The following is a 70,970-nucleotide window of genomic DNA, read 5'->3' as shown; positions in this document are numbered from 1 at the left end:
ACAGAGGCTCACCTGAGATCCAGTAGTTGCCAGGTGTAGCTGAGATGCCCTCGGCCAAGCAGCTACAGTACATGGTCCAGTATATGTAAAAGAGGGCTGAGGCTGAGTCCTGGGGTGAAATAGTCACTTAAGAGAAAGGGAAAGAGAAGAAATACAGATCAGAAAGGAAAAAGAGCGAAGTCCAAGGGAGAAAAGGAAACCTAACTTAGGAAACTTCCCCATTCTCAGGGCAGGGCTCAGCCTTGTACCCACAGGTGCTTTGGAAGTATTTGTTCAGTTAATGAGCCAGGGACAGAGAGGAGGGAATCTTGGTGTTTCTCTCCTGGGGAGGGAAGGGAAGGGAAGGGTGTTGGAATGAGCTTCACTATGATAGACTTGCGTGATGCAGATAGGAGGAGGAGAAAAAACATCTGAGTAAACTTTCAAATGGAAGAGAGGAAGAAGGTATGAAAAGCCGCTTTTCATGCTCACTTTTGGTTGTAAAAATGTGCAGAAAAATTATGGAGGGAGGACAAGAGATGCTGTCACAAGAAAACAGGACATAGGGCTGCCCTTGGGCTAGGAGATTCTTGGGTGTTTAGGAGTTATGTGTTAGCAGGATTCTGGGGTCATGCTCAGATCACCCTGTCTGATGGAGCTGGCATGAGAAAAGCACTATTCTTAAGCAGGATTTGGTAGGCTTTTATATCTGGAGGACATGTAACACTGTGTCTGGAGTGGCCACCTCACATTTAAAAAAATCACCTATTAGTTTGGCATGGTGGTGCACACCTGTAATCCCAGGATTTGGGAGCCTGAGGCTAGAGTAACATGAATTTGAGGCCAGCCTGGGCTACATAGCAAGTTCAAGAGTGGCCTGGACTGGACAGGGAGAACTTGTCTCAGAAAACCAAACCCAACTAAACCAAAAATCATCTATGGCTGTGTTTCTCAAATTTAATGTGCATAATGATCATTCTAGAGTCTCTTTAAATGCAGATTCTGATTCAGATGGAATGTGTGGACCTGATATTTCTAAATTTCTAAGAAGCTCTTAAAGTTGCTGCTGTACTGCTGTTCTCTGGGGCCATACTTTATATAGCAAGAACCCCTGGGCTATAGCAAAGAGAAGCCATAGATATTAGAAAGTTAAAGAATTCTAGTTACCTCAGGTTGTAGGATCCTCCTGACCCTTCCCACTCCAAGCACCAAAAGGTCATGTGGCCTTTTGCTGAAGGCTCTGCTCACCAGGGTCTGGCTCAGTGTCTCAAGGTCAATGGACTACCTGACAGGAGTCCTATTTGGGCTGGGCTGAGAGCATATCTGGAAAATACACTAAACAGGGCAGTGAGTAGATCCATGCATCTTTGCATTTCCTAAACCAACAGTTGGAGTGGAGAGTAGCTCAGTGATGGAGGGTTACAATGCTTGCCTAGTCTTCTTGTGACCCTAGGTTCTTGTTTTTTTTTTTTTTTTTTTTTTTTGTCTTTTTCGTTTTTTTTATCGGTACCAGGGATCGAACTCACAACTGCCTGCTTGCAACGCAGGCGCTTATGCCGCTGAGCTAAATCCCCAGCTCCTAGGTTCTTGTTTTTTGAGACCCTGGACTCACTATGTAGCCCAGGCTGTCTTCAAACTTTCAGTGAACCTCTTGCCTCAGCCTCCCAAGTCCTAGGCTTGTAGGCACGAACCACCATTATCTGCTAGCCCTCAGTTCTATCCACAGCACCACAAAGAAACAAAGGAAAAAAAAAAAAAAAAAAAGAAGTGAAAACTAACAGCTAACATCTGGAATCCTCCTTTCCCTTCACTGTCTCCCAGGCCAGGGATTTAGCTCAGTGGCATAAGTGGCTGCCTGGCAAGCAGCAGGTTGTAAGTTGGATTCCCAGTACAAAAACAAAACAAAACAAAAAACTCCTTCTACTCTGTCCTGAAGCAGAAGCGCCTTCTCTTCTCTCATGCTCCTTTCTGCCTAGCTATTAGTATAATCTTAACTTGGGAGTTCTCTGCCTCAGCTTCAGAACACATCCAGCTGTGAAATGTGTGTGCAGAGATTTCTATGCAGGAATGTTCCTGGAAGGAAGCTGATAGAATTCCTGCTGCTTGCTGGATCTGATAGTGCTTCCAGGGTGGAGATTCAGAGATCTCAGAGTAGATTCAGGATCTGGCAAGAAGATGATAAACACCTGCCACTTACCAGACCAGACATGCCCAGTACCCCGCACAGTTCTAAGGGATTAAACTGAATGCACTGAAATCTCCCTCCAGGTAGTCTCAGAAGTGCACAATTTAAGGTTACACAACTAAGTGAAAGAGTAGAAAGACACTGACTCAAGATTTATAAGATTTAGTCACCTAGGTAGCCCCAAAAAGAACACCCAAAAGAAAAACCAAAGTGCTGTCAGCATATGGGGTCAAATCTCCTGGTCTCCTGACACTAGCTTCCTCCGTTCCCCATTTGTGAGACCTCCTAGAGATTCTACTGTCTAAGAAGCCTGCGTTCTGGGTGTGGAAAGTCTCACTGTTGAAAAAATCTTGCCAAACATCCATCCATAAGTCCTTTCTTTTCTGCTTGAGCCCCTTGAGCTCACTGTGGGGGGCTTCTGGTCTGTCTGCATGTCTGTAAACTGCTCTTGGCATTTAACCCTAATTCCTTGTGTGTTCTATGCACACTTAGTGGCTATGCAAGCTCCCAAGGCCAGAAGGTGCTCTGTTCTGTGTCCTACCCCAACCCCAAGCCCCTACTCATTCCCTGAAGGGCTGTGAGCCATACACAGCCTCTGAGGCTCCAATTGGCTCTGTACAACCTCTTTATCCCCTACAGCCTCACAGCTGGCTCTATTCATAGCCTTAGAGGGGGCTGAGAACTGAGAATCATAAATCAAAAAGGATCATAATTCAATCTTAAATGATCAGTGTGGCTTCTCTAAGGCATTTTGTGTTTCTGGAAGGGTTATGGCAGCAAACAATTATTACTATCATCATCACCATCATTCAGATTACTATTAATAAGGCTAATCCCCTTGGCCAATAAAAGTATTCATTACAACACATGTAGGTTTTAGGTCATTATTTAATAAAGGCACTATAGATGATGATGATAACAATAGATAGCAAGTCTTAAACTGGAGTTCGGAGCCAAAGAAAACAATCCAAAGTACATCTGACTTTTCAAAGTTTTTGCTGATATGAGGTGGGCCACCGCTCTACACTCCACATTAAGTGCCAGGGTTTTTTTTGTGTTATTTCATTGATTCTTCACAATAGCCTTTCAAGGTGGGTACGAGCTACATTTTGCAAAGTGAGGAAATTAAGGCTCAAAAGATTAAGAGACTTGCATAAGACCCTAGCCAAGTGGTGGAGCTGGATGGAAACAGGTCTGTCTGACTCTAGGCTGTTGGTTCTAATTAGTCAATCAGGGCAGAAGGTTTGAGAGTGAAACTTTGGGAGTAGAGAGGTGAGGCTGGCAGTGGGCCCTGAATCCCGATGGAGGCTTTCCAGTGTACACCTCAGATGTAGGCCAGAAAAAATTTCAGCAGAAAACCAAGGAAACCAGAGGACAGGCAGCCAGACGGACAGAGGACAATACAAAGAAGATGGAAACATGCACACACAGGAACCACAGAGTTTAGAAAGCCAGCATGCTCAGCCCCGTGTAGCCCATATGCAAAGCAGAGACTTTTACGGAAAGTCACTTTGTTGTTGCAGCCTTTTAAGCCACCAGTGTAGACTGACTGAATAATGTGATCCAGTGGCCAAACCAGGTCTTCTCAGTGACTGCTTGATTGATTTAGTGGTAAAACAGAACTGTTTATAAACACAAAGGCAGCCGAGAGTCATCGAGGACTGAATCAGAGAATGAAACAAGCCAGAGTCTGGACCAGGGGATATTCAGAGTACAGTTTGGGGCAGGGGTGTGGGGAGTGTGGGGGGTGAGGGTGTGAGGAGTGGGGAATGTGGGGAGTCCAGAGGGTGCTTAAAATCAGTGTGGAGAAGCCAGCCAGGCTAGAGGGGAGATAAGCCCCTTAGAGCTTAGCTATCTCCAGGGAATATTTCATGCTTGTTATCTTTGAACAAACTGTGTACCCCCTCCCATCCATCAAATCCCCAATCTCTTTAGAAGCCTCTGGTCTCTTCCTTGATCTAAGCCCCAACTGGAAAATGGTTAGCCCTGAGACCTCCTTAATGCTATTAGCTAAAGCTGCTTAAGTAGGAGAGCAAGAGGGGCTGGGCTGGGCAAGACCAAAGCTAGCCACCTTTTTCCTTGGGGTGCTGGAGGAGGGCAGTAGTACATGCTTCCTTGTGGCCTCCCTTCTGGTCTCCTTTCCCTCCTCCCTGACAGAAGGGAATGCCAGCAGAGGACCCATGGCAGCAAGGAGCCCTTTTTGATGCCAGTGTTGTGAACCCAGCTCCCTCCTGCAGCCTCAGCTCCAGGGAGGCTTCCCAGGGGTCCTGCATCATCAACTCTGCAGTTGTCCCCCAGCCCCAACTCCTGGGCCCCAACCCTTGCAGTGACTCTTGTCTTTGCATTTCTGTGGGCTGAGATTTAAAAGGTTTGTATAACATCATGGAGCAGAGATCCAAGCTGAGACATCCCCATATCCCACCCCACACCTGTGTCAACGGGCAGCTGAAGGTCAGGGGGAAGTCTCTCAGCAGCCAGGATGTCCAGTGACAGTCTCAGGGCCCTCCCACTGGTCCTTGCAGATTTCTGTTTCACCTTGACCTTTGCTCTTCAGCTTGTTGTTCTCATTACTGGTTTCTCCTCTTCCCTCTCCTTCACTCCTCGACCTTCCTTCCTCCTTCCACCCACCAGCGGCCTTGGTTTTTCCCCCTGCCGTCATTTTTTTGGTGGCATGTTTTCCCACTCTTTTTCTGTTCCCCTTAGTCTTTACTGTCTTTGTTTGTTGTCTGCTTCCTTCTTCTCAAGTGTGGCGCTGTCTCATGCCTCTTGCCCAACCCCTTTCTCTGCCTCTGTCACTGGTTTTCATTGTCACTTTCTGTTTTCTTTTCTCCTTCTGTTCTTCCTCTCTGGTTTCCCTCCCTCTCCTGTGCTTCAGAGGTGGAAACTGAACCCTCCTGGTTCCCTCTCAATCCTGCTCTCACCTCCCCACTCCCTCACTTCTGCCCCAGACCCTCCCAGTGTGCCTTCCCTTCCCCAGTGGCAACTCAGCCTTCCCTCACCATCCCAGTCGTGCCCTGGGGAAGTCCCCCGGGTACCCCCATCCTTAGTCTCCCAGAGTGGCGAACTCCCCCTTCCCCCAACCTCAGCGGGCTCTGAAGTGGCTGAGGAGCCAGATCCGAAGAAGAGGAAGTGAAAGTTCTAGCAAACAGCTGAGCTGGATGAGTTGGCTGAATCATAAGGCCTGGGGCTGCGTCATAAGGACCAGAACTGCAAGCATCTGAGGTGGCCCTCACGAACCAGGGCCTCTGATACCTTCACACTCAATAATCAACCTCAATCCCCACGTCCTCTTTCAGTTCCAACCCCAGACAACATGAATCCTTCAATTTTTACCAAGTCCCAACTCCAGTCACAGGCTTTTCATGTACATTGGTCCCTCAGGCCCCTGGGATCCCACTGCCATCAGGCAGAGCCAGAAAGGAGCTGGCATGTGGAGGGGCCCAGATCCCATACTCTTCCAGCCCTTGCCCTGCCTTTTCCTTGGGAAGGGCTTGGGACCGAAAGCCAAGACTTCCGTGTGCCATCAGGCATCCTGTCTGGGTGGAGGAGACGAGGGACATGGGGATGGGGGACCCAAGCTTTCAGATCTCTTGGTCCTAGATTCTGGGAGTCTGAGGAACGAGGGATGCAGTGAATGGGCAGAATCCTCTCACCCCATCACGGATTTCAATTCACTTTGTGCCAGCCTAGCTCAGGTGGGAGCACATGCCACCTTTCCCTGCCCTGGTGCCCTTTTCCTGTCCTTCTCTCCTATCACCATGCAGTGGTGCCCACAGCCTCACCTGCCTCTCTTTTCCCAGTAGTGGCTACTAGCTACTTGCCGGTCCTTACCCACTATTCTCCAGCTTCAGCTGTACCAGTGGCAGAAGGGAGCATACTGAGACAGCATCCCATGTCACAGACAACAGGAGAGGGAGACATTAAGGCCTTCATTCAGCGCCCGGAGTTCACCAATTCATTCCTCCCAGGAGTCTTCTGCTCTGGACAATTGGCAGCTAAGCCCAGCTTTGCTCCATCTGGACCTACTGTCTTTATGATGTCCTCCTGCAGGTGCCCAGAATGGCCACCACCTGTCTCTGTGGCTGCTCCACACCTGGATGGAAGAGCCTGGCACTTCTTGGGCAGTGTCAGGGTGGCCCTGGGACTTCTCCACTCAGGTTTGGGGTGTCCTTCTTTTCCCCTTCCCAATTGCCCTACGAGAGGTTCTACAGTTGGGGCAGGGTAAGTGCATAGAAGGTGTCTCTCTGTGCCAGCCCCCCAGCCGCAGACCTACCAGAGTTCCTTTCCGCTGTGCAGCCTGCTTCCTTCTGGTGCACTCTTAGCCCAGCCCAGCTACGACCCTCCTTCATCGAGCTCACGTTAGGGTTACTTAAAATGAGAGCGGGATCTCCAAGCTCCCAGGGGAGTGATTTTTTTTTTCCCAGACAATAGTATTAACCCTTCAGGGTCCAGTGGCACCACTGCCCTGTGTTCCAGCCTGTGGGGCTGGCTGGGGGAAGCTCTTCCTCTGGGTGTTTTGCATCTAGAGCCTGCCTTTGGGGCAGGTGTCTCCTGAAACATCTAAGGAACAGTGAGCTTGGTAAGAGGGCTCTCTTCTCAACTCTTTGAAGGACTGCTGATCTGCTGGGAAGTCCTTCCAGCCGTCTGCCCTTTCCACTTTGTCAGCTCTTCTCTCAGAAAGCTCGGCAGACAGAGTGCACACCTGAAAGCAGTTTGCTCTCACAGTTTCTGCTTAGCACCACCACATGTGTGCTTTTCCTCTGAGCTCCAAACCCCCTGCATCGCTCTGCTCACACACTCGTGCTAGATCTTGGCAGTTTGTAACTTTTCTTCTTAGTCTCAAATAAAATGATACTATTTATTTAGTCTCCTTTTCTAAGGATATTTAAGCATTTAATATATTTCTAGTCTTTGGCACTCTAGAATATGAAGCCAACTGTGATGGTGCATTCCTTTTAATACCAGTACTCTTAGAGGCTGGGGCAGGAGGATTGTGAGTTCAAGCTCAGTCTGGGCAGTTTAGCAGCTTAGCAAGACCTGATGTGGGGGAAAAAAAAAAAAAGCTGGGGATGTAGCTCAGTACAAAGGTTCTGGGCTCAATTCCTAGTATTAAAAAATCTAAAAAATGTATTTTCATTTTTTTTATGAATTTGACTTGAAGTTAGATAACCAGATGAACTTCCAAAGGAGAATATGAAAATGTGATTACAGGGGCACTAGGTAGCCTGCTAAGGAAAACAATAAGGGATGAGATTCTAGGATATTCTGAGCAAACCCTGCAGGAGAGTGGATGTCACAGACAGAGCCTCTGTCTTAAGTCCTGAGGACCAAGCTACCTGGAAAGCTGTCAGGCATGTGTCCAATCTCTTAACCACAGCAGGGACAAGAAGACTGATGGATGTCACTGGGGGGATCAATATGATTTTCTTTTTCCCCCCTGACTCTGAGAGGCAAAGTTTCCTGCTGCCCCTCTCCCCACTCATTACACAGCCCCTCCCGACCCTGAGCTGATCGAGATGGGAATGGAAGCCCATGGAATTAAATTCTGGGAGTTGTTTTCTGGTTAAATCAACCGAAGCTAACATGATGGAAAGGTGAGAGAGAGAGAGAGAGAGAGAGAGACAGAGACAGAGACAGACAGAGACAGAGAGAGGGACAGAGACAGAGACTGATGGAGGAGACAAGAGCTGGGTCCTTGTGCCACAAGGACAAGGGTCCATGGAAGACAAAGAGGAAAGTGCTGTAGAAAGAGAACTGCTGGCAGGCAATACTGTGTCAGGGGCTGAGGCACAGGGTGACACAAGGACCAAGAGACATGGTCTCCACGGAAGGCAGATCTGCAGCAAGAAAGACTGAGTGAAGTACGAGCCACAACACAGCATGTTGGATGCTGCTCCCAGAGTCCCTGGCCTTTCTCCTCTGCAGAACTTGTTCTAACCCTGGCTCATCCAGTCTTGAATTCCAGAACCATCTGAGTGAGCAGCTAGAGATGACAAGGCCTAGAAGGAGTCCTTAAGTGGAACTACTGCTCTCTCCTTTTCATGAATGCCCTGTCTATTGAGTATTAAGCAGAATCTGCAGGAGGAGAGTTGGCTGAGACCTGGCCTGGATGCCTCCTGCCCTCCTGTGACTTCTGTCCCTCTTCTGCCATTGCCCAGGCTCTGGCAGGGTCCGTCATGTCCCTACAGCAGTCCCTCAACTCTTACTTTTGGTCCAGTTTGCTCTTCAGTCTCTGGTTCTTGCAGATGAGGCTAAGCTTGGATTGGGAGCCAGGTCCCTAACTTGGACCTGTTCATGAGATAGCTGAGAGCCTCTTCTGTTTCTTCCATGAGACATAAACAATGGTCTAGCACCTTTGAGGTGGTGCAGGTGCGGGACAGGGTTTTAGGACTGACGGCACTTGTAACTGATGTGCAGCTGTGAGCACCCCAGTGTCCACACAGGCCTGTGTGTGGCCACTCCACCAGCAATCACCTATTGAGAACACGAATGGCACCTCTACCCCAGGTGGCTCCCTATTCCAGACAACCCAGCTCCCCTAAATCCACAGACAGCTCCACCAGCATCTCCACTCATGGGGTCTGGTCCCATCCAGCCTTCTCAGCTCTCCTAACACAGTGAAGCAACCATGGGCTCTAGGCCAAGGCTTGGCAGAGTGCAGACTCTGTCCATTACTGTGGGGCAAGGGGAGTCAGCCTTTCCCACTTGGGGCTGCCTCCTGGCACCTTCTCCTCAGCTCTGCATGGGCCACCAGGACTATGGGTACAGGCACAGGCAGGGGAGTTCTCTGGGGTGAAACCAAAGGATGTTCTTTTTTTAGCCCATGTAGAACTGTCTTGTATTAGTCAGTAAAGAGCACAGAGGCTAAACGCACAGCTTATTATCTTTGTGTAAAAACCTCACCATCTGAAGGGGTCTTCTTGGGCTTCACTTATATCTTGCTGACATTAAAATGAGCAGGAACTGCAGGACACTGCATACTTGTAATTCCAGCACTCTGGGAGGCTGAGACAGGAAGATTTCAAATTGAGCCTAGCCCAGGCAACTTAGCAAGACCCTGTCTCAAAATAAAAAATAAGAGGAGCTGAGGATGAAGCTCAGTTGGGCAGTGATGGGGTGGGGAGGCAGGTTCTGGAGAGGCTCCAGTTGTGCTCAGAGGTGGGGATAGCTTTTTATGGGCCAAAGGGGCTGTCAGGTGAGGTGGAGATGAGGGATGGGGCCATATACTTCTCTGAGGAACAGGACAGAGACACAAAAATAAGGCTCATGTCTCCTCTACCATCTCCTTGCTCTTCTGCCAGGGTCTGGCCTGGGGGTCACAGCAGCCAGTGCAGTGAAGTTTTGGAGGATTTGACTGGTTCTGGCAGGGCCTGTCTGGCCATCCATTGTGACAGAGATCCATTTATAAGCGCTCCTTGGAGGCAGTTGGATAAGGAGCTGTTCCCAATGGTTCTTGCCCTCATCCAAGACAGGATGGGTCACAGTGTTCCCTATTACAGGGATAGGTCCAGGTAGTGGTGGGGGCCCCGCTGGATTCAGGGGCAGAAAGGGCAAAAGGGATTTCTCAAATAGAGGTATGAGTTTCCAAGTGGCAGAGGGAGAAAGTAAAGAAGGCACTGGTGAATGCTGGAAGGAAGAAAAAAATCTTACCTAAGGAGATGAAGAAGGTAAGGCAGATGGTGTGCAGCCCTGGAACCCTGCATCCAGAGGCTGAAGGAGGGGGAGGGAGGTTGTGTGTGTGTGCCTGTGCGTGTGCATGTGCGTGTGTGTGTGCGCACGCATTCGTGTGTGTAGCAGGTGGCTGTGGTGTCCATGCAGACTCTTCATGTCCCATTAGTAGCAATGGAAGGTGACAGGTGGGGATCGATACCAATCGAGGCAACAGACTCCCAGTAATAAACCCATTTCACTCACATTTCTCCACCCCCGCACCTGCCTGAGACAGGGAGAGGGCTTCCCACCCAGACCACCAGTGGCTGTCCAGGGAGGTGGCTCTGAGGACTGGGCTTGTCCTGGGATGGGGCAGTGGCAGTTGCCTGTGTCTGAGACTCTCAGCCCTTACCTTTCTCTTATATCTGCTTGTGTTCACAGTCAGAACAGGGAGAGAACTGGCGTTTGTTGACTGGCTGCCTAATGACAAGGGACTCCTGGGTCTTTGGGAAGACAGCTCTGTGTTGGCATCTGGGCATGGGTGTCTGTCTGTCAGGGTTGCATGTCTGTGATGCTGAGAACTTGTGGAGTGAGCGTGCATCTCTGTTGCTGTCTTGGGTGAGTTCCTCTCTTTGTAGGGTGTGTTGCTGCTGTGCTGTGTGTGCTGTCTGTGCACACAGACCTGTCTCTGGGCCTGCTGGCATGTGAGCCTGGTAGGGCCTGCTCGTGTGTGAGTGTGCGGGCCTATGCTTCTTTGAGCATTGGTGCTGAGGGGTGTTGCCCTGCTCACTTTGGAGATGTGAGTGGGTGTCTCAGTCTTTGAGTGTGCATTTGCGTGGCGCTGCTACCTTTGTTGCCTTGTGTGTGTGTGAAAATGCTGCCAGCCTTTCAATGCTTACACCCAAATCCTGCCCTGTCTGGCCACTTGAGCTGGATCTTAGGCTCTGTCCCACCTTCCCGCTAGGTTGCTCAACTGTCCTGCTTTGCCTCGGACAGGGAGGTTCCCTAGACTCAGAGCTTTCAGCGTTAAAACCAGGAGGTCTCAGAAAAACAGGACAGTCAGGCATACGATGCTACCCACACAAGGAAGCCAAAGTGAAGGGTGGCACAGCAGTCAGGGAGGAGAGGCAAGGGAGGTGGGCACCAGAGAGCTGAAGGAGAAGGTGAAGTAAAGACAGAGTGGAAGACAGACCTGGGAGAAAATCCCCCACCCAACAAAAGGCTGTCGGGTGGTGGAGGAATGTTAGACTAAAGAAGGGATTTTCCAGGGCACAGAGGGAGAGCTGTGGAAGCTAAGGTGGGAGGAAGAAGGGACGGATTGTCCCTTGTGCTGGGCCCGTGAGGGACGATGGCAGAGAGCATGATGGTGCTGGTGTGCTCCTGGCTAGTGGGCTGCACATAGTGGACTCCGGGAGGCTCCCACATCTTGTACACCCATGCTGTGTGTGCCTTCTGTCCCTACACTACGGTGAGGACTTCCTTGGTGTGGGATGTGCTGTTCTGTTCACTGGCCTGGAGTCCTTCCCTTTCTCTGCCTGGTGGGCTCTTTTCTTCAAAGGGGACAGAGCATAGCCTGGAGGGCCCTGGGGAGGGGAGGGAGTAGGGTGGGAGCTCAGGCAGCTCTGGGAAGGGAGAGCTGGATGACAGTCTCCCAGTCTGGACACTCCAGGAGTCACTGTGCCCACAGTGAACGCCCAACCCTACTCCCAGGACACTTTGTTATTTTGCTCTGGGATGAAGGGGGTGAAAGGGGGGGTCTTTTAGACTTTCTAGCTGTTTCTTCTCTCAGTCCTGTTCCTCAACTCTTTCTACTCCTGTCTCCTACACTGGGCCTCAGACTGCAGACATTTCTGCAAGGTCAGACAGGAAAGGTCTTCAGACTAAGACCATCTCTGGTGTCTCTTACTGTTTTGTCTCAAGATGATGTTTTTTGAATCATTTGAACACTAACCCTTTGTAGCACTCCAGAAGTCTGAAGAAACTCTCAGGAGAAGTCCTGAAAACCAAATACTCTGCTAACACTCTGCTGGCCTGATCCTGACCTTCCCAGATGCCATGTGAGAATACAGGTGGAACACAGCTTTGGCATGTGCATATCTGGGCAAAGGCTTGTGTGTTCCTGGATATGGTGCCTTCCAGGCAGGGAAGGCCAAGATGTCAGGGACTCAGAGTGTGGTCCAGAAGAATTGGCTCCTGGTGAGCACATCCCCCTCTTGGCTCACAGAGTCCTCACTAGGGCTGGGTCCATTTTCCTGGTGTCAGGGTAGCTCTTGGAGAATTATCATCCAAATATGCTCTTTGCCCCTTTTAGCTGTGGACTTTCAAGCCATACAGGGGCAACACTGGAAGTTGGTGAGGGATCTGATACCACTCTCTCTCACTCTGGGCTTTGTCTTTTTGTCTTTTGTGTGGTGTTCTTGTCTGGTCCTCAGATGGGTCTTCTCTCTTCTTCAGGCTGGGAGTTTTCAGGAACCAAGGTAGGTTACTTCTCAGATTAGGGTCTCCCTGAGGAACAACATATGCTCCCTTAGATGGGGGTCCTAGGGGAAAGGCTAAGGATCCTTCCCTGGGTTGCCTTCCCCTGCAGGTGGGCATTGGGCCCAGATGAGTTCCTGGCTGGTGGTAGGGATGAGAAGTGTAAGGAATGTGGGCAGGAAAGATTCACACGGCTGACAGGGGGCCCTGGCATTACACATGATTAAGAGGGCCCAAAAGAGCAGCAAGAGGGCTGAGGCGGGGCTCTGAGAGGTCCCTATAGTAGCTGGGGGCACACCAGGGCTTGCAATTTGGGGACAGGATGGATGGAATGGTAAGAAAGGGTGGACTGAGGCTGGGGCTCTAAGGCCTCTGGAGTTGGGGTCCTCCAGTGTTCTATTCCCCTTGCTTTCTTCTAGACCTCTGAGGACCTGGGATAAGCATGCACTTCTGACATCTGGAGTCTGGGGAATTTCTTGGAAGAGGAGAATTTGGGGCTGGAAAGAGAGGCTGGTCTTTTCCTCCCTCCACCCCATTGTCTTCCTCCTCTGCTCCCAACATCAACTCAGGGGAATATATATATATATATATAGTGTAAAGGAGCCCTGTGGCAGATTGGTAGGAAAAAATAAGAGGGAGAGAGAAGGGAAAGCCAGGAGAATGCAGAGCTCAAATGAGAACCGAGATAAAGCAATTACCTGATCAATACGGGTGAAATTGAGTAATCTAGCAGATCAATAGCAGCAGCAGGAGGCTGGGGGTGCTCCTGCTCTCAGCCCGCTCCCCTGCCCACCCCTTTTCTTCCTCCCAGCTCTCTGCTGCCCCACTCTTCTCTAAGTCTCTCTCCCACGTCAGCCTCCACCTGTGCTTAGGCCACTGCACCCAGATTTCCTCTCCACACATCTCCCTGTGCACCTTTCTCTCCTCCTTCAATGGACGCTCTCAATCTGGGGGGATGCCTGGGGCTATAGCACCAGCTCTGGGGGCCAGAAGCAGGTTACACATCCTGCCTGAAGGGAGCTGCCTTTCTTGCTGGGAGGAGGCTCCTGGTTCCTGCTGATCCGAAGATGGCTGTGTGGTGCCACAGGGTTGAGTGTCAGGGAAGGGCATTTGTCAGCCTGGGGGAAGCCTGTATATAAGGAGGGTGTCTAGAGCTGTGAATTTTCCAGAAGAGGAGAAGGGGAGTGAGATCCCAGTGTGTTCCCAGGACTGTGGGAACACCTGAACTCTTGCAGGCCCAAGTTAGCAATGAAAATTCTAAGGCAAACAGAAAAGCCACAGCTTCCTGAGGGTAAGAAGACAGGTTGCAAAGCTATGCGGTAGGAAGACCGCTGGAGGAAGAGACAAGGCCTCCTGATTGGCCCATCTTCATCACTGCTAGAGTGGCAGTATCTGGCCTATAGGGCTGTGCTTAACTGCCTTTGTATTGCAGGGCTGCACCTGACTGAATAAACGAATGACTACTGCCACCTGTATTTCAGTTCCCTGGTGGATTTGTTCCCTCACCAAACTGTGCCCCTGAAGAGTAGGGACTCCTATGCAATTCAACACAGGCCAGCATCCTGCGGACATCTGCCTGCCTCTTCCTCACAGCTGACTGAATGTGGGACTCTCCCTCCCTGGCCCTGAGGCCCTCTGGTGGGGGTGGAGACCTGACTGCTCCCATGAGCTTCCTCCGTGAAATCTGACCCCCTTAAAGCAACTCTGTTACCCTCCTTCTAGGCACAGGCATCACCTCTAAGAGGCAGGGAGGTTTCCAGGAAAAGCACCGAGTCTTGGGTAGGCTGCTCACGGTGTCAGTCCTGGGCAATTTGCTTCACTCTGTCGAACTTCATCTGCAAAATGAGGAGAATAATAGCACCTTCTGCAAAATATAACTTTGTGGATCAAGGAAACCAATGAAAGGCATATGAGAAGAACACAGCAATGTCCCACCTTTTTTTTTTTGAACCCAGGAGTAGAAGGGCTGGGTCAGTGAAACAGAACAAGATTTCTTTCAGCTGGGCTGTAAGTGGGGCAATGAAAACAAACCTAGATCTGCCCTGCTCTGAAGGTAGACCTATACCTGTGTACCTCAGTTTCCCCTTCCCTTTCTCACCAGTTGGTTACTGAGGAGACAAAAGACATTTCCATCTCAAGCACTCACTAGATTATAACCCCTCATCCCTATACTTGTTTGTGTGTCTCTCTGAGGAATCCTGGGAATAAAAGAGAAGATGGTCTTAATGACACACTAGAATAAAGGGTCCCTCCCTTGCAGGTGAATCTGTTCAAGGCTGACCTGGGCCCCTACAGACAGGTGTCCTCCCATCCTCTCCACTCTTCTGAGGCCCAGCAGTACTCCAGGTCAGAGGCCTGGAGTTTCCAACCTTACTGCCCTTACTCTGTGGGACCCAGGCTGTAAGGCTTGGCCCCAAAGCCACCTGACAGGACTGAAACAAGGGCAGAGGCCTATTGCTGTTGCTCAGCCCCAAACCGTCACTTCCAAGGTCTGGATTCCCTCCCCACTGCCTGTCTAATCTGGACCCCAGATCCTAGAGTTCCTGGAGCCAGCAGGGGTGGGGCTCCCCTCCCCACTTCTACCCGCACCCCTATCAGTCTGGGACCCTGGGTGCTTGAGGGAAGGTTCTGCCTGCTTTCTGGGAATGCTTTGATCTTTGCTCTTTCTTCTGGGAGGCTCAGCCTCCAGGGCCTGTTGGACCACCCCCCTTTCTGGTTCTTGTCAAAGTCTCAACACTGAACTGAGGGCTGGCCTCCTCCAGCTCCCATTCTGCACACCTGATTCTTGGGTGCCTGGGTGGGTGGGATAAATTTCGACCTCTCAACTCTCATCCACTCTGGACTTCACTTGTCTTCACAGTATCCACCTCCCCTCAGCCAGGGAAGAAGTGGATGTGAAGACACAAAGCCTCTGAGGACAGTAATCATGATGGTGCAGCTTCACACAGGCATCTGGATCACTAGAAATTACTGTACTACTAAATGTTCTACGTGCATCACTGCCTCCTCACAGCTCTGTACACCGGAAGTGTAGAGGTTCTGTAAACTGCCCACTGTTAACAGCCAGCAAAGGCAGCGCTGGGATTGTAGACAAGAGCCCCATTCAGTGTGTGTGTCTTCTCTTCCTCAGCCAATCAGCCTAGCTCACAAGGGGCCCAGGACTGGGGCTGCTGTTGGGTTCTTGCTCATCTATTTTTATTTTTTGCAGGACAGGGGGCACTAATGAGTCTGAATCCTAGAAAGGTTCACTTTAAAGAAGGTAACAGCCCAGATAGGGCAATTTAAAACTAGAAGTGTCATGGAAACTAGGAAGCAGAAACACCCTCAGGATTAGGTCCTCTACGACTTCAGTTCCTATTTTTCTTGCCCACATATTTGAGTAAATGAAAATTGTGAACATGTCCTGTGGTGCCAAGAAAAAGGAGTTTGGAATAGGGAGGGAGTACAGTTGCAAAGAGGGGAAGGAGAGAGCTGGAGAAGAGACAGGAGTGACAGCATGACAGGCCAGAGTGTGGGAGAAGGCTGTGCTGAACAGGGAGGGGAGGTTCAGCTGTCGTGCCAGGGACTCTACTCTGGGGCCTGGAGGCTGGACTACAGACACTGCACACGGAAGGTCACTCTCTCATTTCTGACCTGCATCTTTTCATTTTAGTGGCCAAATTTCCTTCATGTTTCCTGTTAATATTCAACAAACACTTTACTAATACCTGCAGGCTCTAGTCGACATCCTGGGCATTGGAAGAAAGGGAGATGAAGTGAACCCCATGCTGGTCCTTGGCTTCTTGACTATCTATCCTCTGAGAAGCCAGATTAAGGAGCAGCGGCTGCAAAGCGTGGACAAGGCTGTGCGAGGCAAACAGGGCTACAGCAGGACACAGAGAAGAGCCCTGTGCTGCCAGGAAAGGGTCCTGGAATCTGTGACATCTGGGATGAACTCTGAGGAAGTTGTCATTGGCCGAGGGAAGTAGGGAGAAGAAGGATGTTTAGCTGGAGGAGGACAGACAGGGTCAGTGTTCCACAAGGCAGAGTGGCCTTGGAGCAGAGTGCTGGGCTTTACCTTGGTTGTACCAGTTAACTTCTGTGAGATTCGTAAGAATCTCAGCAGAATGCAGATGAACATCACCAACCTCAGGGTGTCACCAGGACTGGGTAATATACCGTAGCTGCTCAACATACACTTTAGTTAGGGTTGCAGTTCAGATGCTGGGTAGGGTGGGATAGTATGCATGCATTTCTGGGGGAAGGATGAGGCCTAGAGACTATCAGGGGAACACTAGGGAATCATGAAGGCTCTATTCCCCTCACCATAGAGGATCTGAGATCTTTGCTAGTCTTTCCTCACTTCTTTCCCACATGCCACTGACTTCCTCCTCTTTGTTCGCAATCTGAATGTTTAAATTCCAATTCTAAGCACTGGCTGTTCAGCTTTGTCTGGCAGAGCCTGTTACCTGGAGTCCTAATCTCACAATGAGGTTCATGCTCCTCTCTCTCTGCCTTCCCCACAGAAGGGGCGAAGCAGGAGGATTTTCTATGGGAGGGGTTCATGCAAGCCCACCCTCTCCTCCTAATCAGCCCACAGTGTGCCTGTCACCTGATCACAAAGACTGAGACCCTTTGAGTGGATATTGGCCAGGATAGCTTCTCAGTGCTCTGGCCTTCCATGCTTTCCACTGGCTGGCTTAATTCTTCTCCAATACGGGGAAGCTACTGCTAGCAGAATAAAATGCAAATTCTTTAGGCTTCCCCTAAGACTCTTATTACATTTGCCTCTTCATCCACCTCCCTTGCCACTCAATTACACCCTTCTGGAATGACCGACACTGGCACGTTGGGACATTCAGATCACTTGGTGGGTCTCCCGTAGGTAGGCAGACATAGCTGTCTGGTAGCATCTTCCTTTAAGTGTGTTATATGCTACTCAACATCCACTGAGATTCCTATCAACAGGACTACAAGCTTGAATCTACCTTGAACTATGGTACTTAGCGACCTAGACCCTGTTTCAAATAAAACATAAAAAGGGGCTAGGGATGCAAAGGCCCTGTGAGGGTGGGAAGAGTCCTCTCCTTCCCTTTGCATTCTTGTCCTCTATTGGGAAACAAACCTAAGAGAACCCAACCTTAAAATCATTTCTATTGAGATGTCACATTTTACAGTGGTCACTCTTTCACTGATTGAAATTCAGTGATTTCTGTTACAACCTGTTACTACCTAAGCCGAGAACATTTTCATAACTTTTGAAAACTGATCCATTCATAAGTCATTCCTCACCCACACTGACAACACTAACCTGATCTGCTTGGTCCCCAGGACCTGCCTCTTCCGGATTTTTCATATGGCCAGAATCACGCTGTACATGTTCTTTTGTGCTAAGCTTTATCTTTTCTTGAAAAGTCCTCACACCATCTCTGAGAAACAAACCTCCCAACTCACATGTCTGGCTCTAGTTTCCCTTCCTCAGGTAACAGCCATGCACTCAAGGACTGGAGATCCATGTCTTACCACAGTGGGAAGCATTCAACAGGATGTGACAGTGAGGGAGCCGGCATGTGGCGTGATCATCCTAGCACATGGTGTGATGAACAAAACCAACACTTGGCAAACGTTACTTAAAAGTACTTTTTTCTTTTTTATTTAACTTTAATTTCTGAGGTAAAATACTTTTTTCTTTCAACTTCCATAACAAAATACAGAGCTATCAGATACCCCTGGAAAAAAATATGTATATTATACATATATTTCTATAACATTACATCATATATATAATATATATGCAAAATTTTGAAGACTTTATAGAAAGCAGAACATCTAAAAGGCACTGCACAAGGAGTTAAGATTACTTACATTTTATGTACATATACACACTACTCTGCTGAAGCGGATAATTAGCAAAGTCCTCTTTCACATATGAATGTCTGACTCAGAAATCCCTGCATCACAATTTTATAATTCAAAGAATGCCTAAATATTTAAAAACAAATTAACTTCCCCCCCCAAGAAGAAACTAAAAATGGAACAGTTTTTGAAAGACTGAATCAAAGTTTCTTTTCAACCACATAAAACTATGTTCCATTACTGCTTACAAAACAAAAAGCACAAACATAATTATGGAATAAATAAACAAGGGACAAACAGCCAACTGATTTGAACCACCTGGTGAGAAGTGGTATTTTTAATGCTTCTGAAGGTTTCTTGGCCCACAGGTCACTAGGGTGCAGTCCTTCCCTAAAGTAGTGAGCTGGGTTTAATGCAGTACGGTCTGACAACCAGGGTGAATGAACTTGGTGAACTGTATTTCGCTCCTACCCATCCTTTAGGAGAAAAGGTGAGCTCAGCAAGGCTGGATGCCATTGAGATCTCTGCTGTTTTCTTTTCTATAGCTAAAAAAAGCAAACCTTTTACATGAACAAGTTCTTGATTAAAGAAATGTCAATAGATTTATATTTGTAAAGTATTAAAGCATTTGGCACAGCAAAATTTGGAAAAAATGTGGGAGACAAAGTAGGTCCACTTTGCCCTCTACCTGCCCTTGGACAGTGACAAGATGCTCACGGAAGAGGAAGGCCTGGTTTTGTGCCAAGTGACAGGTGCTGCTAGGAGTAAGTTGGAGGAAGAAAAACTCTCTTTTGCCCCAGAAAGTATCAAGGGATCTCCACATGCCCTGGTCTACTTCCTGAGCAAGCCCAAGTGTGGCTCTGTGTGAAGACCCTCCTCCCAACCCCACCTGAGTGTGTGGTGCAAATCAACTGACACTGGTGGAATGGCAATCAAAGGAAAAAGTTACAAACCAAACAATTTCTTAAAGCCAAAAAACATTTTTCATGGGATTGAACATTTTTTGAGTATTTTTTCAAGTGTAAAAGCAGTGACTTTTTTTGTTCAAACAGAAGCAGCATCCAGGAATTTATTCTGGCACTTGTGTTCTAGGGGTTACAGGTATGCATCATGAATTTCTCTTCCTCTTATTTTAAAGGCCTCGTGTTTCTATTCCTGAGTTCATACCGACACCTGCTGGCCCTGCCCTGTAGAGGGCAGCGGGTGGCCAGCTGGTCTCCCTGGTTAGATCGGGCAATGCCAAGCAGAGAGCCCTCCTCAACCTGCCAGGCTTGCTTTTCAATACAGAGGTAAGTCAGGTGCAGAAAAGGAAACTGACAGAACCACAAAAACCAAAGGCAGCCTACCTGGGAAGCCCTTTGCAGCCTGACCCAAGCCTGAGTCTTTACGGAACACTGTCTCAGTCCCTTTCCTGGGGAAAAGGAGTCACTCATGGAATTTGGATCTGACAAGGGGGAGGACACCTGCCAAGAAATAGCACAATGGACTCAAGTCATTCCAGGCCACCCAGTGTCTCTCACCTGCTCACCTTCCTGAGTCCTTCTCTCATGCATGCACTCCAACCAATTAAAACTAAAGTCAAAAACTACTCCCACTACTAGAGGATAACCTTCAAATATTAGAGTGCTCGTAAGCCAAGCTGAAGCCAAGAATTTCTTTAATTCCTAGACACCACTCTCATGCCTCCGCTTGCCCTCAACTGATTTACTTCTCTTCTTACTGCACTGCTGCTACACAGATCTAAGCCACAGCTGGTGTCTCCACACGCGATGTACTTGGAGGTATACACGCACATACACAGAAGTGTGGCGGCTGCTGCTTTTCTCTGCTCCTAATCCCAGTCTTTTGCTTCACATAAGATCAATACTTACTTCTTTGAAGTTACTAGAGGAAACAATTCCTTGCTGTTTGTCAACTGGAGTGTGGTGCAAGATACTCAATTATTCAGGAGGCTGGAAAAATATGGGCAAATGGAGATGGCAAAAATGGCACCCTCATAATAGGATATCACCCCTTTCACTCACACCAGGCCTCTTGGCATTTGGTGTCTTTGTGTCTCCTTCCCATCTCTTCCTTCAGGACCCACAAATATCCACTTGTTCCCCCAGTACCTTCTGTGTTTCCCAGTTTCACTTGCCTATAGCTTCCACAATCTTACCCTTTTGCTATCTATCCCAGTAACATCAAAAGGGAAAGACTGAGTATCAGCTAGGAGTTTAACCATGTCACAGCATACGAGGATTATCTGAAAAATTGTTCATGCCCTGTTCAGGTTTGCACTGACAGACCCGTATCATCTTGAAGTATGTTCATAGTTAAGGCTCGACTTAAGAAAATGATAAGAGAACCAGACACAATGGACAGACATCTTCAACAACACTGTCATGCCTCTCGATGACCCTGCTCTGTCACATTTGGTTTGGCTCTCCAAACCCATAATGAAAAAGGAAAAATGAGGATCATTTTTTTTTCATTTGTTTTTAAAGGCATTGGGTTACCTTCTCCTGCCCTCTTTTCTTCCCTGAACAAGAGTTTATAACTCCTCATGGCTTCTTAGTAGGTGAAGTAGGTGAAAAGTCCAAGGGACAAGTAGCAGGCTTCCTGGCTCAGTCCTGCAGCCCAGGGTGCAGCTCCTGTGTCTTCCCACCCAGCTCTAATTAGCAGGATGCTCTTGTGTCCAGACATTTTTTTTTTAAGGAAAAGAAAAACACCAAACAACAAAAGAAAGAAGAAAGTAAAACAAGAAAAAAGACCAACATCTGAACAGCCCCTGCTCCAGAAGGACCAAAACAATCTTATTCCTCCCCTGAAATAATTATAAAGAAACATTTCAGGCAAAACAGCCTTAATGGCCTCTCAATGTTAACTTCCCAACCATGACCTTTTCTCTTTTATGTATCTCTCTCAGAGCAAAACAAACTCATTAATGGCTTTTCATATATAAATATAAAAGTAAAGTCTAGAACGTGAACTACCACAGGAGCAAAGTACCTGGGCTGTCTAGGAGTTTCCTTGTCAGGAAGTTTAAGCCTCAAACAGGAAACAGGTTCTTTCCCCTTTCAGTTCAATGACCTCCCTGTGTCCTACTCACCAAGAAAAAAGTGTGTTCACACCCCACCTAATTTACAACAGAAGATATCCATTCTATCCCCAACGTAAATACAAGTCTATGCCCCAGAATGCTCAAACCAGTCTAATGCCCTCCCCCCTCCCCCCAGCTCTGCTACATAAATACATGTATGTATTTAATTAGAATAGAAACAGCTCCCAATACACTTATAGTTCTATGCATCAGCGGCTGCCGCTGCCAGGCCCTGGGGTGCTGATCCACTCCAGAGGAACTTGCGATTCTTACTTGGTGGCTCCCGGGCTTCAGGGTCATCATTCCAGCGCCGTTTCAACCGAAGCTTGGGGGGCATCAGAGCATCTTCTTTCTTCTCAGGAGCACTGGGCTCTTTGCCAGACCTGTCCTCACTGTCTTCAGTCACCTCCAGAGGTTCTTCGCTTTGGGCGTTACTGGGTATGGAGGACCAGGCGGGTGGCGCGGTGGGGCAGGCAAAGACGGTGCCTTCTCCCTCTTCTGTGGTCCTGCTCCGAACTGCACCCTCTTGACAGTGCTCCTCTCTCTCTCGGGCTGACTGCCTGAGGTTCTCGGCCTCCTTCTCAGAGGTGGCAGGGGTGGGCTCTATCTTAATTCGTGGTAGCACAGGTGCTATGGTGGGTGCAGAGACAGGTGCAGGGTCCTCACTGTTCTCCACCCTTTCCCGGTTCTTACGCCCCACAGGTGGAGGCTGCAGCTTGATAGAAAACTGAGTTGACTCCTCAGGATGCATTTGGCATTGCAATGGTGGAACCATGAGCCCTGGGTAACGGGGAAAAGTCCGAGGACTCAGATGGTAGTTGAACACCGAACAGGCTTGAGAATGAAGGTAGTGTTTCATTTCCTCTGGGTTGAAGGAGAAGCAACTGCTGCTGGTGAAAGGGCTCAGGCCTGGTGAAGGGCTATAGGAGAAGATTGTAGGAGTCAGGGAAAGGGCTGGTGAAATGGGGACATTAAGGACATTGCCTCGGCCAGGGATTGGAGAGACAGCAAAAGGACTGTGTGGGTCAGGGTACATCCCTGGCCTCGTGAAAAGAGGAAGCATTATGTCAGGCTTGCGTTTCTGGTGACCAATCCCTCCTCCTCCAACTGCATTCCGGGAAGACATGAGATCAACACCCCGGCGCCAGTCAGTAGTGGGGCCATCCTCCAGCTCTGAAAGTTCCATCTTCCTATCAGTGCCATTGTTGGACTCCTGGCCAGATGCAGTCAGGGAGCTGGCCGAGAACCGTGCTGGCTGCACATCACTGGTTGGAGAGTGGGTATCCAAAGGTGGGAAGTGGAAGCGGGAGGATGCGGTTGGCACTGGTGGTGCACTCTGAGGAACCACACCTGTGATGGTGGAAGACAAGAGCCATGTTGGAGGTCTGGTCACTATCATCATGTTACTGACACCATGTTGAGTGGCAACGAGAAGCAACAGGATTGAGTCTCCCAGTTTCCCATCTTCCTAGTGACCAGTGGCTCAGCTTTTTCTACTCAGTTAAGTGGTTATCCAACATGGGTGTCTCCAGAATGTCTCTACTGCCTATAACACCATTTACTTGTTTATCAGTATTCTAAAACATACACTTTACAAGGCAGGGACCTCATATGGTTCACCACTATCTTCTCAGCAGTTCATGACTTGTCAGGTGCTCAATAAATATTAATTAGGTGAATGAATGCATGGACGGAAGAGCATTCTCTCAATTCTAAATAATGTGCACATATCACCTGTCTCAATTTCAACTTTGTAAAGTCTTCCTTATTTTCATAATTTAAGTCATATGTATAAAAAAATCTGGAAATAGCATGCATTCAATGCCAAAGATCCTGTACCTCACATATATGGACATGGGCTAGATGAATAATAAAAATGATGTTTGTTTAGGTTAGTTCTTATGGTGTCTTACCATTTTTTTTTTCCTTTTTTTTTTTTTTTTTTTTGTCTTTCTCATTTTTTATCGGTACCGGGGATGGTGTCTTATCATTTTTGATATATTGCACAGAGATTCAAATATTTTTCAAACTCTCCAAATCTGTATTTCCCTAATAAATTCCCTGTAATGATTTCTATCCTGATTCTGCTTTCAAGCACCAAGGAGGCTGGAAGAAAATCCTATTCCCTGTCCCTTGTGCAAGTGCTAAAACTTCAAGCTCTAAACATAAAGTAACACTGTACTAAACATATTATTTTGAAAGGCTCACAAACTCTCAGTTTCCCTCAAACTTCCTAAGGTCCAAGAATGGTGGACAAATGGGATCCTGGGAGGCATTAGAGGGTCTATGATGATACTGTCAGAAGGTTTTCTTTTTCTTTCCCTTTTTTCTTTTTTTTTTTTTTTAATACTTGAAGGAAAAAATAGTTAAGAACTAGGAAGGGCTGAGATATGGCTCAGTGGCATAGCACCTGCCTGGCAAGCATGAGGTCCTGAGTTCGATTCCCAGTACAAAAAAAAAGGAAAAACTGAAGTCAGTGAAAGTAAGGTGGTCTAAGAGAGTAAAGAAAAACAGCACAAGCTAGTGTGGTTAACAATTGCTCCTGAGTAGCTACCACTTTCTGTTTTTGGCAATATGGTCATTCTCAGACTCTAGTGATTGGTTGGGATATACAAGATGTGGATATCTGGGTACATGTGACTGACACTGCCAGAGAGATATTTCCCAAACTGGTGTTTCTCATAAAACTCCTCAGTAGAACTTTCAGTTTGCCCTAGCTCCCCAAAGGTTTGAATACTATTGCTCTGAAAGAAGACCTCCTTCTTGAAATCACTATGATCTCCCAGTGGTAGGACTGGAAAATCTGAGTGTGAATCTCAGGGCTGGCACCTCCTATCCTGTAGCTTGTGCAAGTTAGAAACTGGAGTTTTCACTTTCTGGCAAAAGTTGAATTAACAAGGGCTTTTGCCTAGCTTCAAGCCTGGCCCTTATTGTGTACCTCTGGACTAGCTACCTCTTTGTGCCTTAGTTTCCTTGTTTGGAAAACAGGTAGTAACAATCCTAATGTTATGAGGAATAGAAGTTTATACTATAAAGTCTTTATAGTGTTGCGACATAGTAAACTGGATGTAATTGTTAAAATACATTTTTATTAGATAATAATTTAATTCAAAAACCAAAATTTACAAAGATATGTATTGACTACAGATCACATACTAGCTAGTAGTATTAGAGCAATGTTAAACTTCCTGGGTATGGTAATGTTGCTGTGGTTATGGAAAAGAATGTCCTTGTTCCTGGGAGATACAAGCTGAGGTACACAGGAGTGCAGTGCCATGTCGTCTGCAATTTAATCTCAAAGATTTAAAAAGTATATATAAATAGAAAGAGATAAAGCAATGTGGCAACACTGTTAAACCATTAGTGACTATACACATCCACACAGAAGATATGTGGGTGTTCACTCTTCTTAATCCAGTTTTTTCGTAGGTTTGAAGCTTTCCAGAATAAAAAAAATGAGGAGAGATGGGTAGGGCTAGCTGGAGGCACAAGATCAAGAAGTCTCAAATCCATCCCTGAGCTAGTCTACCTGGCCCCTTCTCACTGAGAGAGAACCATTTTTTACTAGTTATCCTCTGCATCTTCCTAATGTTTCATATGCAAATGTAAGGAAGTATTAAAATATGTTCAATAATGTATTTTATAGAATGTTTCAGTGATAAAAATGTTACTCTATGTATAAGTACTTTCAGCACTATCCAAATGTTAAGTATTTTACCTTAAATTATTAACAGTAAGTATGACTATGAGGAAAAGAGAATATCTACCCTTAACTGTATTATTTAAACATATTACCATTACACATGTATTTCCTTTCTTTTAAAAAACAAAAGACTGAAACAGTTGCACCATATTGAGGAACCATGGAGACAAGACCTAAATCCACACAGCTCTACTCTGTCAGAGCATCTACCTCACTTAACATTGTGTTAAACCTAGCACAGTATATCTTATCTCTCCTCTAACTTCTAAGTACCTTGAGGAAAGGACTTGCCTATCTTTTTGTCTGCAGGGCTTCACACATTATCTGCTGAGCAAATTAATGAATCCTAATGGAGGCTGAAATGTATGACCTAGTAAATAAGAGATGGATTTCAACAGTTCAAACTCAAGAGTTGTTTCCTGAGAAACTGTTCAACAGGTAACTATTCAACCCAGCCTGCTCAATCTCTGTAGTCTTCATCCTTAATTTTAACATTTATAAAATGATTATCAAGACACACATCTTACTGGTCTACGATGGTCCAATGATTAGTTAACTTGCCAAACCACTAAGCAAAAAGTACATACCACAATTAGGTGGACGTTCAATAATGGCCATCATAAAGTTAACCTTAAACATTTGGTCTACGTGAATAAAAGCTGTTTATAAACAAATGACTACAGTTCTTTGGAGCTATCAGCATTTAGGGATGTAAGGAACTGAATCGTGTGCCCAAAAGAAATATAGGTGTTTCCTCTCCACTTTCTGATTAAGATCTGGGGGTTATTAGGGATCAGATTTCAAGCACAACATGTGTGCCAGACCACTAGAGTCAGATTTAAGAGAGATTTTTGATACATCAACAGTCTAGACTCCCTTGCCTTGGAATACTACATTACTCCACTCCTTAGACTCCTGAACTCCAGTTCAGGGTGTACAAGTGTCTTGTTTTTTTTAAACTTGAAAAACATGGGTCAAAGATAGAGGAACAAGACCAGTGAAGCATTTTTGGATGTAGCACAACAGGTGAACAACACAAACACATTTTTCAAAGTTGCTACAATGTCCATGTAAAGTCCCAATCTATATAGGGACACAGGGAAGGGGCGAGAATGGGAAATACAGGAAACAGGATTCCAGTGGCTAGAACAGGTCTGATTTCCTAATGCCGCTCCCTCAGGCACAAGGAAAGAAAACAGGTTGTAATTAAGAAAGATGCATTCCAATAAGACTTTTTTTTTAAATGCATGCCCCAGGGACAGGAGGGAGTGGCTAGAGAAGAAGAGATGGAACTATAATGATAGCACAGTCAAACTAAAACTGCCCTAACTTGTTGTGTATAGTAATTACATATCTGCAATGGATCTTGGCATTGTACTCTCTCAGCCACACCCCCACTCTAATTTTTCCTTCTTCAAACTTTTCTCTGAAAAGCTGTATTACTACAGAATCATGATAAGCTTTCTTTATTTTAACACTGAGGCCACAAAGACAGCCATGATAAACTGGTCAGAAAATAAATACAATCTATTTCCTTTACCAGGGTAAAAATTTGTGTCAGTTTGGTTCAACACATTTCAAGAAACCCTACACAGAATAATAAAACTTAAGTGACAGCCTTGAGAGAGAGAGAGAGCCAGCCAAAGCTAAAGTCTCAGTGAAGAGCTGCGATGGAAAGCTTAACGCAGACTCTAGAGGGGAAGCCCTTGTGCAATTTAAAAGGAGCCAAGGCTAAGTAACCCCAGAGTCTCGTTCTCTGAGGAGTTGCTGGTATAGATCAAAGGCATTGCTTTTCACTGCAAACATGTGACCCATCTCCCCTTCTGTGATCAAGGATGCTGTGGTTTTCACGATATTCACTTGATAAGGGAGAGCTTGGTAGTTTCATAGAAAATCGGAAGTATTTGTATAAACAGGTTCTTAATCTATGAAGAGTTACTAGGGTAAAGAGTTCAAACTGAGTCCTGAAAACTTACAAATCAACACAATGCTATGGAACATCATCCCCAACGAGAACAGTTTAATAGGAGACTGCAAATAAATATGTAGAAAAGGGAATCAGGTACATAAATTAAAAATCTGTCTTGATATTACATAGTCTATTATTCTCTTTATGAGATAAACAGTAAGACTCAAGGAAGAATACCAAGAATTCAAAGGATCACATTACTTTCATGTTTCTAAATCCTCTCAAACAGCCCATGTTTTATTTATTTATTTTTTTTTAGTGACACTGTAAACTGAACTCAGGTCCTCCAAACTGAGCTACATCCACAGCTGTTCCTTTTGTGATAAGAGTCACCTTAAGCTACACAAGCTGGGTTTGAATTTGTAATCAGGACCTGTTTCAACCTCCCAAATTCAGTTAGATTTGGTTTTTTAAAATTCTTTTCATCCCCAAGTTTCTTCTCTTTCTTTTTGTGTGCTAGGAATTGAACTAAGGATCTTAATCGTGCTAAGTAAACATTTTACCACTGAGCTACATCAGATCATTAAAATTATTAAAATCAAATTTCACTCTTAACCAAAGGAGTTTGAAACTTACCACCTGATCGAATGTTGATAAATGGGTAGTTGGGCATCACCAGCTTGTTAAAATTAAATTTGTAAGTAAACCTTTTCCCTTTTGTTTTATGAAGGATCCTCTTGTTGTAATAGTATCTGTAAAAATAGAATACATGTCAATCTATCTTCTAGCCACTGAGTCTTTGGTATACTTAGGTAATCAGTAAGACCAACAATTCTTGCTTTAAGTATCACTTGCAAACATCACTACTATTTTTTTTTTTTTTTTTTTGCAGCCTGCTTACCAGGTTAGGGCTGAGAGCTTACTTTCTTCATTCGATTTTTAGTTAGGCTCTCTAGTCTTTGGCTAGAGTTCTACAAAGACACTTCTGCTTTAAGATCCTAAACACCTACCCTACCTCTGCCAATTTTTTTTTCCTTTTTACAATTTCAATTCTATAGTCCACTTCCTTCCTACTCTGTCACTAACTGCCTCGTTTCTTTCAGTTTTGCCCAAGTAGAGACAGACAAGTCTACCAGGAGAACTGATGTGCAAGACGTAAACAAAGGAATGCAGAACTGTTTTATAGTGGCCAGAAGACAATGGCATATCATGATCTGGAAAATGGTAATCAGACTGGTTACTTTAAAGATTCAAAGGGAGGTGGGAGGTTCCAGCAAAATACTGCACAAATTTTACACTTAGGGTCACTAAGAATGAAGAAAGGCAGGGAAATCTGATGAATCCAGAATCTTAGGCCTGGCTTCTGCTAAACAGACAGGTCACAAAGTATCTACTAGCCCTCGTGAACTAAAGGGTTATGAAATTTAAAGACTGACAAAGGGAAAAGACAACTTGAGGAAACTCATGGTGATCAATTTTTAGACATGATGAAGCAACCCATGGACTGACAACTAAGCTCACAGATAATGTTCTGGAGTAGCTTCTCAGTACCATTTGGAAAGCTCTTTTCCTGTGCTTGCTTCATCCTTTTCTAGCTTCTGCCAGGGAAACCCAAGTAAGAAAAATTTTAATAAACTCCCAAGGAAGTTCTACATGTAGGAAAGTGTACATGAACCCTCTGGATTATAAATGAGCCCCAAGCCCTGTTTCACCATATACTCTCGCCTACTGCAGAGCACAGTCAGCTGTCTGTCAGGACTCAGTACCAGCCACAATTCCAGCCACACTGGAATTCCCTCCTACATGTAACCGAAGATATGCCTTTTCTTCTTCTGTGTCTGTGCTACCAGAATCCAACAGCTCTTCAACTGCCACTTTATAACTACATATTATTCACTCAGTGTAGTCTCATCACCTAATACCCTTTTAATCTAACATTTACCAAACTGTGTAGTTTTCTTCTAATCTGTTAACACCATAGGTCGAGGAATCCTTTCCCTCACCTGAGGGCCCGGCTGAGCTTGTCATAATTCATCTGTGGTTTGCATTTCCTGCGGCCCCAGAGGCGGGCCACCTCATCTGGATCCTTGATGACAAACTCCCCATACTCTCCCTGCTGCCAGGCGATGACATGGCGGAACTCTTCCTTTTGCAGCAGCTCCAGGATGAAGTGCCACAGCTGAATCTGCCGGGAGCCTGGGGAGGACTCTGTTTTGTAGGCCCAGTCAGGAAACTGATACCCTTTAATGTGAAAAGGGCAAGATCAAAGTAGTCAGGAGCAAGGTGCATACACACCAGCACCCTCAACTTCACATTCCACTGCTTAGAGACACTTAAGAGTGCTTTGCAAACATGCCACAAATGCCCTTTTAATCAGCCGGGGCTAACCACAACTGGGGAGAAAAGGACAGGAGTTAAACCATCTCTGTGGCAATCTCATAGAGCTGGGCAGCAGTGCCCAGGCGTCTTAATTGCTTACTCTTTCATACATCACTAAATTTCATTCATATCTTCCCCTTCCCTGAGATCATTCTGAGTGTTGAAGTCAGAGCCTTTCACATGCTAGGCAAGTGCTGTATCACCAAGCCATGTTCCCAACTCTCACACCCGTTTTCTCTAAGGGTGTGAAGTTCCAAAGAGAACAAACAGGTTAAGTTAGTGTTTCAGTAAAATACAGCTGAAAACTGCTTACTGCCAAGGTTGAAACTACCTCTCTGACAGGAAACCAAGCCTCTAAACTGTGGGATAAAGGTGTGTTGATTAGACAGGTAAAATACACATCTATAGGAAACAAGCTTACAACTGTCTTAGTGAGATTTGCTCAGTCAAGAAGCTGTCAGTTATAGCCTAGCATTTGCGCAAAAAACTTCAGTGGAGAGGACAGGAATAACACAGGGACATTCCAGGCATATCAGAGACAATTAACTTCTGCTCACCTCCACCTCCTTCTGGCTTTTCCACGATGCTACAGCCTGCTTTCATTTTTGCCCTCCTGCTGAGAGATACAAGCCACACGATTACTTTAAGATACTATTTATTATACTCAAGGTTTTTCTGGCATAACCTTTCCCCAGTTTTACTTCCTTATACAGTCCTCTCTCTCTCAAATATGTCACCTCCAAACTGCCAATTCCCAAGTCATCAAATGATGGTCCTCAGGTCATCAGCTTCAAAAGCTGTAATTATCTCTCACCTGACTTCAAACCACAAAGTGTAAAGACTGTTCTTAATATTTGCTTTCTTTCTCCTGACCAACCCTTAAATGTGAAAAAAAGCAAGGGTACAGTGAAACAGGTCCAAAAGGCAGCCAAAACAAGTCAAACAGTTTGCCTTCTCTTACTAGACAAGCCCAGATGCCAAAATACACAGTTCACCCAGATGTACCAGCTTAAAGAAGCCAGAAAAAAAAAATCCAAATCGATATGATTTCCACTCAAGAATAGACATGATTTTATTTTACTGAATTATGTGATATGGGATTTTCCTAGTCAGAAAATCTCCCCTCCCAATACTGTAGGACATGAGAAAAAATACTGTATCTACAGTCATTCTATATAAGACACAAAACTTTTTTTTTTTTTTTGAGAAAAACTTCACATGTTATCCATTTAATGGGGTGAGGGGTCAGGTATAAATTTCTGGAGCCCTTTGGCCTACCAGACGAGGGAGTCTTGCTATGATTAAATTCATCCATTCATATTTAGGGTTCCTTGATAAATTTCCAGAAGCAAACAGCTTTGTGTCAGTCATTCATTAAAGATACGTACGTGTGTGTGTGTGTGTGTGTGTGTGTGTGTGTGTAACTGTCAGAGCGTGATGGGGGTAGAGTGGGCAGATCTACCCTCATTGCTCCCCAGGCTAGAGGACAGCCCACAGCACCCACATCCACATCGGCAGGATGCTGGAGGGAATGTAGGTACCTCAGTGGCTTCAGGGTAGGGAGGGGACAAATTCCTAATCTTGGAAGTATCATCTAACCTAGGATTCCTCCAGAGTCTTTGAATTTTCTTTCTCACTGTGTACATACAGGAGACCAGTAAGTTTCAGTCTTCAAAACTATCAGAAGTTGAGAAGATAAGTAACTCGAAGGCGAAAACAAACAAACATATAGTCGCACAGTCTGTGTGTCTGCCTGTCTCTCTCTCTCTCTCTCTCTCTCTCTCTCTCTCACACACACACACACACACACACACACACACACACACACACACACACAAAATATACAAGGCACCAGGGCTGAGACAGGCTCTTCTTGTCATTTCCGTGACAATAAGAGAGGAAAAACACTCATTTGCCCACAGCTCCAGGAAGCTACCCAGGACCTGAATTCCTAGCTTGCTCTGCCAGGTTGCGGGGGGCTTTCCCCCACCACAGGAATACCCTTCAACTCGCCGCAGCGACGATCTGACCTAGAAGCCCTCTGTGGATACTCCCCGTCCCCAGAGCTCCCTCAGAAGTCTTGGGGTGCCTGCGGGGTTTCCACAATTCACGCAGAGGACTCGCTATCCAAACAGGGATCCCCGACTCTCTGCACGCCTCGCCCCTGCCCTTTCTCGAGGCGCGACCCTTCCCCGAGAGCGGAACGTGCACAGTCAGGCGCGGTGGAGCCCGCGCCAGTCCCGGGGTTTCGCCGCCTTTGCCTCCTGCCGGGCCTGCCGCGGGCTCCGCCGGGCCCCCGCAAGACGCCGCCCGGGTTCCTGTCCCGTAGACGCGGCCCCCGCCCTCCGTAGCGGATGAAGCCCAGCCCGCGGGCGGCAGGAGCTCAGAATGTCATCCACGTCGGGGTCCTGGCGGCTGCCCCGAGGCCGGGCGGCCGGTCCAGGCGGGGACTCACCGCTGCCCGGCTCGATCCGTGCTCGGTCGGGTCTCCTCCGCGGCGTCTCCAGCTCCTCCTCATCCACCCCAGCAGGAAGTGACCTCTGCTGTGCTGTCGTCACTTCCATCCTCCAGTGAGGGTGGGGAGGAGGCGGCGCCCCCAGCCGGATCCCAGTCTCGCCGCGCCTCACCGCGGCTGTCTTTCCTTTCTCTTCTCCGCAGACACCGACTTCCGCCCGCACTCCGCCCTGCGCTTCTGCACGCCGCGCGCCCCGCACCCCCCCCCCCCACGCTAGTAGCGCATGCGTCACGCTGCGGGGGCACGTCACGCACGCTCGCGGGTTCGTCCTGCACAGAGGCCGGACCTGGCTGGTGGAGCGCGCTGGGTAGTATGGGACGGGTAGGATTGCCGGGTGTTTAGGCGTGGTGAGGCGTTCCCTGCGGGCTGGACCCTCGCAGACCCCCGGGAAGAGCTCAGCTTCTGGGAGAGCGGACCAAGGCTCGCGGGCAAGGGCTTTGCGGCCTTCCTCGAGGAGGCCCTTGCCGCAGAAGGGAAGACTCACAGACTGGAAAGCGGCGGCCTTTCTCCCTGAGGACCCTTTCACACACTTAGGGAGGGTACCCTAGCCTTCTTTGTTGCACGTGGTTTTGTCAAACCCGGAGGTAGCATCGCTTCCTTGCCCGCGCGAGCACTCTGCATTTAAATCTGAATTTGTCCTGATCCAAGAGTCTAGCAATTCGCTTTTCTTAAGTCATATGAGCACGTCTCTCATTTCGGTTATCTTTTGTTCCTTCTTGAATACTTAACTTACTTTTTCTACCTTTAAGGCTTAGTAATAGAAGATCTGCCTTTCGATTTTATCATAAAGTTTTACCCCTACTTCTCTAAATCCATCGGAGAGGTGTCCTTTTCAGTGGAGAGGTTTAGTAAAGGTTAAATTGGATAACAGGCATGGGGAAGGTTGAGATGAGATGTGAGATTGAAGGAAAATTGACCATCAGTTGTAATCAAAACTTTGTGCCATTGCCCTAATAGTATTTTTTCATCCTGTCTGTCACGTAGAAAACAAACATCATTAGTTGTGAGAAAAGCTGACTTGCTGGGCCGGGCGGATTTAGCAAGCGCACAGTTGTGAGTTTGATTCCCGGTACCAAAACAAAAAACAAAACTGACTTGCAATCATGGGTATGCTGCCAGCCATTCTTTAGGTGTTGATAAAGTGACTAGTAAGTTACTATCTTTTGGCCTGAAGTTGCTTTATGTGTTTAAAATAGGAGAACAGCATTGGTGATACAGTCTTTTCTATAAGCTAACATTTAAGGGCCAGAGAGAGGATTACTGATATATGCAAATAATCCACGAGACTTTTGAATATAGAATATCTTGTATTCTCTGCAGTACCTAGAACAAAGTCTTAAATACAAATGTCAGATGTTGCTTGAATGGGCCAAAAACTGGGATTTACATAAATGGTGATTATATTTAGGTCCTCATTCTTTGATTACCAGCTTTGTTACCTTTGTTGCTCCTGTGTTAGTTCCTCATCTGTAGCTATGGAATCTACTTAATGTGAGATACCTGTAGGTATTGATAGTTATCTCATTCTATCATAGACTCTAGGTATCTTGTATTAACTGTGTTGACACATGTAGAAGTTTAGAGCAGAAAAAAGCCATATTGTGTAGATGTGACAGATGAGTAAATGTTGGCAAAAATAATCACGAGAATCCTCAAATTCTCATACCACCCATACAAATCTTAGTATTTGTGTCAAGTCGGAAACCAAGATGCACAGAAATGGAATGAGCAGCTCCCTGGGAAAGTCTGGAACTGCTAATCTTTTTTGGCTTATGGCCTAAATGGTCATGGTTAGAGCCAGCACTGGTAGCTCCAAGGACCCTGTGTTCTTCAAAGAGCCAAAAACCAGCGTATAAGGACTTAGTGTGGTTTTACTCAGCCTACCTTCCTCATGGTTCTCTGCTGCTAGTGCTCTAATTAGGGCCACAAAGGATGGCTTAAGAGTAAACACAATTAACAGAGATAAACAGATCTCTCTACTTGGCTGGTGTCTGAATTGATATATTGGGAAATGTTTATATCTCAGCAGAAGTCAACCGTGTTCTTACGTTAAGAATTTAAGTGCTGGTCTGAAACTCAACAGGTAAATTTGGGTTTGATAAAGCAAATTGGAACTTCCCTTCCTTCTGGGTAAATGAGCTGTAAGCTGGAAACCTCTCCTATGGTGGTAGAACCTGGGTAGCTTGGCATGACTGGGAACTTCTTACCTTTCCTGAAATCCCTGTCCACTTTCTCTGTCACCGTGGACCATTGCCTTTTCCATGTGCAGCAAACAGGGTTTCATGGATGGGAGATTCTTTGTGTCTTTGAAATGGGAGGAATATGTGCCTTTGAAAGCACAGGGGTGGAAACACTTAGACACAGCCTAGGAGTCAAGACAGGTTGTAACCACCCTTAAATTTCCACTTGTTCAAAGCCCTCTTTGTCCATTGACATTGCCCTCTTGTCCCTTCCCACCCATTTTTATAGTTGTTCCAAATGTTTAGGACAGTTGTGGTGAACCTCTGGCATGTGTACAGCAGCAGCTGTTTGTATCATTGAGAGCTCTTAAAAGTTTGCTGTTTTTGGCCTAGGATGTTTCTTTTGCAAATCTCACAGTCTACTCTCACCTCAACACAGCTACTCCACTTCTTAAGGTAAAAAAAGGAAGAGAAGAGAAAAAAGAGGAGTAGCTGCTGAAATTGGTCCCCTCCCCCTCCAAAAACCTTTCCTGGATCAGGGTGTGTGTCTCTGGCTTCTCTGACTTGTGCTTCTTTATTGCTCCCCTTTTCGTTTATGCACTTATGTTCTCCACACCCCAAACCTACCTGGTTATGTGTATGATATCAACGTTTTCCTGTCTATTCTTGTAGGAGTTGACTGTTCTTATTCTATCATCTGTATGTCATGTACATATTTGTTCTTCCTAGTGTGTTTGTCTTAGATTGCAGGACAACCAGGTTAGATCCACAGTAGCAACAGTGCCCACAGCAATTCTGTGTCACCATTTGTAATACCTAATGATGACAGTTTCTTTCTGTGCTGTCATTTGCCAAGGAGACTTCTTCCCCTCTCAGCGTCCTCCAAGTTTCTCAAGAAAAGGCACGTAGTCTCTTTCCTCCAAAGTGTGTTCTTACTGAACTTGGATTTAGAGAACCTGAGTTTCAGGCCCAGTTTTGACCCTGGTAACTCTGTTCTCTGACAAGCCAATAAACTCCCCTGAATTCCCATGTCCTTGTATCTAAAAGACCTACAACTAATGTCCTTGTTTAAGAGAATAATAGTGGCTGTAGACCTCTTGTAAACCATGAAACCCTTTGCAAAGGTCAAGGATCATAATTACTAGTGCTACCATACTGGACTTGTTCTTGCTATCAAGAACTTCAGCTTGACAGCAGTTGCCACATTATTTCACAGACTTTAAGTGGATTCAATGTTTCAGACTTGGGTAGGAATCCATTATGAACATTTTGTCCTGAAAGTTAGTGCTTTTGGTTTTCTCACCTAGGCATTATTTTATGAGACTGGGTTTGGTGTGATACATTTTAATTACTCCAGGTCTCAGTTTCTCCGTGTATAAAATGACCACGTCTCAAGATTCTAAATTTATAAGGATTTCTAGGAAGAAAAATTTTAAAACATTATTGATTTTGATGAAGCCAAAGACTGAAAAGCATATGTGAAATCACCTTATTTACACCTTTTTATGACTTGTTTCCCCTTTAGTAAGGTGAAGATAAGCTATTAAAAGAATAAACATTGAGTTTATTTGCATGTTTCCACATGGGACTCCATAGCTAGGAAGATTTTGTGTTTTGGTTTATTTTTCCCATCAACCTACAGTTGTTGTGGGATAGAATAATTAATGTCAGTAACATGATTGGGAATCCCCAGATTAAAGGTTAAGTGAGTCCAAAGCAGAAGTAACTTCACCCAAGTTACAGCTCAGCCAGAGGCAGCAGGGAGCTTGGCTGTTTATCTAGCAATGACTTGGGGACTTGAGGACTCTCCCAGATTCCACATGTATCACAGTCCCCAAATGCCTCTTCCTCTCATTTCCCTATTTTAGTTCTTGGTTCCTCTGTTTCAGATCGGCAGAGCAGAGAGGGTGGTGAGAAATCATGAAGGAACAGAATGGGAGAAGAGGATTAATGGGAGGAAATGACCACTTAAACTGTTTTGGCTTTTTTTCTGGAAGCCCAGGAGAAAGATTCCCCTAACCAAAGATGTTTGGTTGCCAGAATCTGTATATTTCTGGAGGCTCATGTCTTCCAGGAAGCCTGCAGAAGTTAATTGGAGCAGAGGGTTAACTTCAGGTTTTATCCTAGGATGTGTTTCCCAAGGCCTAGTATTCATTTCCTACCCTTCTGATACCTGGAATCTGCTTACTGCAGAATCCTTTTTACTTTGTTTTGTATTTATTCACTGTGTATATCTGGCTGTCAATGGATTCTTTTTATGAATGTTCTTAACTTCTTTCCTTTTCAAATGTGGCCTTGATAACCAAAGCAGTCCTCTGTAGACCTTGGCTGACTAGCTAGGTATAGATAGAGTAAAACAGTTTTCCCTTTAGTTTAGACACTTTTTTTTTTTTTTTTTTAAAGATAGCCTTTAGCCTGTTGTGGCAGCATGTGCCTGGGAAGCTGAGGCAGGAGGATAACCAGTTTGAGATTAACCTAGAGAACTTAATGATTTATTGAGAGCCTGTCTCAAGATTAAAAAAATTAAAAAAGGATTGGAGATGTAGGTTGATGTGAAGGCCTTGGGTTTCACTCCCCAGTACTGAAAAAAAGAAAAAAAAAATGATAACTTTAGATAGGATTGTTTCAGAGGCCTTTGTGTGCGGCTGAATTGGTAGTCAAAATCCCCATGACTTTCTTACAATGGCTGCTCATCCAGGTGTCTTCTGTTAAGAACATTTTAAACCTAAATGCCAGACTTAACATTAATTACATTATTATAGATTGTGGTCTGTTACTTATTCCAGGCCATCTGCATCATCTTGATTTATAGAATGTATTATTGTGTGACTTATTGATTGACTCTTCTTGGAGCAACTGTAAAAACAACTTCTAGAGAATACGTACTGAATTATTCTAAACACAATCAGATATTTTCTAATTGGCTCAGAAGTCATTTCTTTTTTTTTTATTTATTTATTTGTAATTTAAAGAGAAAAAACAAGACAAAGCAAGACAGTAAAAGGCTACAAGTAATACAGAATTTCAAGAGAAAAAATATACAGTAAGAATTCACTAGTAAATAGATTACATATTGTCATCTCAGAAACAGTTGTCCAGGTTACAAAATTAAAGCATACAAAGTGGACATTAATACAGTGAGACTGCAGACAGTTCTGTTCAATGATCCAACAGAAACTCAGTAATATGGTTTTCTATCCTATACTCTTAAATACTCTTGCAGTTATATCCTTTAGATTACTTTTTTTTCCTCCCTATTTTACGCTAACAATCACACATTTTGGGTTCCATTACTCCCACAGTTCTTACAACTTTTTCAGAAGTCATTTTTAACTGGCTCACAGTCATTTGATCTGTGGGATGTAAGTTGGTAACTTTGCAGGTGATGGGATGCCAAATAGCTTAGTGTGTGAGGTTTAGTCAGAGAGGTAAAGCCACATTAGACCACAGAGGACATCAAGGAAAAGCTAGTCATTACACTGGCAGCAAGGAGAAGGGAGGTGGGAGTTCACGTATAGTAGTTAGGCAAGGGATTGGCAATTTATTATATTTTGGCATCAACTCAGAAGGTGGAACTTTTGGGTACATGTATGTTAGGATATTTTTCAGCAGTAAATTGTTGTAATGGGCTTTCCTAATGTGCTTGCAATAATGTGTTAAGACGAAGTTTATTGATACAATTTTTTAAAAAATCACCACTATTATAAAAATAGATCTTGATTTTGCAGCAAAAAGCTGGGCTGTCAGTGCTTTAAGGAAAGAAGCAAAAGACAGTTGCAAGTTGTACACCTTAGTGTACAGCTCCTTCTTCTGGCTGTTAGAGAAGCATCTGGGGTACACAGAACAGATGCTACAGAAGCACAAATACAAGTGCCATCTTGTCCAGCTTCTATATTATGCAGATGTTGGTTGCAGACCAAGTCTTCTCCTGCCTCTGCATGTCAAGCTGGTCTAAACAGTGCTAGTTTCTCTTGAGGTTTTGGTAGAAAATATTTTGCCCTGAGCCTGGCCCTGAAGCCCTGAAATACTAATTGAACCTGAACATTTTAATTGAGCCTCATTACTTGAACTGTGTGAGGGAGGCTTTGGTCCCTGGGGTCTGAAGTAGGATGAGAGGAGACTCAGCTCTCAGTTACACAGTTTGTCTCATGGTGCCAAAATACACTGCCTCTGGGAACCCAGTTACTTATGGCAACTTTGATTTTTTTTTTTTTTTTTGCCTTTCTTGCTCTTTATTTGTCCTATATAGCTGAACCCTCTTATCTTCATGCAGAGGAAGTAGGAATTCAATGGAAATCATGAGTCTGTGGGGGGTGGGTGGCCAGAATTTTGGGAACCACCACAAAACCAGTCATTTACCCTTACAGCTAATGCTTTTTGTTAGTTAGGTTCTTAGTTCTTCCCTATTCTGTGGAACATGGAAGATTGGATATGTAGATTTTTGTGGATTAAAAGTGACACATCAGTGTTTTGTGTGATTTATGGCATGCTTCTTGCAACTCTATAGTACCAAAGTAGAACCACATCAAATAGCTCAATCTTCCATTACTATAATTTTACTTCTCAGTTGAAGTTACTCTCTGAGTAACAGAACACTGTGGACTTACTGGCTAAGTTTATCTGGATCATTGTTAGCACAGAAATGGCCTGGTGAAGCTGAGTCTGGTGGCACAGGCTTGTAACCCCAGAATCTAGGAGACTAAGTCCAGTCTGGGCAGTGGAATGACTTAGTGAGGCCCTATCTCAAAATAATAAATAAAGGGCTGTAGATGTAACTCACTGTGAAGGTCTTAGGTAAAAGCTCTAGCACTAGAAAAAAAATTGAAGTGGCCTAGTGATAAAGTTATGCAGTGATACACACCTTTGAAAGTAGAAGAGAACAGATGTCCAGTTCTGTAAGAAATTTTTCTCAGAAATGTAACAACTTCTTGGATCTATATAAACATATTGCCTGACATTTTTTACATTCATTTATCCATTATTAACTTATTCATTCCATAAAAATTTATGCAGTACCTACTGTGTGCAATTCATGCTGCCATTCTCTGGGGAGACAAAGCTCATGGAACTTGGTCTCTGATTGTAATAACAGTTCTCTCAACAACACTCCCTACAATTATTTCAAGGTGTGAACCACAGACTACAAGCCAAACATATGAACAAAGTCTAATGTTGTAATCAAATATAATACAAACAAGTTCATCTAGTTCCTCAAATTCTATTTGTTATTCCTGCAGTAGACAGTTGTCAAACATCTGTGAGCTAGGCACAGTACTGGTCACTAGGGTTTCACAGATGATTGAAACACTGATCTTTACTTCAAGTAGCTACTGGGAGAGACAGAGGTAAACATGACACAATGCAGGAGTACAGTGTGACAGTTTGGTAACTTACTCAGCAGTCATTTCTTTTTGTTGGTTGGCAGATTTCTCTTCCCATTATGAAAGGAAATATATTTTCTTAGCCTGCCTTATAACTAGGAAAGGGGTGGGTTTGCAAATTCTGGCCTATGTCTGCTGGAAGGATTCTGGGAAAGATTTCTCATCTGAAAAGAGCCATTTTCAGAAGGGAACTTCTATCCCAGAATGCTCTACTATGAGTTGAATTGTATACCCAAATTGTTCAAGTTCTAGCTCTCAGAGTTGGAACTGAGAATGGTACTGTATTTGGAGCTAGGGTTTCTGAAAAAATAATTATGTTAAAATGAGGCCCTTCAGGTGGGCCCTAATCTATTAGGACTGGTGCCCTTTTAAGAGGACATTGACATGTGACACATACTCTAGAGAAAGGACTATGTGAAAACATAGAGAACATGGCCAGCTACAAGCCAAGGAGAGAGGCTTCAGGAGAAACCAACCCTGCCAACCTTGATCTTGGACTTATTTTCTTGACATTCTTCCAGAATAAAATCCAGAATAAAATCCCTATTGTTTAAGTCACCACGCAGGTACTTTGTTTTGGTGGCCCAAGTAGGCTAATTACCTTCCTTAGTTTTGAATGTTGTCATGGGAGTCTGGAGTTGCCACAGCCATTTTGCAGAAGGGCTAAGAGAATTATAGAGCTGCTAATGTAGAATCTTGATGCCACCAAAGAAGCCCTAGAACCATCTACTTCCAGATTTCTCATGAAGAGAAAATATAGCCCTATTGTTTTAGCTGCTCTATGTGTTGAATCGACTAGCACACATATCCTAAATGATATATACAAGGTAGAGACGTTGCAATATCACGGGGACACCAAGAAGAGGTGATAAGATGACAACCAAGTGTAGGTCTTTAAAGATGTACAGAAATGAATCAAATAAAGGGCTGGACAAAGGCTGCTACAGGAGGTGTGAGGACGTGTGTTTGAGGGCTTGGTATGACACTGGGCACTATACAATGAGGTAGTGTAGCTCTTCCTCTGGTGAAGTCACATGCAGCACAATGTTTGTCTGCCTTTGTTTTTCTTTTTATCATATTGAGACTCAAACAAGGGGTTCACATAAGCTAACTAAGTGTTCTACCACTCAGATATGGCCCTAGCCCTTTTGGATTTTAGATCTTCTCTTGAGACAAGAGTCTCACTGTGTTGCTTAGGTTGATCTCGATTTGCAATCTTCCAGTGTCAGTCTCCTGAGTAGCTGGGATTACAGATGTGCATCATACACTCAGTGCTTGTCTACTTTTAAATCCTGTTCCTTGCTGCTAGGTTGCCTGTTGCCCTTTTGCTTTTTTTTTTTTTTAAATTTAAAGGGAGTAAAACAGAACAGTAAGATGAAAGAAAACAAAACAGTGATGACAATAGGAAATCCACAATAGTTATTATATTGCATATTGTTATCCTCTAAATAGTTGCTCGGACTATCAGCCCTATGTTTGCAAAGCCAAGTAATCAACATAAATGTCAAGTTGCTTCCTTACTTCAGTCATTATCATCTCATCCTGTGTTGCATCCAGTTACTCATGGGGGTGGGGTGGGAGGTGGAGGTGGCTTCCTTGCTGATTCTCCCTGATCGGCAAGACCTCTGCCAGTACACAGGACAGCGCACAGCTTCCTTGCTGCTTCTCTCCAGATGATAGGGCCTCTGCCTGAGCATGGGGTGTGGGGATTGTGTTGCTGTTTCTCTCCAGCTGGTAAGGCTTCCAACAGCGCACAGAATGTGGGGTCTGCATTGCTCCTTTGCTGTTTTATCCTGGGCAGCAAGGCCACCACCTCTGGTTTGCTTATTTTTGCTGGATTCTTAAATTATCTCTCTCCATGGGCTTCAAGTCACAGTTCAGATCCTTCCTGTGTCCATGCTTCTCTTCCTCATGATGCTGTATTCCAGGATCTGAACACCAAAATCTGGAGAGGTTTTTTCTCTGCTGCTCACCACTCTGTCCTTTCCCCAGCAGTCTGCCTTTTTTTTTTTTTTTTTTAAATGGGTACTGGGATGCATTTTTGCTTTTACTCCCCAAATGCTTCCATCTCTAGAAGGACTTGCACCCACATACCCACCTTTTTCTCTAGGGCCCGTGGATAGGGAAGCTAGAGGTCAGACCTCTGAAATGATTTGGCTGATGGGACCCACCAAGGTGGATGTCAAAAGACCTGGCCTTTGGTTCAATTTGTGTTAACTATTTTTGGTGCTTAAAGGCCTTTTTCACTTTCAGATTTGGTGTTGTATTCCACAGATTGGAGGTTGTCAGAGCATAACTTCCAGTTAGGCTAAGGTGCCTTTATACAGCAAATGAACTGTTTGGGTCCCCTCTTCCTGCCTAGTTTTCTTTTTATCTCTTTGTAACCATTTTCAACGATACCATGTACTAACCTCCATACTCACTACTTACTACTGACCTACATACACTGACATAAATTAAGAGAGAAAATGTAAGTTTTGACAGAGATTTCTTGTATTCTTTTCTTTAAGGATTTAGGATCCTTGAGTTTCTCCGGCCTCACCTCTACAGCCCTGCACCCTTGCCAGCATGTTGAAGGGCTCTCAGGCCCCATGCTGACTTTTGGAACCTTGGCTGTAAGCCTCAGGCATAAGTATATGGGTCCTTTGTTTAAAGATAACTACATGTGGTAATAGATAACTACATGTGAGTTGTGTAGTATAGGGCTTAGAACCTGGACATTTTGCTATTTGAGTTTAGGTGTGTTGTACAACCCCTGGGCTTCAGTTTCCTCATGTGGAAGATAAGAATAATATCTTCTTGCAAGGAATCAATGTAATAATGCATATAAAGCACTAACATAGACCCCGGCACAAAGTAAATGCCCATTAAGTGGAAGGTGACCAAATAGCTGTAAGTCCTTTGAAGGTGGATCAGCCAAAGGGCAACTTCACTCTTCCCTCACACTGACAATGCCAACTCCTTGGTTTTTTCTCCCTCCTCATCCTTCCTAAATGAAACTGCTGAGGGATTTACCTGCAGGAGGAGACAAGAAATAATGGAGCAGGGAGGAAATACAGGGAATTGCCAGCAGCATTATAAGACAGCATAATGAGATATCCTTGAAGATAGTAAAGCTAAGAGGAGAAGAGACTGGATTCCTTAGAACCAAAGGGGAGGAAAGGAATTATAGAAAAATAGCAAAAGGTTACATATTGAATAGAGTGGGTTCTGAATCACAGGCTGGATTTTGAATCATCCAGTGAGGGCAAAATGGGACCTGACCAAGCTAAACTAGGTTTGGAATATATAGAAAGGGGGAGTTGAGATGTTTTATACTTTCCTCAGGAATCTAAGTCAAGTTTGAAACTTTGACCTTCCTGGCTTTCTTCCCCCCAGGCATCCCTGTTGTTCTCTAACACAGCTTTCCATCTAAGCACCTATGAAGTGACCCCTTGTGATGGTCTAAGCACCTGTGAAGTGACACCATGTGATGGACCAAAGATAGCCACAAATCCCATGGTAGGTTTCTTTTGAAAGTCTCTATTTTCCCTTCTTGTGAATCTTGGCTGGCCTCTGATCAATGGAGTATAGCATGGGAACAGTGCAAGTATTGAGTCTACCTTTGAGAGGGCTCACCTGTTTCCACCTTACTTTCTTGTAACCCTGAGCTGACATCTAAGAAGTGCAATCTTTTTCTAGAGAAACACCTGTAAAGTATCCAAAACTACTTGAGAAAGGGAAGATATCCAAGTGAGCCCAGCCTTTCTGCTGTCTCAGGCCAGGTACAGACATGTTAGCAAAGCCATTTTGGACTGTCATACCCAGCTAAGCCACCAACTGAATCCCACTGGGAAACGCTAGTCTGTGACACATGGAGCAGAAGATTCATCCAGCTGAGCCTAATCCAAATTCCTGACCTACAAAGTCATGAAATCTAATAAACTAGTTCTTGTTTTAGGCAGTTAAGTTCAGAGATGGCTTAATATAAAGCTGTGATAGTGAATCTGTTAGAGCTTTCAATGACAAATAGCTGGCTGTGGCACGTGTGCCGTAGCTTGCTGCTACTGTTAATAGAACAAAATAAGATTTATTACAATATTTTGGATGGGCACAAGGAAACTTCAGGGATAAAATGCCCCACCATGATCTCTAGCAAAATAATCTCAGACATAATTATTGACAAAAGAAATGTAGTCAGTAATATGCATGCTACAGATAAAAGGCCCAAAGTTCAAATGAACGAGGAAAGACAAATGATTAAAATTCATTCATGCAGGAGCAGACTCTACTATTATTTCATGTGAACATGAAAAAATTTAGGGGAACATTTGGGAAAAGATATCCACCCCTCTCTTTCTGTTGGATATTGGAAAGAGGAGGAGAAGGAGAAGGAAAAGGAGAAGGAGAGGGAGAAGAAGGAGGAGGAAGAGGAGGAGGAGAAGGAGAAGAAGGAGAAGGAGGAGGAGAAGGAGGAGATGGAGAGGGAGATGGAGATAGAGAAGAGAGGGACATACAATGAAGGAGGTAGAAAAAGGACTGGACCTTGACAGTTTTGCCTAGGACCAGCTCCATTTTTCTCTAATCATAAGTAGAGAGGTACAAAGGCATCTTGGGGAGATCTATATCTATATCTATATCTACCGGGAATGTCTATCTATTCCAGTATTCAGGACCAAAATCAGGGAAACTGAATTGTGAAAAAAATTTTTTGTTCAGGTTACCTACTATGTCAACTAGTGAGCTAGAATTCAGATGCTGACTCTTCTAGTCTTTGGCTGAGAGATGTTTTTTCAACACAGCAATGTTTCCTCTACCCATGGTTTAGGGGACAGAGTGCATTTAAGTGAAGATGCTCTTGCAGTTAGTTAATTCTCTGGAGCTCTGGTTCCTGGTAGTTCAACCCAGTGATTACCTTCCAGTGCTCTCAGAAAGGGCGGGCATGTTCCACTATCTTGACAAAGATGGAAACTGAGCACAGAGAAGTGGGTTTGCAAAGAGCTCAGAGTTGAGAAAGAGGCAGTCTGATGTGGTGGGGAGAATTTCCAAGGGGTCAGGTGTTTGGCCTCATGCATTTACATTCAAGTTAGGAATATGGCATAGGTTTCCTCTAAATGGGTGGGGAAAGGCAGGAAGCCATGAGTAAGCAAGGTCTGAGCAACTGTAATATTTCTGCACCACAATCAAGAAGAGATTGAATAGAGAAGGGGCTTGTTTAAAAGGCCACTTTGAGGAGCAGATAGACATGAAAAGGAAAGGAGAAGTGAGAAAAAATATTCTGGGAGCAAATGTTTTGTGCAAAGTTCTAGAAGCTGAGATAAGAAATTTTTATGTTCAAGATGTGATGAGAAAATTGTCCAAGATAGAGAGAGGTGCTGCTTGAGGAGGCAGGAGAGCTAGGATTAAGAATGTAGAGGGGGGAAAAAGGGTTATTAATAACAAAGGAGGCCTGTCTTTCAGGATGTTTTCTTCTCTGAGTCTTGGACTTCCCCTCAGCTATGGACTGGTTTGTCCTCTGACCTGAACACCAAGACTCCAGTATTGACCACTTCGCTCCATACTTCCAACTCCCATCCAGATATTCTGCCTCAGCAATGATAGTAACAGCACTCATGACATCCATGATTTGTGGAGTGCTGACTTTATGTCAGGCACTGTATGAAGTTCTTTACACTGGGAGGGAGGGAGTACTTTATAGATGAGCAGCCTATGCGACTGAGACAGAGTGGGGTGCAGGCTGAGAGAGAACTGGGAACTTGCCCCATGAGTCCATCGTCACTCATAGTGGCAGAGTTAGTGGTAATAGCCCAGAATGTTGGACACCAGGTTATAGTCTCATCTGTATCTGTAGGGCCTTTGGGCTTATGAAGGACCTGCTATATAATTTGTGGAGCCCTGTGCAAAATGACAGTGGGTCCTTTGTTTAAAAATTGGTAAGGACTACAACATGGTGACAGTAAGCACAAGTCTGAGTATGGACCCTGGATGGGCTGCTGGCCCTGGAAGCTGGGTGCAGTCACGTGTGCCACTGTAGAAATGATGGAGGATCAGGCACACTGGGTTTACAATACTGCTGGTAACTCCCTGTGGTTTCTCCCTGCTTCACCATTTCCTGTCTTCTGCACCTTCATTTAGGGAGGATAAAGAGGAAGAGAAAGCCAAGGGGTTGGTACCCTCTCTCTATCTTGGAGGGGAGTGTGAAGCTGCTCTTTGGCCGATCCATCCTCTAAGGACTTAACAGCTCTTGGAAGCCCAGGCAGGAGCTGCCTTCAGATGAAATTTTTAGTGAAGTTAGAGCACCATGTTGAAGTGGCAGACATCTGTGTAGTAAGACAGGAACATGACAAATAATCTGAGATTCCTGGTTCATCAATGCCCTTTACATCTCTATTTAACTAATGAGCATGTCCTGTGTGCTATCACTCTACTAAGTGGTGAAGGGAGGAGGCAGAATAAATAAGGGGAAAGTAAAGGTTCTTACCCTGAAGGAATTTTATGCCCTGATTGGGGATGTAAGATCTCTAAACTTAATTAGAAGACAAAGCCAAATAATAGGTAATTATGATGTCAATTAAATGTGATGAAGGGTCAAAGGGATGTCATCATTGTTATCTTGATCTGTGCTGGCAGGAGATGGAAAAGCTGAAGTTGAGTTGATGGCAGCTCACAGGGCTTCGTGAGAAGGTGGTCTTTCTGTGGGGCGCAGAGTGGGGGTAGGAAGTGGAGAGGATGGATAATTCAGAGGTGGTGTAGAGGGGGTTGGACAGAGCAAGACGGGAAACAAGTTTGGTGATCATATGGGTCTGAGAGGTGAAAAACTGAGCTGAACTGGGCCGGTGATGGCAGGAGAGAACTCTGGAGTCCACATGAGTCTGGCTCTGAAGGGAACTAGCTGCCTGACTTCACGCATTACTTAACCTTTCTGAGCCCCAGTTTCCTCATGTCATAGCAGCTACTGTTCAGGGTTGTTCTATGGCTTAAATGCAAGTAAATCAAAATCAATATGGAAAAGCCACGCAGAGTAGTGCTCAAAAAAGTTACCTATTATTACAAATGCTTTAAGGTTGCAAGGGTGAGTAGGATCAGGTTATGAAACACTCTCTTGCATCAAATCTTGGCTCTAATCCTTATTAGCTAGGCCAGTTTGGAAAATTTATTTAACTTCTTTGAGCCTCAGTTTTTTAAAAATCTGAAACTAGACATGACAGTGTCACTTTACTTGTAGGGAATGCTGCAAGGGTTAAATGACATACTATATGCAAAATATTTAGGACAGGGCTTGGCACATAATGAGAGATAATAAATGTTAGCTATCATTACAGTGACTCCTCCTGAACTCTGCACAGCTTTTCTCCTTCCTATGTTGCTGAGGATACAGAGGCTCAGAGTTTTGAGAACTAGTCCTAGACCACCCAGCTGTAGCCAGAGAGCCAGAGCTTCACTCTTTCCATGAAGGACAGACAGGAGCCATACATCTGCCCCTCAGCCCTGAGTAAAGTCCACTATGCTATTTCCAAAGCCCTGTGCCCCTAGGGCAGTGCTCCTTACAGTCTGACTGATGCTGTGGTGACTTTCTCCAGGATAAGACAGATGGCTTACTTGTCCTCTGTGACCCAGCCTGCGACATGACCCAGTGCCTGGAAGTCCAGGAAAGTTTGTGCCTTGACCTGCAGTGAGGTGATGGGGGGGTCAATGCTTGGCAAAGGTAGGGCCTGTTGTGAGCCCCCATATGGGTGCCATAGACAGACAACTCAGAGGTCTTAAGACTGGAGAGTGATAGAACTGGGGGCAGAGAGTGTGAGAGAAAGGAGGATGGCCAGGTCAGGTTCAAGCAGTTTTGATGGAGAGATGGGGCCATTTCATGAAGAGTCTGTACTAACTCTGCATGACTAACCACCCCACAGTGACCTCTGACTCTCCCCTGTGACCTGACATCCAGGTCTCTGCCCTGGACTTGCTCCTAATGGGAGAGACCTGGACACACCCAGGCAACCACAGTGTTGAGAACACTCCTGCAGCCGTCTATGCATGCCCAGCCATGAGAAGGGTGTCTGGCCTTAGCAATGAGGATGGGGAGCCATGGGGTAAGTGGGGTGGGGAGCAGTTGGGTGAAGAGAGCTTCTTAGAGGAGGAAGGGGAGGCCTGGCTTTGGCCAGTAGGAGATGATTCAGCTGCAAAGGAGGCAGAAAGTGGGGTGAGGTGGCCTGCTCACTGTGGGAAAATGAAGCTGCTTCCCCGGAACTGGAGCCTGGCTCCGTCCCCTCCTCCACTGGCAGGGGCACAGGAGGAAGAGCCCCTCATAGTTGCTGTGAGGGCCCAGCATGGGATTTTTAGGGCAATGAGCACAAGAATAACTTTACTAATGCACAATAGTGCCCTGCCTTTCTCTGCATAGGGTGGAGGTGTCTTTGATTTTGGCTCATTCCTCCATTCCTCCTTTCCCACCACAGCAGGCTGTGAGGAGAAGGAAACCATTGCTACCCAGTGTGAGGGTGAGCCCAGCCACCTTTTCCTCCTTTACCTCTGCCAGTCGTGAACCCTTCCTGCTGGGTGGCAGGGCCCCCACTCGGCCTCTGCCCAATGAATCAGAATCCCTCCTGTCTCCCAGCCACCCTGCTTCCCACTATGCATCCAGTCCTCAGTCTCCTGGAATTGGCTCACAGTGATAAACCCAGACACTCAGCAGAAAGTGAAGGTGAATGAGGCCATTCCTCTCCCTTGGGCTTCTTCTGGCTCCTTTTCCCTTGGGATTCCCAGAGATGCCACTTCACGGTGCCTCCTCTGAAAGATGCCACAGCCCCATCTTCCCCTGAGTGCGCCTTAGCCCTACCCTCTGCCCTTAGTCCTGTTGCCTTCAGGAAGCCACAGTTGTCTGCCCTGGCCTGGTCTGGGTGACCCAGAGTCCCTGGGGGCAGGGGCAGATAGCTCCTGGGATTTCCCCAGCCTCTGCCACCAGGAAGTCTGACTTGGACAGAAGAAGCCTTATTCTCGGCCATTGTCCAGGTAGGAGGAAGCAGACCAAAGTTCAGGGAGGAGCCTGTTGCTCTGGCCAGCCAGGACCTCCTACTGACCTCTGTTCCTCAGGACCCGGGACTTGGGTCTCTGTACTTGGAGAGTAAGGTCACATTCATGGGATCATGGAAAAGGATGGAGATGGAGAACTGCGGGGTGTAGACCCCAGGCTGGTCCGCTGTCTGCATCCCCAGACCTGGCTCTTGCTGTCCCTGAGCCCTGTCATGGGTCAGGACAGTAACCCTCTGGATAGTCTCTGCTCTCCTGAGTAGGACACAAGTGCCAGGCTGTGTAGGGTGGGCACATAGCATCTTTCTTCTAGGGATGATGAGGGCACTCAGCTGCTCCACCCTCCCCAACTTCATGGGATCCCCAGTGGACCTTAGATGAGAGCAAGTTTGTGGAGACAGACCACACGGAGTCCCATCCTGGGGCTTCAAGAGGCCAGAAGGAGCATGTCCAGAGGCCCTCCACCATCTGTTTTCTCTTCCCTCAGGTGGTTGTGGTTTAAAGGGACTACCCTGTGACTGGGGGCTGTGGAGGAACACATCCTTTTGCAGGATCCCTGTCCTGGTAAAGGCTTTATAGTAAACATGACCTCTTCTTTCCTCCTGAGTCTCTCCCCTGCCTTTCCTGGGTCACCCAGTTCCCTGGCTTCAGGCAGGCGCTTGTACCACTGAGCTAACTCCCCAGCCCCTTCCCTGGCTTCAAATGAGCCCCCGGGGAACCTCTCCAGCAAACAAGGAAAGAACAAGAGCAGGCCCAAGGGAAGATGGCAGGCAACCCTGGTGACTGCACACATTTCATGGGGTCATTGACCGGGACTGGATCCTCCTTTTCCTATGTTTTACCCTCCTGCTACCCAAAATCTGTACCAGGAATTGTGAAGAAGGGTCTCTCTAGGGGGTGGGCTCTCCCACCTCGTACTCGAGGCACTGAGGAAGAGAGACACTGAGGTAAAGGGGGTATGAGTTGTTGTTGTGAAGTGGGGGGGGGGGGCTTGTGTCCCCTGGCACATGGTTAGAGTGTGTGGCAGTGTGGAACCCACAGCCCCCGACCAAGTTTCTGATGCAGAAGGTAGAAGCTGTGTGTGGTACTCGCGCCCCCTGGTGGATGTTTATGCAATGGCAGTCTCAGGAGCTAGCCCTGTGGCTCAGCTGCTGTGGTCCAGTGAGCTTCCCTCTAGGACACTGGGTGGGAGGTGGTAAAAGTGTTGTTGTTGGTGGAGGTGACGGAGAAGGAGGTGGTGGTGGTGGTGATCGAGGAGGAGGTAGAAGAGCAGAAGAGGGAAGGAGGTGCCAGAGGTGTGAAGGTCATGAAGGAGGAGGAAATGAAGTAGGAGGAGGAGGCAGGTAGAGGTGGACACTGAGTCCATCAGGAGGAGAGAGAGCAGCCCTCCTCCGAGTCCAGTCAAGGTCCACTGTAGCAGGAGTGGCTCTGCAAAGGGCTGTCCAGGATCCCAGTATCATTCCAGTGCCATGTGGTGGAATCTGCCCTACCCTGCCCACCTAGTTTGCTCCTCTGTCTGGCAGCTGTCTCTCGGGCTCTTCCTGGTTCAAATCTGAGGTTTTGAGTCAGGAGGAGCTGATCTGGCTCCTGTTTTCTCTCTGATTTCAGACTCTCCTTTCCCCTCCTGTGTTCCCATCGTACTGGCCTCCTGTTCTCTCCCCTGAGGCAGGTCTTTCCTTAGGACAATCACCTGGACTGTACTTCTGCCTCAAAAGAGCTTCTCCCTAGATGCCTGCTTGGCCCTTGCTTCCCTTCCCTCTTTCTGTAAGGCCTCTCTCTCAGTGAATGCTGTTCTGATCCCTTGAGTCTGTCCTTCTCAGGTCCTGATGCTCCCTTCCCTACTCCCTTCCCAATGCCCTCCACTTCTTCTACCATAGCACACCATTCCTTCTTCTTTTAAAAATCCTTCTACTGTACAACAGTTTTTCCTGTGCAACAGTGTGCTGTGTCACACTGGCAGCACCTGCAAATGGCTTTTATTTACTGGGTCTATTGATTGCATTAAGAGGCCACCCTGAGTGACAGATCTACACCAGGGAAGTTTGTACCAGCACACTCTGATGTTGGCACGATGACAAGATTGCCTAACATGCATTTCTCAGAACACGTCCCTGTTGTTGTGTGACTCATGACTGTATACATATTATCTTGTGGGTAATTTTTGAACAGCTCATCCTAGATATCATTGTGAATCAACTTTGGATCCAATAAATACCCCTAGTGTCCTGTGCCCTATTTCTGCTACCCCTCACCCTGGTTAACATGGTAGCTGGCTGTTAGGGGATCAGGAGTGACCTTGGTTTTTGGTACTTGGTACCACTTGGTACACCTGGAGTTGGCCTTGCACCTTGCTGGAGCATATGCACTTCTATTGTAGGTCAATGCCATGCAGTTCATGTGTTGGTGGGTGCAGCCTGGGAACAATCTTCTCCAGGAGCTGTTGAGAGTGTCAGGCTCTAAGCCCCTCACAAAGTTGTTTTCAGCTCAGACCTGGATCTCATAAGGCACGTGGACAGGGGTGTGCTCCACCACATAATGAGAGTCCCACACTGTCCCATTGCAGGTCTCTGGAGTCTCTCTGCCTCCACTTACTAATGTAGCACAGATTGGGGCCAAAGGCGGAGGTGGCATCCATGGGCATCCACGTGATCTCCATGTTGCTCCTCCTTGTTCCCTCTTCCTTCTCATCACTGGGATTGGACTCAGGGGGGAGCTGTGCTGGTTGTAGTGCTCTGACAGGATGCTGGGGTGGCTGTACCCCACCTTGTTGATGGCAGTGACCCAGAACTGGTAGTTGACATATGGGGAAAGCTAGAGGACAACTGAGTTGATACCATGAAAGACCATGGCAGGTCCCTAGTTGGAATTGGTCCTCTTGAACCTAGGTAATGTAGTCTGTGACAGGACTGTTGTTATATCCTGGACTGTAGCTCAGCCTCACACTCTGCTCAGCAAGGTCCATGAGCTTCAGTTGACAGAATGGTTGTGGCTGTCCTTTGGGCCTGATCAGCTATAACAATGAGGTAGGTGTTGGCCAGTCTTGGTCCATCTCAGATATGTATATATCACACAGATGTACCCGTCCTGGTTTCACTCTGCCACACCAAAATTGATTAAAGAGTCATCTTATTTCTTTATCTTGTTTTCAGAGTACAGCAGCTCATAATCCTTCAGCTAGGAGGTGATGTCTCAGTGAGGAATCATATTTTGTTCAATGCTCCAGCTGCCCTCTGATGCCCCCCTATCCCTGGGTCCTGGCAGAATCTGTGACCTTCAGGTAGACTTTGTATTTAGCCTCGCCTGGAATGGTGGTGGTAACACATCTGTGGATGCCTTGGTCCTCTTTCCGGGCTGCCATTCTCATAGACATGGTAATTGTCATCATCCTGGTTGCTTCCCTACCCATTCTTAAACCCCTGGAGGGTGGAATGAGAGATCAAAGGAACAGGGAATCCGGCCATGTCTTGTTGTAGAGGATCACCTGAATGGGCTGGTTCTGGGGTGATAACATCTGAGGTAGAATGTCCAGGATGCTGACAGCAGGAAGCTATGCTTATTGGAGGTGTTGTGTTGGTACATGGCCTGCTGCTGGTATGTATGTCCCAGAAGATGATGGTGTCACTGGCCACCTTGCAGTTTGAATTGAGCAATCTGACTACAAAGGCTCCGTAACTCGCCATCTACTGGAGAGTTTGGGAGTTTCCTTTGGCTCTGCACACCAGTCTTCCATCTTCTCCAGGACTCAGGATCAGGTTCTTGAGTTCATGCAGACAGTGGGGAGCAGCCTTTACTCTCACTGAGATTATGTACTGGATTCTACTCATCTTGTTGGAGATCGAACAGAATACTGTTTGGTCTTCCTCTGAGACATTGGTGATATGCAAAGCCTTGCTAAAGATCTCAAACTCAGCTTTGTCAGATGGGAAGTCCCCACCTTTATTATACCATGTGATGTATGATGCTGGGACCCTAGAAGCAATGCTCTTCAGCAGGAGGTCCATGTCTCCAAGCACCATCTGACTGTTTGAGGTGCTATAAGGATACATGAAGCTGGGTGTTCTTTCTGCAACTATTCAAATGATGAGAACTTTCAGGATGAGGGGGTTCTTCTTCCAGATTGTGTGGGTGAAATGGAATCGGACATTGCACCTGTAGTTCATCTGCATGCCCTGTAGCATCATGCTGGAGAAGTACAGGCCCCTTTTATGGCCCTGGGATTCAGGTTTGTGCTGGGCAATGGGCTCCATGGAGCAGCTCATCCAGAAGATAATCGAAGATTGGAGGCCATTGGAGGGATTGCAGTGCAGTGTCAAGGGTGTACCTTCATGAACCACACCAGAGTTCCAGTGTTCACTGTACCACAGGGAAGACCTGGACACTAGCAGGCAGATTTTGCTGCACAGGATTGTGCCATATTTGTTGCAGGTGAAGCACTTACATTTGCTGTCGTACTCCTCAGGCCGCATTCCACTGTGGAAGTTCATCACCAGGTCACTGATCCCCTCCTCACACACACCGGTGGGTCCTGAGAAATGCTGAAGAATCTGCTATTTCAAGTCTAGTGGAAGCTAGGGCAGGGATCCCCTTCCATTCACTCTTAATCAGGAGGTTGTCATGGGAGTCCAAGGTATGGTCCTGCTTGGTAGTGGTTGGAAGCTGGGTCACTGTGCCAAGAAGCCAAGGGGGTGTTTGGGCTGCAAGGACCTTCTGGGGTTGTGGCTCAGGGAAAAGCTAAAACTGTGAGCCTCGGGAGCCAATGGGCATGCAGATAAAGTGGGTGTGAACAAATTCCTACTCTAGAGACCCAGCTTCTCAAATCGGGCTGCAGGAAAGTGGGTGGTACACATTATTCCTTCTTTACTATGATTATTGTGAGGAGTCTTTTTTCTTTTTTAGTAGAACGTGGAGGCAGAGGGTTGTATGATTCCTGTGTAACTATTGGGAGACCATTGTAGAGGGTCTGGGTTCGGGAAAGTTGGGTCCAGTCCAGTAGCTCATATTTAGTGCAGAGATGTAGTGGAGCCATTGTGACTGAAATAGGGCCTTCTTGAGAGTGACAGTGTGGCAGATGGGTTGTTCCAAATGGGCAGATGAGAGGAAGGTGACGGCACGGAAAAATAGAACATAGCTTAGTTCTTGTCACTCACTGTATCAACAAATGATCACCCCATTAGAACTACATAGGAATTCTCAGCATCATCTATGGGATGTGAATTCTGAGAGATACTTTTTGAAAAAGGAGAAAGGTAGAGTCAGAAAAATCTGGGAAATGCCAGACTAAATTCCTTCTGCAGCATTCGTGGTCCCTCATCCAGCAGCAACATCAGCTTCAGTTCTTCAGTCTGCCAATCACCAAACATATGGCCCTGAGATTTCTACTACTTTTCTGTTTTTCTACATAAAAACCTCAGTGTGTTCCTGCTATGTTAGTGTCCTAAAGCAGTATAGATTTTATAAAGTGCTGACTTATGAGATAAAGCTTAAGATGAGATAAAGGCTTTCATGACCCTTCCCAATCCCTCCAGGTTGGCGTCAAATATGCCAGTGATTCATCCATCTGGTGCAATTCCTTTATCTCTGCCCCATGCCTACCAAACTTCTTCCTGTGCCAGCTGAAGGGCCTGTTCCCGACCCTGTCTATGTGTACTGTCTATACCCATCTTGAGCTTTTCTCATCAGCTCTGTATCTGCTGACTCCTCTGGGCAGGTGGGAAGTAGCCCACTCTGCACCCTAGGTCCTGGTCCTCCAACTGCCTCAGCAGACATAGGATGGATGGAACGAAACAGAGAGGATTGGTCTGCGGCTGCAGAGAGGGGAAGGATATCCGTTTGTCGGTCACACATTCCAGAAGAGAAGGGGTGTGGCTGCTTCCTCCTGTGACTCCTGACTCTGCTTGGTATTCTTAGAATCTTCTTCCCCATTGATCTTTCGCAATCTGCAAATGTGTATTTAGCCCTAACACGCAAAGGGCCTGTAGGAAGCCATGTCCTCTATTGTAGTCAGGATCTGCAAGGAAAATAATTTAATACAGGACACATAATTTATAGTATTTTTTTTTTTTTTTTACAATAGTCATCCAAAGAGTCAAGTACAAAAAAAAAGTGCAGGAGATCTGTCCACATACTAAAGACCCAAAGAATCCAGCTGAGGGCCTGGATCCCATGTCAGTGTTCTGCATGAGTCCAGCTGAAGACCTAGAGCCCATGACAATGTCTCATGAAGTCTGTTTCATGGACCTGTGCTGGGAAGGCCTAAAGGTTTGCGGTGGAAGCTAGAAAGTCTGTGCCAGCAGAATTCAGGATGTGTGCCAGTAGGCTGAGGGATCTGCACTGGAGCCAGGAAGTGATGCTCAAAATAAGGACCAGAGGTCCCCTGAAAAGTACTGTGGCCATCCTCAGCGACAATGAGGTCCTGAGCTCCTCCAATGATGAGAACAGCTGAGTTCATATCAAGAAAGAAGCTCTTCCAGGAGAAGCAACCGTAATAGGAGAACCAACAACACCTCTCCTCTCTAGTTCTCTTTTTCCTGTTGGCAACAGTCCTCAGGTGGGCTCTTCACACCCACCACCACTCTGATTCAGTTCAGCAGAGTGTTACAGGTTGACCATCAGCTGTCAATCCACCACATCCTCATTTCTCACTTCCTGTGGAGGCCACAAACTCCTCTCAAGCTTCACTTGACCCAGAGTCTTCAGGGAAAAGCTTATCTTGGGCTCCTGTGTTTTCATTGGGCTGGTCTGGTCAGTGGCCCTGGATTCTTTCCTGCCAATTCCTGCACCCCCTGGCCCTGGTTCTGCTCCTGGTTCTGCTCCTGGTTCTTGGATACTATCTATATTCTGGACACTGATTCACATACTCAAGAGGTGGTAAAGAGTTGGCTGTCCCCTCCCATCCCTGTTTGCTTCCTTCCATGTGCAGAGACTCTGCCCTTATGTGACCCTGGACTCATATGGGGCTAGGCACCCCAGGTAGATGCTAGTGCACTGACTTTTCCTTTGTGTTCAGCTGGATGGTCTTGCTGCTGAAACTGCAAGAGTAGCTCATTTTTGCTCTTTTCTTGTTAGTTAATCTCAAGGCTGTGCCTTTGTCAGCCTCCCACATACTGCAGACACTGGGTTTGGGCAAGGAGCCCTGGTCTCAGCCCAGTGGGGTCAGCTGCCTCCAGGCTGTATTTGCTTGGCCTCTACTGGTGCCCAGACCTGACCCAGGACTTCCAGTTACCTCCATGCCATCCTGCACTCCCCTCACCTCCAGCAGGCTGCACCCTGCTCTCCCAACCCAGGAGGTCTTCCTGCTGAATTTCAGATGCCCAGGGCTGCACTGTCTCCCTGATGAAGGGAGCTGCTAGGGACTTTTCAGGTAACATTCATGCCTGCCTGTGTCTGGCTCTGCCTCTACCTCCCACTTGCCTGGGGCTCCTCGCAGACAAAGACTTTGCTTCTGTCCTGTGCCCCAGAAGTATTTGCACCCAGTAGATGCTCCTGACATTCTGTCTAGAGGTGACAAGATTGTGCAGGGCTCCTTTCAGGACACACAGAGTGGCAGTTTGGTTGTCTGCTGGCAGGTGGTGCCATGAAGGCATCTCTAAGGCATTTAACCAATGCTGCAGGTGGCTCTGGGGTGTGGGCTTTCCTTTCCCTCCCAGAGTGACCTCAGTAGTGACAGCATGCTTAGAATGAGAATTCAGGATGGAATGGGAGTTCAGAGCAGATAGTATCTGCAGACATATGGACTGTGAGACTTAGCCATGGGTAACATGTGTCAGGGGAGCAGTCAGAGACAGAGTTCCTGAGGACAGTCTGAGTTTGGTTCCTGCCCTCCATGTCTGCACCTGGGTTGGGGCACCAGGTTCATCAATGGGAATTAGGACCCTTAACAATTCAGAGTCTCTCATCTGAGACTTTGATCCGAATGAGAGACCTCTCTACTGAACTGGCTCCAAATTGCTGAGAGGAGCCTTTTCCTTGCCCTTGAGATGGACTCAGATGTGGAGGCTGCAGCCTGAAGAGGGTTGCTGGGAGCCATGCTTTTCCTGAGACTGGAGGTTCATACGGCTGGATGACAGTGTGGAGAGCATGGTCAGGTCCTGTAGTTGAGCCTACTAGGACTGAGAAAGGCCTGGGTCAACAGCCAACCAGCTCTCTGCTCTGTCCTTCCCCACTTCATGTCCTCACCCTGTGCGCTGGTTTTCTCTGGGTAAAGTGTCATCCTCATCTCTCAGATTAGTGTAGTGATTACCTGAGATGGTGGACTTCAGTCCTTTGAAACCTGGAAGGCTCCTCCTCCTGGTTCTTCTCTACAACACTGACAGCTGGGGCCCTTGCTGGGTTGGAAGGCAGGCTTTCCCTTGTCAACTTCTCTGTGCCTCTGATTTGACATTAGTCCAATGAAGACATTACTGGCACAAACCTCACCAAACTGTTGTAAGAATTAAATGAGCAAGCACATTTGGTCAGCCAATAGTACCAACTAGTCAAAAGCTGTGGTAGGAAGATCATTTGAGTCCTGGGGTATCATGTAATACCCTCAGTGAATGTACAGGTTAGGTGAGTTTGGGATATAGCTCAGTAGTCAAATGCTCCTGGATTCCATATCTAGTATTGCTGGGGGAAAACAAAACAAAAAACAAAACAAAACAAAACAATACAAACAAAATTTGGGCTGGCTTTGCTAGGAAACCAGAATGCCATTGGTGCCCCCTTGTGACTCTACATTTTCTTTTTCTTTTTCTTGTTTGCAATTCCTAACTGTATTCATCCTGGGGGAATTGATACAGACTCACATCACATACTGATCCTTTTTACTTCATTTTTCCCTCCTGTCCCTTCTGTACTTCTATCCCCAGATCTCCTTCCCTTCTCTAGAAAGTCTATCATGTATCTTTTATTCTCTTTGCAAAATTAAACTGCTCTAAGTGTAAGAAACATAGGACAACTTTCTGCTGCATTTAAAATATGAGCCACTGAAACCCATTTGCAATGAAAGGAAAAGTGTAAATGTGTATTTATAATGTACTTGCCTGCATACATACTGAATTCTTCACTCACTATTTTCAGAGAGTACTGTTGTTAAACCTAAGAAAGTGAATATGTAGAATAAATTACATATTTGTGGCTAGAGGACAGGATTAGGTGGGTCACACAACAAGAAGGGCAATAATTTCATACATGCGGCAGAATAAAGTATGAGGCAGCTGAGTCAGTGTTAGCCCCATGTTTGCAGTCTCTGGGTGGATATAGGTGCTCGAGTGCCTCCAGCACAAACAGCCATCAGAGATAGGATCAGGCAGTGCTGAGGCAGATGGCCTCCTTCTGGACCAGGGGTTAGTTAGAAAGGACAGCTGTGTTCTATGAAACCAGAATTTGGGGTCACCAGCTTCATCAAAGAGTGGCTGCTTCCCCATCATTCCCCACACAGCCTCCCTAGCGCATGGATCCTGGAGGTGATGTTGACATCTAGTACTGAAACCCTCCAAAACCCCCAAGATGGAGATGGAAGAATCTCTCCCTCCCAGATACATCTGTCTCTTCCCTGGACAGGACCCAACTATCAGCCTCTGGTCTCACCCTTGACCCGATAACTGCCAGCCTCTGCCCATTCAGTTCCTGTAACAATTCTGCTGTCTGTGCACCTTTTCCTCCTCTGGGCCTTCCGCAGAGGGAAAGTGTGAGGAATGCAAGTCCCTGTCCCCATTCTCTGGAGGATGGGCAGGTCTAGGAGGCACCTTAATCAGGCTCCCAGCAGTAGTCCACTGCCTCACTCCACAGTGGGAAAAACAGTTACCAAAAGTTTTTCTGCTGGGTTCCACTATGTTTTGGCTTTGATATACCCTGGGATTTTCTCCCAATAATCAGCTTGTGTATTTCCTGCTTCAGCACCAGAATCAGTCATTTTTCCAAGGAGCTGTAATTTCATGCTGGAGAATAGCATTGGAAATCATGATCTATGTCCTTTTTCCCTCACTATCCCTGGGGGACGGAGATATCTTTCAGCTGTTGGGAATTAAAGAGAGCTTTCTCCTACACAGCCACAAGGTTCCACATATCCCAGAAAGCCTTATTTGTCTGATTTTTGGATATGAATGGACTTCAAGGCCACATGAGAGTCAGAAATTTATCACACTTTTTTTTGAGATTGGGTCTCACTATAGAGTTCAGGCTGGCTTTGAACTCACTATATAGCCCCTGTTGGTCTCAAACTTGCAGAGATCCTCCTTCCTCAGCCTCTCAAGTGCTGGGATTACGGGCCTGCACTACCATACCAGACCTCACAAACATTTTTTAGAAGGGAAAAAGAGTGGTTAAAATAAATCCACCAGAAAAAATGTCACTCATGGAATAATTGCTAATTTAGTCAAGGAAAAGTTAATGAAAATGTATTGTTTATTACTGGATTAGCATAGTAGTAGTTGTGTTAGCACAGAGATTATTGTGAAGTCCTGTGGAAAATAGTAATCAAGACTGCCTGAATGTGTAGGAGGAAAGACTGAGGGCTTGGGCTGCACTGACCTGAGCTTGAATCCTCTCCATTGTCTACCTGCTTGGGTGCCTGGACAAGTCACTCTTGTCTAAGCGTCACACCCCATCTCATCATTGACCTCACTGGGTCACTTTTTCATAATGTCTGGCCTGTATCAGAGAGCTATCGGCAGATTCAGAACCAAACTAGAACAATATGAGCAGCAAAATAACATTTTAGATTAGAACTCAAAATATAAAGTATAAGTATCAATGAGTTCATCCTGATGTAAATAGTGATAGAATCTATGGCAAAGTATGAAGAGGGGACAAAGCTCCAGGTAGAACTCCTTGCTCATTACATATGGTCTGTATATAGGGACTTCCTTTCCAAGGTTACAGCATAGTAAAGGGGAGGAAAGGAGTCACTTCTAGTGGCTAAAACTGACGATGCTACTTGGCCAGTTCATTAAGATCAGCACTATAAAAGGGTCAAATCATATTGCTACTATGAATCTCAGTATGATAGGGGAAACCTAACCTCTGTGATACTCTGCCTCCAAAACTCTAAATCCAAAAATAACCATGAGAGAATAATGGAACACATCCCTATTAGGAGGCTTTCTTTAAAATACTATATCTGATCAGTACTCTTTAACACTGTCAAGGTCATGAAAACCAGGAAAATCTGAAAAACTGTCTTTTCCCAGGGGAGCCTAAGGAGCTCTGATGGCAGTATGTAATGGACAGTCATGGACAGAACCCAAGAATGTAATTGGCATTAGACTAAAATGAGAGAAATCAAAATAAACTATTACCTTGATTACTTTCTTATTGCTGAGGCAAAAATACATGACACCCACAATTTAAAGGAGGAAAGGTTTATTTTAATTCACAGTTTGTAGAGGTTTCAGTCTATAATTGACTGGCACTGAGACATGTTAGTATGGCAAAGAGAAATATTCCTTGCAGGGCAACAGAAAATAGCCTTCCTTTTGCTTTTCCTTGTATTGCATCCAGGCCAGAAGCCTATTGGTTGTTGCAACCACACTTAGGGTGGGATTTCCCTCTTCAATAATTCAATTGTCATTAACTATACTAAACCAATCAATGGACTAATCTAGCTATTATGACCATAGCCTAGTAACACACCCATGATCCAGCCACCTCCCTAAACCTCACCTATGAGCATATGAGGCTTTTGGAGGACATTTAGATATAATCCTTAACAACTATAGACATAATTAACAACAATGTACCAATATTAATTCGTCATATGAGTCAATAGGCTAAGATGCTGATAATAGGGTATAATGGTTCACATATAATATCATTTTGAGAAGTTTACAAGTTTCACTAAGCAACTCAGCAGTTGGCCAGGGTCCTTACTTTGTAAACATCCTCATCCTGTGCAAGAGGAGGGCAGGGAGATGGTGTGAGTGCTATGTAGTCTAGGGTAAGAGCCTGCTTATAAGGGAGGAAAAGCACTTTGCTCTCCCCTGTTTTTGCTGACTTCTGCTGCCTTGAATTGTGCCATGTAACATGCAACCCTGCTTTGGAGCCAGCTGATTATGGACTGAAACATCCACAAACTGAGCTAAATAAACCTCTCCTTTCCTAATTTTCGGTTTTGGTTATTTTGTCTCAGAAATGAGAGAAAAGTGACCAAGACTTAGGTAAAACTAAGTGTGGAGTGAGTGGCAATTCTCTATACTATTATTCCAACTCTAATGTAAACCTAAAACTGGCCTCAAACATAAAGTCTGTTTTTGTTCTTCCTTGTCTATAGCTCATGAAAGATACTCAGGCATACCTTGTCAGTATTTCCATGGGAAGTATTATCACCGATTTTTTTTCTTTTTTTTAAAGATTTTTAAAAATTTTATTTTGAAAGTAGTAAAGACACAACAGAACAAGACAGAACAAAACCAATCAAGACAATGCAGTGAAATTGGTACAGAACTTCACAGTAGGATACTGGGATGGTAGTAATAGGTACTGTGGTATATCTTGTTATCGTCACAGTAATGTCCAGTCAATTAGATATAGCAAAATCAAACCAAGAACAGAACATTATAAAACCACTTGAGAGTATTGAATAGAAACAACAAAACAATGAAAACAACCTTTGCCTTCAAACAGTAGAAGGAAATCCCCCATATTTTGTATATTGCATATGGTCATCCACCCAAGAGACACTGAGACATCTATCTCCGGTAGCTATGCGGCAGGGGAGAAAGGGAGGGAGGGTGTTTGATTCTTAGCCCGCTTGCTGGGAGGCTCATGGGAGCTGCTGGTTCTCTTTCTGGCCCACGCTGGTGGCGCTTACCAAGAGGGTGGAAGAATAAGCTGCCTAACACCCACCATGGCGGGATCTTGGGAACACTAGTTCTCCTCCTGGCCCATGCCTGGAGCACTTTATCACCCATTTTTCACTAAAATGCTTATTCCCAAATAAAGCCCTGTTCCCACAGCTCACTGTATGGCAGCAAAATTCAAAACCTATGTGCTCTGTGTTCAGGCCCGGCTCCCAGTGCTCAGTTGGCATCCATACAGTAGACACTGAACACATCCTATGTTGTAAGCATTGTACTGGGACCTCATGTCACAAGGATAGCATGACACCTCTGCTCTTGCATGAGGAACAGGAGGACTTCCAGTCTGGTGGGATCAGACATTCCACAAGAGTGTGGCAAAATTTTCCTGAGGAAATCATGACAAATACAGAGGAGAGAAGCTTCAGTGTGCTGGCAGAGGAGGGGGAACAAAGGACAAATGATCTCTCTGTGAAAGGACAATGTTGCTGAGGCTATAGACTTCTCTGGCCATTAGCAAGTCACTGTGAACTCTACCTGATCAGCTCCAGTGGGCTGCATCAGGGTTACCGTCCCTGGCCTCCACAATTTCTGCCACAGTGTTCCCTCCTCTCTTTAAGTAACACTCAGCATGGCTTGCTGGACACCAGAGACTCCTGACTATTGTCCTGCCTCCATAATTGATATTTTTCAGTCTTTCATTCCTGACAGATGGCCATTCCATGGACCTGGTCTTTCTCCTTGACATTTTCCCTGTCTCAACTCCCTTTCTCCTGAGCCCCAGGTCCAAATGGAATTGCCACAATGTACCAAACTCTGATTTAATCTCTGCCCTCAACCTGTCAAATGATCACTTCCCCACAGAGATGTTCCCTGACCAGCCATCTGAAAAAACAGCTCTCCACCTGTTTCATCCTCTCCTTCTCACCACTCGCTGACCTTACACACTGACTTCATCCTTGGCTCTTCTCCAGGAGCCACCTGACAGATCCACGAGAGCTGGAATTCCTACACCTGTTGATTTTTGTATCCACATCACCAAGGACAACAATGAGGACTCAGTAAACAGGCCTCAGGCACCAGACAGACTAGCAATTGTATCCAACATCCCATGGATTCTGAAGCCAGAACTCTAGACCTCAGACATCAGTCCTGTTGCCTCCTAGGTTCGGAACCCTGGACAGCTTGCTGTTTATCTGTAAAATGGAGACAGTTCAGTATGTGATAGGGTGGGCTGCATGTTAGATTAGCAACTGTCTGTAAAGAATAGGCCTTAGGATGGGACCTGGCCTAAAAGTGTTAAGTAATGTTAGCTATACACAAGTATCACATATCCTTGTTAGCTGGATGGAAAAAGGGAAGGGAAAGATAGGTGAAAGAGGAAAATCCTCATCTGTCCTAATAGAAAGGCAATAACTAAATGGCTAAAATGGACCTGAAAATAATAACAGCACATTATTAAGAACCTAGGAGTTAATGCAAGAAGAGGCAGTTAAAGAGTTGAAAGTACATTGGAAGCAGATCTGAATTATGGAGGTGAGACAGATAGAGGATTAGTTTTGTGGCATTCTGTAAGTTATTCTATCATAAGAATAAAAATAAAAGCTATATTAGACACACATCTGGAAAAGGGTAGTCTCTGAGTGGCAATCATGTGACCTCACTGATTCCAAGTAGAGGGAAGACCACAGGGTGCAGCTAAGGCACAGAGCAGAGTGACAGTGTCCCCATGAGCCTGTGTTGGTGAAGACATTGTCCCTGAGCCCTGAGTTACTGCCTGAGGTCAGCCTTGCTGTTGGATATTGCGCTTGCATGGTGAGGATGAAGCAATCATGGCCACAACTAGGAACCAGCACATCTGCTTCTCTGGAAATGAATGACAACAAAAAACACCATCAGTCTACTGGAGAAGTAGAGCACAACTGTCTAAGCTGCAGCAGTGCCCTAAACTGAACTCCAGACAGCATCCAATGCTCTTGTGCTAAATCAGAATGTAGTTAGACAAAGTAATCATTTCCCCCTAGACTTTCGTGGCTCTTCCTATAGGAAGTCCTGACCAAGTCCTTCACTAGACTTGCTTTGTGCTACTGATATGCAATAAGGGAATCCACTTGCTGTAAGTAGTTCGGTCTGATTTGGCTGTGTCACTTGAAAATACACATGGGGTTTGAGTAGCATGGAAGAGACCCAAATTTCACCTCATGGCCTTGTGGGCAGAGAAGTGAAGGTGGTAGACAGTATCAACTGCCTAAGTGGAAGCAGTCTACAAAGTTAATTTCCTTAATTGTTCCTTTGGTTCCAAAGTGATGAGCTTTACAAATAATCCAAATAACATGGAAGTGTGCGCTATAGAGAGTAAAAGAGACAAATCCAGAGCAATTTCTCATCTATGAGTCATCCACTGTTAGCAAACTCTAGTGAAGTATGGATACTACTGTGAGCCCATATCTATTACACTGTGTATCCACTAGAAAAATTGGAAGATGCTATTTATATTTTTGCATTTTTCCAGTAACAAGGATATCTGGAAATTCTTAACTTGATGCAATACCTAAGGTTACGTACCTGTTTCAGTGATCTCTTCTTTCTTCTTTCCTACTTTTCCTTCTTTAGACAGTTTCCTCTATGTAGGGATTTGAGTTATTTCTAATTGCATAAAAGAAGTGTTGCACTAAATGTACTTGAATACATATTGCTAAGTTCTAAGAGATTTTTCTGTAGAATAATTTGCTGGATGAAAGAGTATATACATTATATATTTAATATCAATTTCCAGATTTCCCATCAAATCGTATCACTTGCCAATGTATATGAAGTGCAGTGTTCCTATAAATAAAGACATTTGGTATTTGATTTTTTTTTTTTGGTGACCTCATGACCTCGCACTTGCCACACAGGCTCTTATGCCGCTGAGCTAAATGCACAGCCCCTGTATTTGATTTTTAACCTCAGCCAATCTGTGTGAAGGTAGCTCCTTGAAGTAATTAGCATATCTTTAAATATTTAGTCTTGGTCCAGTCTGGCTTTATAAGAGAAGATGACACATGGGGAGCTTCTAGAGTCCTACACACTTCTGGAGGAGCCAATAGCAAAGCAGCAGCCTTGCTTTCTGTATCACAGGCAGCACCTTCCCTGGGTCCTCACATGGCTGATGTGGCAAGGGACTCCTCTGGGGCCTTCTGTAAGGCACTAGTCTCCTTCACTGGGGCTCCATTTAGTCACAGTGTAATCACTTCCCAGAGGACCAACCTCCAAATAAATGCTACACTGGAGATTATGCTTCACTGTATGCACGCAGAGGTAAAACAAACAATTGAGAGCACTTAGCAAACTTTCAAATTCTACTGATTATTATTAGAGGGCCATTTGTATCTCTTCCTCTGATTCATTGTCCTTCTCCATTTTTTTCTTGCTGTTAATCTTATTTGGGGGAGCTCTTGATATCTCACTAAAATGAAGTGTCTCCCCTGTGTATCAGGGCCTTTCTCCAACAAGTCCTCTTTCTGTGTTCAGCACTCCTAGTCCCCATCAAGGGTCTCAAATGGTCCTAACATTTTAGTGTAGAGAGGGTGTGGTGATGGGCATCTGAGAAGAGTATCTGTCAGGAGGGAAAGCATGTCTCATCTAATCCATGCTCCTCCCCAGGGACTGGCATGTCCCTGTCATTTTGGTGGTGCTCAGTGGCATGGGGAAGTTTAAAGGGGAGAATGAGATACCACATCTACCTGAGAAAGGCAGTAGGCAGTGGTCAGGGATGTGTGTAACTGTGGCAGGGCATCTGCTGGCAGATTTGGGGAAAGCTGTGGCACTGTTTGGAGAAGACAATCCTATGTGGTAGCTCAACTTGGAATACACAACACTGACTGCACAGCCAGTTGGAGCCTCTGAATACTGTGCAGTTGAACCCAGCATGAAGTCTTCAGCAAATGTCAGTCCCTGAACCCAGAGCACTGAGAGGACAGACCATGACCTAGTGCACAGTGCTGGAATGGGCGGAAGCTCTATCACAAAAAAGCCAGGATGGTGAATACAGTGATGCATATCTATAATCCTAGGTTTCTGGAAAAAGACAGACAAGAGGATCACAAATTCAAGCCCAGTATGGACAAATTAGTAACTTAGTAACAAAGTCCTTGGTCAAAATAAAAACTCAAAAGGGCCAGCGATGCATTCAGTGCAGTAGCTCTGAGTTCAATCCGCAGTATCATAAATTCATAAAAAAGTAAATAAATAAACTGGGGAGTTGTCTAAGGCAAGAGCAGTTTCACTGAAAAGTCAAGGATGTGGGAAGACTATGGGTCCTCTCTGCCTCTGAAGCAGAAGAAACTGGTGAGTTCTTCTAGATATGCAGACCACTGAAGACATCCTGGAGGATGAGAGCCACAGCAATGGTGGAAAGAATCCTGCTGGACATTGTGACCTCAGCAAAAGACAAGGGCTATGCATCTGCTTTCTGAGGACACCCCAAGTCCCAGCTGGGCTCCTGCAATGTCGGGGCCACTTTCACTCTAGGCCTCCAATGAGAGTCTAGACCCAAATTTTCTTGTTTCTTTAAGTTAGTTCTTCTGATTATCTTTTAGGGAATGGTAAGTGTTGTTGCCAAGAACATTTCTGAATACTGATTTTCATGATAACTCCTTAGGCCACTGTCTGGGAGAATCGTATGAAAAGAAGGCAGCTGGGCTCTAACAACTTGGAGAATATTCTCGCCAGCCTGTAGGAATCAGTGATTAGAATGAAGTCTGGCAACACTGAATGCTTCTGTCTAGCAGACCCAAGTGCCCTAATGAAAAGTCTAGGGTAGTCAGCTGTTGTCCCCTTGAGATTGGATGTGTCCCATAGCCTTGTGTGGGACATAACATTATGCTTCTGGGAGACCTGTTTCAAAGATAATCTCTAAATGTTACAAAGATAAAACTGATCAGTCACCCCTCCCCAGGCGCACTTGTAATATTCCAGTATTCCTATAGAACAATATCCAAAAGCTGAAGTGAAAGCAATGTGTAGTCTGATCAGGGGAGCTACTCCAAAGATGTCTGGAGCTTGTTTCCTTTGTAGGCCCATTTCTATTTCTGGCTGCCTTCAGACTGTATGACTACACACTACTAGGGCTTCTGGAGATCCAGGCATGCCAAGCATTTTCACAGTCTGAACCTGCAGTTCGTTCCTGTACAGAGGGCTGCTTTCTACCGCAAACAGTATGCTAGGAGATGCTGGGTGTGGGGAACAAAGGCAGGGAACAGGAGAAAGAGGCCTGAAGGATGCTGTCCTGGTTCTGCACAGTCTCCACTGGTGTGCTGTGAGCCCCACCCAGGATGAACACACCTGAGAGCTTGTGAGGACCCTCAAATTCCCATAGGCTGGCTCCTTCCAGGACCTCCCAAGTCCAGCTATACAGGTAAAAGCCTTGAAACCCATGATCCACATAGAGGCCCTGCATCTGGGTCCTTTTCTTTTTATTTCATTTAGGGAAGCATTTTATGGCTTTATGTCTTCTATTTTACAAATTTCTACTATACTTTTTTGCAAGGACAGTTCTTCATCTATAGGACAATTAGGAAGCTTCCCATTCATTCTCGCCTACATGACAATGATAGTATTTATTTTTATAATTAATGTGCGAACCCAATATGTCTTATTAATTTTAGTCAGTATTTTATTCTTATACACATAAAAGTGTGTGTGTGTGTGTGTGTGTGTGTGTGTGTGTTCACGGTACTTAGGGTTGAACCCAGGGCCTTCACATTGAGCTACTTTCGAGGTCTTTTTCTGTTTATTTTATTTTATTTTGAGAGAGGGTCTCCCTCATCTGTCCAAACTTGTAACTCTCCTGCAACATCCTTAATTTTTTTGTTGATAAATTAACATATTATTATCTTAGAAGTAGTTGTTCAAGTTACAAAATGAAAGCATAGAAATGGGCAGACAATCAAACAATGACAATACTAACTATTCTGCTTGATGAAGTATCAAAAACTTAGAAGCATGGTTATATATTTTGCACACTTAAACATATATACAGTTATATCCTTTAGAGCACTTCCTTTTCTTTCATTATTATAATATCTATTATACATTTTAGATATTATTACTCTTTCATTTTACACCACAGAGATATGATATTTACTAATGTGAGTCTTATTTCACTTATGAGGATAGTCTCACGTTGCCTCCATCTACCTGTAAAGACCTAAAGATCATCCTTTTTAGATGAATTTTCTTTTCTATCCTTTTCTTTTCTTTTGTACTGGCAATTGAACTCATGACCTCAACACTTGCCAGGCAAGTGCTTACACTGCTGAGCTAAATCCCTGGCCCAAGACGATCTTTTTTTTTTTTTTTTTTTAATTTAAGGAGAAAAAGAAAAAAAACAGAAAAAGGGTACAAGTAGTACAAAATTTAAAAAATAAACAGTAAGAAATCATTAGTTAATAGATTACATATTCTCATCTTAGAAATAGTTGTTCAAGTTACAAAATGGAAGCATATAAAGTGGACTTTCAAACAGTGAGAGTGTAAACAGTTTTGTTCAGTGATCCAAAAAAACTCAGTAATATGGTTATCTATCTTATACACTTAAACATATTTGCAATTATAACCTTTAGAGCACTTTCTTTTCTTTTCTTTTGTACAATGTCAATTACACATTTTGGGTTTTATTACTCCCACAGTTCTTATTACTTTTTTTGAAGAGAGTAAAACCAAATGCGACATATCAGAACAGAGTCAGTCAAATCAAAAGGATGGACATAATAGATAATGTAAAAACAAAATACAAGGTGATCAACAATGGTTACCATACTGCCTGTTGCTATTTTAAGAAGAATTGCCAGTTATAATAAAATTGAACAAAAGAGTAAAGAATAAAACCAAAGCATTGGAGACATTACAGGACTTTAAAAGAAGATAATAGCCAACCGGAATGGGCGTCATAATGATTCTTATTATCTTCACAGTTTTGCCTATACTTTCGAACTTGGTACTATCAAGCCAAGCAGAATAGGGGAAAATCAGTCAAAACAAGATGGTGCGGGCAATACAGGATTTTAAATCAAGTTAATAGGAAATCAAAGTAGGTTACTATAATGTATCCTGCTATTTTAAATTTATTTTTCCCTTAATTAAAAAGATAAAAATAAGAAAGTAAATAATTAAAAAAAGGAGATTGAGATAAAAGAGGGCGTAACAACAGAACAGCGCAGGTCAAAACATAACCATTTAAGCAAAATAGTGTTTCACCACAAGATATCCCGATATAAAAATAGTTACCATAGTGTCTCTTCCCTTGAAATCTTTGAATATAACTTCATATACTGTAGCACCAAACATATCAAGACACTATAAAACCATTCAAGAGAATGACATTATTACAGGGTATTTAGAACCAATTAACAGAAAATGAACAATGGTTTCTGTATAATTTCCTTGTCTATAAAAGTTTTAACTTATATTATCATATATAATAAAATCCAATAAGTTACAACCTTTAAAGACCGATGGAGACAGAAACATACAAGTTTGATGGGACTTCAAAACAAGATGATACTAAATCAGCACTAGCTATTATGATGTCTTGTTTTCTTCAAAATAGCTGTTCCTACCATCCGATCTTCTCTGCCTCATTTCTGTTGTGTTCTTTTTCTGTTGTTTGTTGTCAGTTTGTCTTCTTCATTTTGCTTTCTGCTCCATTCATTGTGGCCTCTCTGCCACTATTTCTGGAATCTTGGTATTTTCCTTTTTTAGAATATCCTGCAGTATTTTCTGTAAAGTTGAATTGGTGGTTGCAAATTCCCCTAGTTCCTCTTTATCCTGGAAGCACCTCGTTTTTCCATCAATTTCTAGGGACAGTTGTGCAGGATATCTCAATCTTGGCTGGAGGTTATTATCTTTCAAAGCTTGAATTATTTCCCCCCATGCTCTTCGTGATTTGATGGTTTGTGCCAAGAAGTCTGCTATAATTCTGATGGGTGTTCCCTTGTAAGTGATCTGTTTCTTGTCTCTGATGGCTTTTAATATTCTGTTCTTATACTGGATTTCTGGTATTTTGATTATTATATTTCTGGGTGTAGCTCTGTTTGGGTTGTAGGTGTCTGGGGTCCTGTATGCCTCGTACATTTCAGTATCTTTACCATTTGCTAAATATGGGAAATTCTCTTGGATTAATTCTGTGAATAGCTTTTGTAGTCCATTTGTTTGTGTCCCTACTTCTTCTTTTATGTTCTTAATTCTTAAGTTATAGACAGATCCTCTTATCATCTTCTAGCCTTTGTATTGTTGCTGTTTGTTTTTTTGTTATTTTAAGAAGTTTTTCACTTCATGTTCCCACATTACAAATCTGCCCTCCAGTTCAGATAATCTATCCTTAGTTTCTTTCAAGCTGTTATGCCAGTTTTCGATAGAGTTTTTAGTTTCCTGGTAATCTCTTTGAACCTGCTTCACGTATTCTATGTTTTCTCTATTTTCTCCATCAAACAATTCTCCCCTTTTTTTCTGTTCTTCCATTCCACCATCTGTTTTTTCTTGGGTGGTGTTTAGCATTTCTCTAGCTATTCTACTTATGTCTTGCTTCAGGTCGTTAATAACTTCATTCCTGAATTTGTCTATGAGGCTCTGGAGATAGTGCTTTATATCTATTGGTGCCGTATCTGATATTGCATGTTTCTCAGGATTGGGGGCCGAGGACCCTTTCTTGTTGCTCCCTCTTCCCATATTTTTTGTTCCTTTTATACAAGCGAGTATAGGAGGTATAGTTTCTTTCTTTGTCAGTTACAGTTTGTTTGAATTGTGCCGAGGCTGTTTCTAAATGAATTTTAGGAGGGTTTGCTTTAGATGTATCAGATATGTTAATGGTATTTTAATTGGGATTGCATTAAATCTGTATAACAGTTTTGGGAGTATGGTCATTTTCACAATGTTGGTTTTTCCTAACTAAGAGCAAGGAATATCTTTCCATTTTCTAACATATTTTTCAATTTCCTTTTAATAGTAGTATATTTTTTAGCATATAGTTCTTTTACATCCTTGGTTGGGTTGATTCCTAAATATTTCACTTATTTAGATGCTATTATGAAAGGTGATATTTCCATAATTTCTTTCTCAGTGAGTTTTTTGTTTGTGTACAGGAATGCTATTGATTTTTGAGTGTTGACTTTGTACCCAGCTACACTGCTGAATTTGTTTATTAACTCTAGTAGTCTTTTTTTTTTTTTTTTTTTTTGGTCTTTTTCATTTTTATCGGTACCGGGGATCAAACTCACGACCACCTGCTTGCAAGGCAGGTGCTTATGCCACTGAGCTAAACCTCCAGCCCCAACTCTAGTAGTCTTTAATGGAGTTTTGGGGGTCTTCTATGTAGAGTATCATGTCATCTGAAATAGTGATAATTTAACTTCTTCCTTTCCTATCTTTATGCCTTTTATTTCTCTCTCTTGTTGATTGCTCTAGCTAATATTTCCAAAACTATGCTGAATAAGAATGGTGATAGTGAATATCCTTGTCTTGTTCCTTATTTTAGAGTGAAAGCTTTCAATTTTTGTCCACTTAGTATAATGTTGGCTATTGGTTTGTCATAGATAGCCTTTGTCAGATTGAGGTAGATACCATCTCTTCCGAGTTTCTGTAGGGTTTTTATCATGAGTGAGGGTTGGACTTTATCGAAACCTTTTTGTGTGTCTATTGAGATGATCATGTGATTTTTGCTTTTGATTCTGTTGATGTGGTGTATTACATTTATTGATTTGTGTATGTTAAATCATCCCTGCATTCCTGGTGTAAATCCCATTTGGTCATGATGTATAATCTTCTTGATAGTTTGCTGCATTCTACTTGCCAGTATTTTATTGAGAATCTTTGCATCAATGTTCATTAGTGAGATTGGCCTATAGTTCTCTTTTTTGGTTGGATTTTTCTATCAGAGTAACACTT

At 45.0% G+C, this 70,970-nt stretch overlaps 2 protein-coding genes and 1 pseudogene across 3 annotated transcripts in view; all 3 read right to left on the bottom strand.

The window, feature by feature from the left end:
• Etv3l (ETS variant transcription factor 3 like) overlaps positions 1-1,422 on the bottom strand; it is a 6,862-nt gene extending 5,440 nt beyond the window's left edge. The window contains exons 1-2 of the mRNA XM_063250337.1: positions 1,147-1,422; positions 13-126 (exon numbers count right to left, since the gene is read on the bottom strand). Coding sequence (XP_063106407.1) covers positions 13-73 — 61 coding nt within the window. The 5' untranslated portion in view covers positions 74-126; positions 1,147-1,422. The remainder of the gene's footprint in view (positions 1-12; positions 127-1,146) is intronic.
• A 16,476-nt stretch (positions 1,423-17,898) lies between these two features.
• On the bottom strand, positions 17,899-31,865 carry Etv3 (ETS variant transcription factor 3). Of its 2 annotated transcripts, none has more exons than XM_005006191.3 (5): positions 31,653-31,865; positions 29,755-29,813; positions 28,822-29,059; positions 27,455-27,570; positions 17,899-22,556 (listed from the first exon to the last, which is right to left on the bottom strand). In XM_005006191.3, the coding sequence occupies exons 2-5, from the start codon at positions 29,798-29,800 to the stop codon at positions 21,409-21,411; spliced, it is 1,548 nt and encodes a 515-aa protein (XP_005006248.1). In that variant the 5' UTR covers positions 29,801-29,813; positions 31,653-31,865; the 3' UTR covers positions 17,899-21,408. The 2 variants fall into 2 exon arrangements, with proteins under 2 accessions (XP_005006248.1, XP_003475692.1); XM_003475644.4 differs by having other exon boundaries at positions 29,755-29,810.
• An 18,801-nt stretch (positions 31,866-50,666) lies between these two features.
• On the bottom strand, positions 50,667-55,640 carry LOC100717675 (neurofascin-like; annotated as a pseudogene).
• Positions 55,641-70,970: the final 15,330 nt, after the last annotated feature.

Source organism: Cavia porcellus, unplaced genomic scaffold (genome assembly GCF_034190915.1).
Source record: "Cavia porcellus strain 051 isolate PalLab524CR breed Dunkin Hartley unplaced genomic scaffold, mCavPor4.1 scaffold_6, whole genome shotgun sequence".
Classification (NCBI taxonomy): Eukaryota; Metazoa; Chordata; class Mammalia; order Rodentia; family Caviidae; genus Cavia; species Cavia porcellus.
The sequence above is the reverse complement of the archived record's forward strand: the minus strand, read 5'-3'. Positions and strand labels throughout refer to the sequence as shown.

Coding starts and splice junctions, on each gene's coding strand:
- Etv3 (XM_005006191.3), bottom strand. CDS start 29,800: ATGAAAGCAGGCTGTAGCATCGTGGAAAAGCCAGAAGGAGGTGGAG. Junction 29,060..29,754: donor AAAGCCAGAAGGAGGTGGAG/GTGAGCAGAAGT, acceptor TTCACATTAAAG/GGTATCAGTTTCCTGACTGG. Junction 22,557..27,454: donor TATCAACATTCGATCAGGTG/GTAAGTTTCAAA, acceptor CCACCATCACAG/GTGTGGTTCCTCAGAGTGCA.